At 42.2% G+C, this 72089-nt stretch overlaps 1 protein-coding gene across 1 annotated transcript; it reads left to right on the top strand.

Moving 5' to 3' along the window:
- The first annotated feature begins 14902 nt into the window (after positions 1 to 14902).
- LOC144799537 (vomeronasal type-2 receptor 26-like) lies at positions 14903 to 61911 on the top strand. The gene is made up of 5 exons (XM_078670904.1): positions 14903 to 15160; positions 15929 to 16036; positions 17744 to 17971; positions 28768 to 28891; positions 61016 to 61911. Exons 1-5 carry the CDS (start codon positions 14903 to 14905, stop codon positions 61909 to 61911), a joined length of 1614 nt encoding a protein of 537 aa, XP_078527030.1.
- The last annotated feature ends 10178 nt before the right edge of the window (positions 61912 to 72089 follow it).

Genomic DNA, 72089 nt, shown 5'->3' with positions numbered 1-72089 from the left:
CGCGGGACGCCCGGGGCTAAGCCCGGGCAAAGGGCGGGCCCTCTACGGCCCTCATCGGCAGGAAGAGGCAGGGGCAGGGCCCGTCCCCCTGTGTCACCAGAGACGCGTCCACAAGTAAGACATAGTTGCTCTGTTGTTCACCGTGTTATATATATGGCGACTAAAAAGAAACCTGCAGTTGTGCCCGCTAATACCATGGATAACTATGTTGTGCAAACTGTAAAGAAAATAAACGAACAAAGGAGGGAATCACTTGGGCTAAGCCAGTCGCCAGATTTGCGCAGGTTAAGCCCTACCTTACCTATGTCAGCAGAGGATAGCCCTTTTGTGATGGTGGAAACAAGGGTCTCAACTAACGATTCACCTATGATTGAGTCTGACAGTCAGCCACTGATCACGTTAGTATCCCCTGTTATCTTGGATGTAGACTTTGATAATGTTATTGATTCAGATCCAGACACTGTTACTGGTCCTGTGGAGGACGATTTACCTCTTATAGAGCACACACCCTGACCTGTGCGTGCCTGTGTGAAGAATCAGCGGAAACAGGGTGGTCAAAGACCAAGAGTGAAAAGGAAAAGAACATTATCTCCAGGTTCCTCGAGAGTTCCCCTAAAGGCAGTAGGGGAAGGGACTGCTAGAAACAAAGGAGAGGATGAAATGTTTGCTAAACTGCTTGAGGTTGTAGAGGGTAAACTTATCGAAATTGTAAAACCTCTGATCTCTAAAATAGATAAACTCCAGGCGGAAGTAAAAAGACTTGGAGGTACGCAAACTAAGCTGACGGAGGAAATAGGTAGTCTCAATACTTCGTTATTAACACGAAATATTATAGAAGAGGTTAATCACGCAGGAGAAGGGATATCTGGTGTGTTGACTGATCCAGCCCATACGTCGGCCCCCAAAGTTAATCATAATATAACAACTGTAGAAGGGTGCCCGTTGATAGTTAATATTCCACAAGCACAAGTCCACGGTACAGACCCTCTGCAATTCATTGAGGAAGCTTCACCTGTTGTACTAGTGTTAGCTAATGTACCCCAGTTGGATGACGGTACTATCGAGTCAGCCAGCTCTCTGAGTAGTAAGGCCCTTCACTGGCTCTCTGGTAATATGAGGTTAGCGCCTGGTGGGTTACAGCAACTGGCGCATGATATCAAAGCAGTTAAACGTGTTCCCTGGATAGGGAATCGCCCCAAAAGATTTAAAGGGGATTGCGTGGCGATAACATTTGCACATCCCAATATACTTCCTAATGTTCTAACACATATTTTTCCACCTCAGCGTAGAAGAGGTACGGTGGTCCCCCTAACACTAACATTTTTTCATGGGGAACAGCAAAATGTAACCCTACCAAAAACGCCAGCATTAGGATGGGATAACAACTTGATTAACAACCTGAATATGCATAACCGCTGGGCATCCCCCCTAGTACCAAGTCTGCTATTGCACAATAGATTTGATGCCCTGTCTGGTCTTAACAACTGCGATTGACAAGAGGTCAGACACGAGTCCGTCGCAGTGGTTGCAGGAGTAGATTCATATCAGCCCCCAACTACAACTGGTAGTACACTGCCTAAGTCTGTGGGTACATCTTGCAATACCTTAGTGGGGGCGTCAACAACTTGCCTTATTGCCAGTTGGAATATAGCAGGACTAGTTTCTAAATTAAATGTACTAGGGTGGCTAGAACTAATTAGAACATTTGATATCCTATGTTTACAAGAGACCTGGTGTTTAAATTTTAAGGGCCTTGATGGTTTTGTAGCCTATGAGTTACCAGCAGTGGCAACTACCTCAGGGAGGGCCAAAGGTGGTTTGCTAACTCTGATTTCTGTGAAAATGCGAATTAGGGTGAAGGAACATATTACTGTGGGCAACAATTCCCAATTGCTATGGTTAGCGGATGATGCAGACAAAAACATTCTGCTGATTAATATGTACAATAATGTTTTTGATGCCAGCAGATATACGGTTATTTTAGAATTAGACGTCGCAATCAAACAATTGATGAAAGCCTCCAATACAGTTTTTGAATTCATATATGTTGGAGATTTTAATATTTCTGTTTGCCCTCTCTCTAACCAAAGGTTGTGTGGTACTTTGAATCGTGTTGGAGAGCCAGCTACGCACTTCCAACACAATATATATGGAGAAACTTTTAACTCCTTCCTACTCGCCTATGACTTGGAGATCTTAGAGATTGAGCAGGACGGGAAGGGTGATAGTTTGCCAACCTTTGTGGGACGAGGGGCGAACACTGTGATTGATTTTATTTGCATGTCTTCCGAATTAGCTGATTTTAGTTCTGATGTCAAGGTTGTAGACCACATGGTTAGTGACCACAACTGTCTTGTTATTGAAACTAGGTTTTGGGAAGCTTGTATAATTCCAGATAGTAGTCCTATTTTAAACATTGAAGTACATAGGCCGAATGGATTCAGAATAAGGTGGGCAGGGGATAAGGCTGAAGTAACTTCTAATTGCATTATCTCCTGCTGTCTAAATGATATTACATCTATTATTGACGAGAAACCCAATATGAAGGCCTGTATTTCCCATTTTACAAATATCAACGTTTTTATTAGTAGTAAGTTTACTAGGTCTGCTGGAAATCTCAACAATAAAGCTAGGGGATGGTTTAACAATGCATGCACTGTGGCATTGAAGACATTAAAAAAGGCATTATCCATCAAACCTAGAGATAAAACAGTTGTAGTTAAGCTTAGATCTGACTATAATTTAGCTCTTAGGCAAAGGAAAGTTGAATTGCGTGAGGAAGCTTGGGAGCGATTTGATCTAGCGGCTGTATCGAATAATTGTACGCTTTTTTGGGCAGTAGTAAATAGCCCTTTTTTAAGAGATGATAAACTTCCCATGTTAACCTCAAACGTGGGTAAGGAATCATGGGTACAGCATTTTTCTGCCATTTTTAATCCTGATACGGTAACGTTGCCGACAAGTTGCTCTTGGCCAGTACTTAATTTAGATATCACCATACAGGAGGTCCTAAGTAGTATCAGGGCTAGTAAGGGCGGTAAGGCCCAGGGACCGGATGGTGTCCCAGTTGATGTATACAAATTTGCGCCTGAGACTTGGGGGCCAGTACTAGCCAAAGTTTTTAACGCTGCTGTTCGCTATACTATTCCGTGTACCTGGTCCGAATCTATAATAGTTCCAATTCATAAGAAAGGGGACCGAGGAAACGTCAAAAACTACCGGCCAATCTCGTTGTTGGATTCGTCGGTCAAGATCATGAGCCGTGTACTCCTCGTCCGATTGGAAGAATGGGCTGAGTCTAATCAAATAATGACAGACTGCCAATATGGGTTCAGGAAAGGGAGAGGTTGCATTGAACAATGCCTAAATCTGGAGCTACTGATTGGGAAATACACCCGTGCAAAAAATGGTTCATTCTACCTCTGTTTCGCTGATTTGAGCAGCGCTTTTGACCTGGTGGATCACGCCATACTATGGACTACTTTGCTAGAAATGGGAGCACCCAGGGAAATTATGTATTTTCTGGCCCGTTTATACGAGAGGCTTAGCTCGAGTGTCCGGTACGGGCCTTCGGGCGAATGCACAGATAAATTCAGGGTCAGGAGAGGTATTAGACAAGGGTGTGTATTGGCACCCTTGCTTTTCACTCTGTTTATTAATGAAATAGACTCGATCTTGCAGAGGGCACCAGCTGACGCACCTAGAGTAAACACAAGTACCATCCCCGTGTTACTCTATGCGGACGACGCTGTGTTGCTCTCTAGGACTCCCCGGGGTCTACAGCTTTTGATAGATAAATTTGTGGCCTTTATTGAGAAAAGAAAGCTGGTCATTAATAAAAGTAAGACATTTGTGATGGAGTGTGGAGCTAGTAAGATAAAAACTAAAAAGCCCTATAGGTATCTCATCGACGGCCAAGTGGTGCAGTCTGTGGAAAACTTTTGCTACCTGGGAGTTAACTTTTCCAAAAATGGTCACTGGGATGTCGAGCACAAGGTGGTGCGCGACAAAATGATCAGGAGTGCCAATGGAATATTTGCATTTGCAAGTAAATTAGGTAGTAGAAGGCCTAAAGAAATGCTTAAGATCTTTGAAGCTAGGTGTCTCTCGGCTGCCCTCTACGGAGCAGGGGTATGGGGGGTATCCAGGGTAGAATCCCTACAGGTAGAAGAGAATATGTTCCTGAAAAAATTACTGTGTCTCCCGACCTCTACTGCTAATAGTTTGGTCCATAAAGAACTAGGACTACACCATATAAACGATCTATTATTGTTGAGACCTTTGATGTTGTGGCGTTCAGTCTGGATGAAAGACGAAACCTCATTTAATAGGGCCATCATTGAGGATTGTTTACGCCTAGACTATTTTCTTAAAATCCCATGGATTAAATACACAATCGATTCTTTCTCTAGTGTATTTGGGCTTAACGTTACATTAGATCATTGTTCTGCCTCGGATCTCTCTAAGGAGAGTCTGAAATCAATTTTCTTAAATCACTGTGCAGAAAGACGAGCTACGGATGATCTTAAACTTTCCACCTGTATACGTTATAACCATTTGAACGAATTCGTGGGCCTACACCCTTACCTCATCCAGGTGACCAAAGGGCAACACCGGTTTGTTCTCACCAGGATGAGGATGGGTACGGTCCACCTACTGGTTGCATTCCCTGAGATTAAGATGCGCCCTACAGGTCCATGTCGGTGCGACAATATTTCGGAACAAAGCACAGAGCACTTTCTACTTATATGTAACCTGTATAGCGAATGTCGTAAATTCTTTTTAAAACCTTTATTTATTAAATTTGGAGCAAGAACTGTCAAAGCGGCAAAGAAATTACTTTTTAACTTGCATCACCCTGACATCTGTTTTTATACGGCTAGTTATTTACTTAGGGCCATCAGCTATAGGAAAAGCATGATTTTTTAAAGAAAACATTATCAAATTTCTTATTACATTTTATTTATTTGAAAACTTTTAAGTGTGTCATTTGATTGTTATATGTATCTTACTGTATTTGTAGCTGATTGCGATTGTTAAAGTGTATTTTTCTTTTTATATGTATTGTATGTATGTACTTTTATGGACATGATTTACATGTTTCCGAATAAAGTTTTTGAATTTGAATTTGGACGCCATAAGATGTGAATAAGGTAACCCATATGAAAACATGAGGTTGCCTTATTCCATTTAATAAATGCCAACTGTTGACTGGGGACAGATAGGCCTTTCATGTTTGATATCTATGAAAATAAATTACTCTTCAATGGTGAGTCAGATTTTAAACTGCAATTTTGAAAATACCACTTTAGGATAAGTGGCATTTTCCTGTCCTTCAGCCATTTGGTGCCTCTCCTAGGTCACATGACGGAGTGTAGTTTGCAGTTAGACATTGTGAATTGCTCCTAGAAAGTCACACTATAGAAAGATTAGGTGTGTCTGAATGTGCCATCTGCTGGTAGGATGAGGGGAATCTAGACACAGCCCAACTGAAAAGGCTGTGCCTATACCTTCACACAAAGGGCTTGTCACCCTGCATCATACCTGCAGCCAGCTTTGAGGTAGAGCAGGAGAGTCAGGTAATTCCAGGTGCTTCAAAGAGCAGAGAAAACATTAAACACATCTCCTACTTCAAAGAAGGAAGCAGGTACTTTATACCCACCCAAAATGACTGACCCCTACAGGGCAAACTGCCCTCAAAGTTCAAATTTGCCATGCAGCACTCAAGGAATTGGGTTGTGGGCAAAATGTCCCAAACTCCTCCACTTTAGGTTTCTGAGAGACTGGGTGACAGACCAGGATTCAATAAATGGAACCTAAATGGTATTTCTAAGGTGGGGGATCTTTGTTCCAATGACAGAGTAGTTCCAGTCAATGGACTAAAGACTGACTATGAATTGGCGACTGCGGAGACCTTCCATTAACTGCAAGTTTTTCATACACTCCAGGCGACCATACCTCGGGGAGAGGTGCTTCCAGAGTCTTCATCATTGGAGGACAGATTGCTAAAAAGTCATAGGATATCATTTCTCCCTCACCAATAAAAAAATAAAAAAATAATAACTCCCAGACATGCCTTTCCCTTAATGCCACCACTGAAAAGTGAACCTAGGCAATCTGGCAGATGAAAACTGGCCAGAGGCCATGGCCTCCCCCAGGGAAGTTGCGATAAAAGCAAGGTATAAATTGGTGCAGCTAAAAGTACTCCATAGATCCAATTTGTCATGCACCACCATGGTAAAGATAGGCAGAGCACTAGATTTCAATTGTAGATGATGTAGGTGGGCAGAGATCCTTGTCCCATGTCATCTGGGAACGCCCAGTGGTTCAGGACTACTGGAAGTCCGTGATAACTTGTATGAGCCTAGTATGTGGGAGCACTTTTACACCTTCTACAAAATGGTGTCTTCCCAACCTCTGGGATGCCACAGATAAGAATCGCATGAAACAAGCCTAGGTGACCCTAGCCACAATAATCACCAAACAAAATGTAGCCCGTCAATGAGGGACAGAAACGGCCCTGCGACTCAGTGATTGGAATAGAGATATGGTGTGTTGCATGATTGCTGAGAGGGTGGTGCATGAAAGTAGAGGTTTGCCTATAAAAAGTGAAAAAATTTGGGGCAAATGGAATGTTTATAGAGGTAGTCCTTGTGCCACCCTCTTGGGACTGTCCTCCAGGTTTGAAAATATTGTTAATAGGACGTCCAACCTCCACCAGACTAGGATTGCATGGTAGTGCAATCAAAGGACCAGTTCACAGTTTAAGAGTACTATTTGCACCTGTTGTATCTAAACATGCCCATTATGGTATAAAAAGATGTTAAAAAAAAAGAAGGGAGCAGGTATGAAAATTGGGCCCTCAGACCCACTCATCAGTTCACTTTCTTGACATGTGGTAGGACTCTTGGAGCACTGCCTGCTTCTGTGGGCTGCTGTGGACTCCACAAGACTGCTTTGATGTACCTGCAAGGACATTTTTCCTACATGGAGCCTGCTTTAAACCCTTAGAGGACCACTGTTAGAATTGTTGTCTCTAGTTGGCAGAGTTATGCACCATGTCCAAGTAGAGCCCATAATCCAAGTCAGGATAAGTCAGATACACACTTTAAATTAACCTGTGCTCACCCTTTGGTAGCTTGGCACAGAGCAGGCAGGCTTAACTTTAGAGGCAGTGTGTAACGTACTTGCTCAACACACACACAGTAACATAATATAAACACCACAAAAAGACTCCAGCCAGGTTTAGAAAAATAGAGAATGATTTTATAAATAAAACAAGATCAAATGACAAAAAGCCCAAAAGTAGCTCCAAGTTATGAATTTTAAATGAATAAAGCATAAATAGTGCTTAGAAGTCAATAGCACTAAAAGGTTATTTGAGGTCATGCTAGACCAATGTTAAACAAAAGTTCAGGCTGATCCGAATGGAGGGTAGGTTGGATATAGAACCCATATAGAATCCGCTAAAAAAGTACCATGGATGGAGCAAGAGTTGAAGACTACCATCAGAATATACCATATCCAGACACAATAGAATTGGGCAAAGAGGGGGGCTAGCAATAATATACAGGAACACACTGAAATGTTCCATATTTACTATTGCAGAACTAAAAGAGGCAGTAAGCCTTGATTTCAGTCTCCAACCAGAAAGCTCAATGTCCTTCATTGTGGCCTCGCTCTATAGACCACAAGGTTCCAGTTTCAAGTTTCTAGATACCCTGGGCAAAAGCGTGAGCTCCCTAGTGGTCAGATATTCCAACTTCACTAGCCTTGAATAGTCCCAGCAACTGTTCTCTCCTGCAAATCAGGTTCCCCTCTTGATCACTGCCCCCGAATATCCTACATGCATTCGTTGACATCATAAACCGTACCATCAACCAAATATTTAAATCCTCCTTCAAGCTAGCAATAGTTCCTGATAATTGGAAAACTGCTGTTGTTAAACCCCTCCAGAAAAAGAAATGATCAGACCCGACCACTCTCTCTAATTTCAGAACCATCTCGCTGCTACCATGTCTGAGTTAAATAGCAGAGAAACTAGTCAACATGCAACTCAATGACTTTCTGCAGGAAGCCAATATCCTACACCACAAGAAATCAGGTTTTGGACCAGGTCACTCAACAGAATCAGTGCTGCTTCATACCACAGAAACCTTGGAATTTGGCCTAGATCAAGAAAAAGATGCACTTCTTATTCTGTTGGACTTATAGGCCGCATTCAATACTGCTTTCCATTACATTTTGGGAGACAGGCTAGTGGATAGTTGCAACACTCATAAGGCGCTGGCCTGGCTAATATCTTTTCTGGAAAACAGGTGACAAATAGTAACTTTAGGCAGCTACAAATCAACAGAAAACCAGTTGTCATCAGCAGTACCACAGGGCTTGGCCTTAAATACAACCCGTTTTAATCTTTACATGATACCACTGCTTACCCTGATTGCTTCCTTTGATATCGAGGCTGTCTCGTACGACAGCCAGCTAATCCTCACCGTTGTCAAAAACTCCACAGCAGCTGAAGAAAACTTCCAGCACTGTCTAATAGCAGTCATGACTTGAATGAAATCAAGCCACCTCAAATGTAACAAAAAAAAAAATGAAATCATGCTGCTTGGTAAATCCAACCTCTTCATGCCCAACCAGTGGTGGCCGACGAATACCATTCCACCTCCTAACACAGTTGACTCTGTGAGAAATTTAGAGATGAGATTCGATTCTGCACTATCCTTCCACTAGCAAGTTCTCGCTTTGGCAGGCATGTCCTTCCACTTGATAAGAACCCTCAAAAAATTTCTTGATCTACTCCCGGTCACTGCCAGGAACACAGTTGCAGTAGCACTAATCCTGTCATGTTTGTATTACTGCAACAGCCTTTACGCAGGAGGAAAAAAGACATTTCTAAAAAGACAATAGACAGTCCAAAACGCAGCAGCCCTGCTGGTATTGAAACTACCTAGGGCGTCCTCGTCTGTAGCAGAACTTAAAACACTCCATTGGCTGCCCATACATAAAAGGATTCTCTTTAACATCCTAGTAATTATCTTCAAGGCCATGAGGCCAACGGGACCCAAATACCTAAGGTCCAGAATTAGACCTTAAATCACTGAACAGATCTTGCAGTCAACTTCAAAAAACTTTCTAGCACCCCCGCCTTCCTCCTGACATCCAGAGGGGGAAAGTGAATGGCAGTCCTAGGAACTAAAGCCTGGAATAGATTGACCACTCAGCTGAGCTTGGCGCAGTCTGAACCTATATTCAAGAAACTCCTAAAACCCTGGATCTTTGCTGCCCAAGATCACACAGTGCTATCTCTTATCTGATTACTACATCCTTCTGTGCTCCCTAATCTTCTTACCTCAGACTACCATGTTTCTGTCTGCGCCAAGATGCTACTCGAAGTGAACGCTGCACTTTATAAATGCTTTTATTCATTCAATGCATCGGATCCAATTCACACACTGGGGTTGATGCATCATTGTTGAGTTGGTGCCAAACTCCTAACGATACAGGTGGCTTTTGCAACACCATCAAAGGGCACTGCAATAATGCTGATTGCCACAAACTCATCCCTGCATCAATTTTAAAGCAAAACAGCTGCAGAACCCTGTTCTGGGGCCAAGTACTAGATTGGCACCTCAGGCAGGTTAGGACTCACAGATGGGATAGTCCTACAACAGCAGCAGAGTTGTGGGAGGTCTTTGATGGCCTTGAAACATCAGAACATTGGGCAGGCCAACAAGCGCTTGGAGTCCCTCTGGGTTCAAGGGAGATGGGTCCAGTCTTTGTCCTCAGCAGGGCAGAGAGCAGCAGGAAGGAGGGCAGTTCAGCAAAGCAGAAAGTAGTTCCTTCAGAGCAGCAGTCAGGTAAAGTGACAATCCTTGAATCACAGCAGTCTTTACTCCTGGCAGTTTTCTTCATAGGTTCAGTTGTGTACAGTCCTGGTTGGGACAGAGCCCCAGTACTTATACCCAAATATACCTTTGAAGTGGGGGTGACTTTTAAAGCAAGCCCTTGAAGTACACAGGCATCCTTTCATCTGAGCCCTGTCCACCAGGATATCTGTGGAGGGTAATCAGCCATTTTTGTGGGACACAGAACCACTGCGTATGCATTCAGATTCAAAAAGTGTCAGCTCCTCCTCACTTTTCCTGCCCAGTAAGAACTAACAAAATGTACATGAATGCAGATGAGTTCTCTGTCACAGCCACCATGCCAGATCTGTTTTGGAGACAGACACACAGACCAGTAAGAGCTGAGAAATGTCCATTTTCTAATAGTGGCATTTCTAAAATAGTAATTTTAAATCCAACTTTACCAGTAAAGAGGGTTTAGCATTACCATTCCAAAGATATGTAACATGATGCAGCCACTCCTTCATGATCAGGAATTACAGCTTAAAAGTAGTATAAGGAATTCCTAAAGCTAGCCTCCGAGAGGAGTGGGCGACACAGTAGTGAAAAATGAATTCAGCTGTTTGTCATTACCAGGACATGTAGGTACATGACCTATCATATAGTTACAAAACAACCTGCCTCTAGGGCTACCTAAGGTCTACTATAGGAGTGATGTATGCATTATGAAAGGGGAGTTTAACCTCTTCAGTGCTCATGACGAACCCAGCTCGTCATGAGTCACAATTGAGCTGTGCTGATGACGAGCTGTGCTTGTCATAACGGCTCTGCGCCACCCACACCTGATTGATTCCACGCCTGTGAGGGTGAATTAATCATTGGGAGGGGTAGTGATGAGACCTGCTTATCATGAGCACAACCCCACTGTGACTCATGAGGAGCTGGTCTCGTCACGAGCACCGCGGCGCCACGCTCCCCCTTGACCCTCGCACCGTGGGGGTATTACCCCCACAGGGAAGGGGTTAAGGCTCTTCAAGTGGTTTTAAATGTTCAGTTTAAGTAATCTGCGCACACAGGCTTTTGCAATGCCAGGCCTGTGACAGGTGGGTGGCACAACCAGTGTTGCAGGCCCATTAGCAGCATTTAGATCACAGGCCCTCGGTATATAGTATACCACTTTACAAGGGACTTATAAGTAAACAAAATATGCAAATCATGTATACACCAACATCACCATCTTTAGAGGAGCAGCCACATGCACTTTAGCACTAGTTAGCAGTCATAACATGCTCAGAGTCCTTACAAAATGATACAGTAAAAATTGGATGTAAGTAGGCAAAATGTTGGGGGAAATCTACCCCAAGAATAACAGATCTAACACCTGCCTTGCTGCTTGAGCCCTGCTTTTTCACATGAAACCAAGACTACAAGAGGGATACCAAGGGCTAATTTGCTGGCCTCCTGTTCAGAGGGACAGGGACATACCATGCTCCCACCATCTTAAACCCGTACCTGGGCCCAGCCTAAGTGAGTTGTAGAACCCCATGTGGTGCCGCTTCTGTCCGGTCCTTTATTGGTGGTGCTGAAGGTACCCAGATAGCCAAAATCCATAAGTTCGGACTTAGAAATTTTTTGGCTAAAAACCTCTCTGAGAACCAAGGGAAGACTGAAACCAACCTTCTTGTCTATCCGCCCAAGGAGAATTGCTCCTTGGCCTGACTTCGCACTAGCTCCTGCTACATTATTCTCCCCAACAGCAAATCCTGTTCATCCATCCTTCACCGAAGGGGTATCTGGCTTCCTAGAACTCTTATCGGCTACAGCATCCTGCCTTCTCCTGCTGGAGATATCTGTCGACTACAGCATTGTGGTTTGTCTTGCAGGAGATTTTCAACTTCCAAAAAAGTGACAAAGTCTGAACATAGAAAACAACAGTGGAATATTAAAACCAAGATAATAGATGCAGTAGTCCATGGGATTTTACTGTGTCACTTCTAAGACGCTGTAGCGTCAAAATCTTGTACCTGCCTAGCAGCAGGCATAAGACTGATGCAGGCCCTTTCACATGGGGCATGGCCCATGTGAAAGGACGCATTGCTGGAGTTGCGTCACTTTTGTGACACACTCCAGCAATGCGTCACTTTTGCGCTTACAGATCCGACAGAAATACTGACGTATATCTGTAACTCCTTGCGACATGATGCGTCATCCATGAAATATGACGCATCAGTTATGTTACAAGGAGTGCGCACTGAGAAGTGATGCATCGCTGCTTTTACACAGCGATGCGTCATTTCTCATAAATGAGGTCCGTAGTGCGCTCACTAAATGTGCGAGATCATTTTTGAGTACTGTTTCCTAACAAATAGATGTGTCTCTCAGAAACTACAGCTAACTTGATTATCCATCAGAAGTAAAAATACATCAATATGAGCTCAACAATTTTGACTGATAATTCATTGAAAGTCTTTTCTAAGACGCCTATGGGGTTTCACAGTTTAATTGACAAAATCCTAGTTTTTTTTGGTTCTAGGGGTTTGGAATTAATTGTAAACAAGACTAAATACATGATGTTTGGAAAAGGAATGAACAATATCTCAAACATTCATGTTGGCAGACAGATATTAGAAAGGGTACATAGCTTTGATTGCCTAGAGGTTAGATTTATGGAGAATTTTAAGTGGTCGGGACAACTGAACAAGAGCACTCTTGTAATCGAGCATAGACGCAATGCTATTGTTAGATTGCACAAGCAAACAACAAGTGCAGTATCGCCAGCCCTTAAAATGTATCATGCCAAGGCACAAGGTGCTGCACTCAATGGCGCTGAGTTCTGGGTTTGTATCAACTTTCATTCTTTGTCATCCTTTGAAAACAAATTTATTAGAAAGTTGCTTTCTGTTCCAATCAGCTCACCCCTTATCCCATAATATGTTGACATAGGACTAAAAAGATTTGCTGCATTTGGCCGTACTAAAAGCATTAGTGTATTGGGTCTGCCTCTAGACTACACCTGAGCTAAGAGATTATGGGCCATATGTATCAACATACCCTTTTGCGATTCCTAAATAGCGATTTTTAAGGAATCGCTATTTAGAAATCGCAAAATGGTATGTATGAAGAAATTCGCTATTTTTTAGCGAATCCTTAAAATTCCTTAATTGCGATTAGCAAATTGCTAATCGCAATTAAGGAATAATTTCCCATTCATTTCGATGGGCCAGGAGGCCCATAGGAATGAATGTGAAATTATTCTCAATTTGCGATTCGCAATTTGCTAATTGCAAATTGAGGATATCTTCAAGGGTGCAGGGGTGTCTCAAGAACACCCTGCTGCACCCCTGAAAATTACATGTGTGGGCATATGGCGCACATACATGCCCTAAGGGCATGTATGAGCGTCACATGGCACCTTTGGATTTTTAAAAAAAATGTTTTTAAAAGAATTCGCAACTTACCACCAACTAGAAGTTGGTGGTAATTTGTGATTCCTTATGGGCATTTTGGAATTTATTTTTCCTTGATATATTGCATTTAAGGAATCGCAAAATTTGCGATTCCTCAAATGCAATCGCAAAATAAGGAATGGCAAATTTTGCGATTCCTTATTTTGCACCCAAATTGTTTCATACATACCATTTAGCAAAAATGGGTTCGCAAACGCCGAAATTGTGCGAATTTCGACGTTTGCGAACCCATTTGGCCTTGATACATATGGCCCTATAAGTACTCTCTTACAGATTTACCAAACATCCCGGGGGCTAGGACCCTTGCATGGCTTAAATTTGTTTGTCTTTGGCTGGGAAACTAGCTTTAAAATTAAATTGGGCAGGGCCAACTGCAATTTGCAAAGCAGACCTCAGTGCATTGAAATTACCCTATTGGACTTACATCAGTTGTGACTACATAATAAACGGCTTAAATGGTTTCTTGACCAATAGACTTTAAGCCTTTTCCACTCTTTGAACAATTCCTAGATTCAATATTATCTCCTTTAGCCAAGAGTCTGTATATACGCTTTCATCCTGGGACCCTCCTAATAAGATTGTTTACTCACAAATGGCGTTAGGAACAAGATTCTAACGTTTGCCCAGAGTATTGCCTGAGTCATGCGAATGAGATACACATAATTTTTTTTGCCCCAAGTATCACAATTCCCGCTGCAAATGGATTTGCCCAATATGTCAAGACATGGGAACGATTAGACACTCGGTAGCCTTTAGTAACTTAAAAAGCAACACCTCTCCCAAAATTGTACTTTCAGTGAGTACGTTTTTACAGGCAATATGGCACAACAGAAACAAAGTTTTAAAAGCAGCTATTTAGTGTTTTTGCGCACTTTTTCATGTGATTTTTCCTATTTAATCATTTTAATTTTTTTAATATTTTGTATATGTTACCTTTTTTAAGATGTTAGTATTTAGTAGGATATTGCATTTGTAATTTCTGTCAGTGGCACATGATTGGCGGGTGTAATTTGCACTGACCTCTTTAGGGGTCAATTTGTACTAATACTGTTGCGGCTGTGCTAATGTCTTAAAATCACCTTGGATACTTCTATCGAAGTAGTACTCAGCTATGAAACTAGAGATCATGTTTCGCACAGCCAATACTATATACTAGGACAAAATCATAATATTCATATTTTTTTAGGGTCGAGATGAAGTATGAATTGAATTGATACAATATATTTGCTATTTTCATGTTCTATTTATTTTTTTCTGTGATATTTATTGTGTTTGTATATTTATTTGGTTTATGACAACCGAATGAAGTATTGTTACTACTACTAATTGCAAGTCTTTTTCCTACTGTTGACTGACTCTCATGCTAGGTTACAGTAAGGCTGCGTTTGGTTCGCGTGGCATTAAGTGCTGCTTCTGAGCATGAGGCACCACTAACAAAGTGCAAAGTAATAGGTTCAACTCATGAGGCAAGTTGGGATAGGTCTAAAGACTCTGAATATAACAAACATCTGCACTCATACAAGCCCTCTCTTCTACTTTCTCTGCAGTTTCAGTGTTACAACTTATGGTTGTGTTCAAGCCATGGCATTTGCCATTGATGAAATAAACCGGGAGCAGACTATCCTTCCAAACCTCACCCTGGGTATGCAGGTCTTTGACTCATGTTCTTCACACAAGAAGGCAATTGAGGGCACCTTGCAGATGTTGACAGGACAAGGGAGACCCACTCTGAACTACAGATGCAAAAGTCATTCACCGCTCACTGCCATTATTGGCGAGTCCAGTTCCACCATCTCAATGTCTATCGCCAGACTGTTAGGACTTTACAGATACCCACAGGTAAGACATGTGTGAGAGTAATGTGGCAACTTCAAGACACTACCTTTGCTGTTTCACAGCACTAAGTATGTCTATGTACTTGAGACGACTCAAAAGTCAGGGCAGGTAGGAATTGTGTTCCTGAGTTACTTTAGAAGGACAAACACAGTATGGGTGAATAAGATGTAAAAAACTAAGACTGCTGAGAATAATTAAACCTGATACAGCCATCAATTTTCACTTAAATATAGGACTGTGATCACATTTATAGAGGAGAGACTACAAACGTTAGGTGTACCCCAATTTAAGACTTAGAAGCAACTGAGGAATTTACATTTAGTCCTAATACCAAACTCAGGTGTATCCAGATATAAGATAAATATGCAGCTGATTATTACTTAGGCAAACTACACTAGTTATCAGTCCTAAATAGAGAAATCAAGATCCAGACATATGCTTTATCAACTTCTCATTGTCTCCTATACTGCCTTGTGAATTGTCATAGTTCAATTTCTTTCCATTACTTGCATCTACAAGTTTAAATTCATAAAGAAATTCTAACCTCACCCACATATTAAACCTGTTTGGAAACTGCCTTGTATACCACTTCTAATCTCTTGGTTTACTTCTACTTTAACACTTTATCTGTTGAGTTTCAGGACTCATACAATCCATTGTTTTTTATTTGCACATTGTACATATTGTTTTCTAATATGGTCTGTTCTGCGAATAAAAACAATGAATGAAATCAATATAATAAAATAATCATGGCTTAATCTCTCATTTTAGATCAGTTATGATTCAACCAGTCCTTTACTCAGCAACAAGTATGAGTTCCCTTCCTTCTTCCGAACAATCCCAAGTGATGACAGCCTGGCCCAGGGATTGGCAAAGCTGGTGGTGCACTTTGGTTGGACCTGGGTGGGCATTGTTTCAAATGAAGATGACTACGGAAGATTAGGTTCTCAGCGGCTCAAGGAGCAGCTACTGAAATATGGAGTTTGCTTCGCCTTTCATGAATCAATACCTATTGAACCTTCAACCATAAAGACCAGTCTCATTGTGGAGTCTATTGCAAACTCTTCAGCCAATGTTATTCTTGCATTTTGTTCAGGCTACATTTTGCTCCCAATAATAAGAGCATTGTCCCGAAAAAACATCAGAAGCAAGGTGTGGATTGCTAGTGAAGGGTGGGCAACTGCCCCAAGGCTAATAAGTAGCGAATTTGTCACTGTATTGAGTGACACTGTCGGTCTGACTGTCGAAGATGAGATAATCCCAGCATTCAAAGATTATCTCTTAAAAATTCATCCTTCAAACTACCCAAAGGACAGATTTGTTCAACAATTCTGGGAACTGGCAATGGGATGTCTCTGGCTCAGTCCTGGATCTAATATGACTCAGACAAATATGCAGTCTGTTGATGACACTGCCATTTGCACGGGTGAAGAGAAGCTTGAAAAATTCAAAGCAAAACATGAAAATGAGCCAGATCCACGAGTTTTCTATATGATTTACAATGCTGTTTACTCTGTGGCATATGCCCTAAAGAGCATTTTGTCTTGTGACCCGGGCTATGGACCATTTACCCTTAAAGCATGTGGGCAGCTTTTGGATTTTAAGCCATGGCAGGTATGTTTCTTTGAAAATTGTCTACAATCAAGAGTCTCAGGCGAGGCATACTTCTCCAATTTGTTCATGTAAAAGCAAGAAATATTTTGCATTGCTGGAATTTTTTGGGTCATCCTGTAGAGTGTTAGTGGCAGAACGAAAGCTTGGAAGCACAGATTGATCAGAGGGAGATACCACAGAGAGTGTCAAATGTGATGGGAGCATTGGGAAAATGCACACTGAAGTTATATATATTGGTTTATGCATGTGCTACAAATTAGTTGTGGGTATAACTGAAGTAATTTTCTCTTGAGAAATTACTTGGAATAATGTGTAATTATGTGAGAAGTGTAATCCAGCATTTAGCACTATTTTCTTATGGAAAAATACACCCTCACCATCAAAATAGGCGTGGGGGTGCAATTTGTGCAAAGAAAATCTAACACTTAATGCTAGAGGACACGAACAGTAGTAGCCAGCATCTGCTCTCTCAGGTTCGTTGTTTCTATGCTCCTGCTGCAGGATATTTGCCCCACATTACTCTTAATTACTCAAGCTGGTGTAATTGCGTAGTTTCACAACACAAGACTACTGCGCTATTAGTAACATTAGTACGGTTACTCCAGATTAACTACAATTTTGCCGAGGCCTACTACAGATTGTTTAAGAGAATGATCACTTAGTAAAAAGTTGACTTGGGCAGAATGCCGGTGCCTACATGAAGTTGGATACCAAAGAGATGGCTAGGCTTACTGTTATGAAATGGGCTATATGGGGTTTACAAATGCACTTGGTCTGAGTTTCATACATGTGATTGGTCTCCAAATGAATGCAGCACTTGCTTTAATAAGTCAAATTATGCCAGTAGTATTGTTGTAATGAGGTTCATGTGCTGATGTTTCTGTCTGGTCAATTAGAGGTTTGTGTGTATGGCTAACAAAGGTGTCCTGAGGATGGGTCATGATTAACCAATGTGTACATTAATATCTCCAGCTCTTCCATTACATGAAAGGCTTACGCTTCAAAAACAAGATGGGGGAAGAGATATTCTTCGATGAATATGGCAACCCTCCTGCAGCCTATGACATCATCAACTGGCAGCGCGGGCCCAATGGTACCATCCACTATGAGAGTGTTGGATCGTTTGACACAAGGCAGCAAAAGGGACAAGAGCTCTATATCAACAGCAGTGCATTATCATGGGCCAGGCAAGGGGAAGAGGTATGGTGCAGTTGTGCTCACAAATACAGACCATATTCTGTCAATATTCTGGAACTGTCTGTCACTGTCTTGAGCTAGTTTGAAACAAGAAACCACCCAATTCCATTTAAAGGGGTACCCCAGTCCTCTCTTTGTTTTTGTGATCAGACTAATGACACAATCATCTGCAGTCACCAATTCTATCCTCTCGATTTGGGTCAAAGGAGCAAATGGCTTTTGTCTATATTTCTGGTTATATTGAGGCTACACAAATCAAGAACCCTATTGGAAATTGAAGTAGTTATGGCCATGTAAATACATCTATTATCTAACACCCATGTGAATTCCGATATGTGTGGTGACTTATGTAATTGTACATATTAGATTTCTGAGTAATGCGGAGAAGGCACATGCGGTAATTGCCAGGTGTGATTAATATCACAGCCTTGCATTTTTTACCAAGGTCAAATTTGTCAGATAACATTTGTTGAGGTTCAATTGGATACAAATGTGTGAGTATTTTTTCATCACAGTACTTCCTTATGCATGGACGTGCATGGACGTCATTGGAATTAGTCATAGGTCGCAGCAGTGATCTCCAACTTGCTTCCTGCTACTCCTGGCCCTTCGCAAAAAAAGTGCCAGGAGTAGCAGGCAGCAAGTTAGCTGTCACAGCTGCGACCCTTTACCTCCATCCATGACTTTCTACTGTGGTAAACTTAATTATGGGATACCTCTAATTGGAAATGGGCCACACTTAGAATTGTTATACAATTATCAGTGTTTTTATATAATGGACTTTCACTTTGATTGCATAGTATTGGCAATATTTTTCGATGCTATTTACCTATCATTTCTGTACTTGTGTTTTTAAAAATTACTCTTGTTTTCATTTTATGTTTTATCATTGTAGGCTTTTATTTAGTATTTGGTAGAATTACTTTGCTTATTTACTTAAGTTATTACCTTTGTGTTTTTCTTTAATGGAAATGTATGCAAATATCATCGGTACTACATTTAGAATGCCATTGTATGTGTTTGTCTTATGCACACCATATGAGCATTAGTTACGTGATGAGATCCTGGCAAATTTTTACTTGGGCTGAAACATGTTGACACTCTAAGAGCCTCATTGGGGTTTCAGTTCCAACTGCCACATTACAATGCAGGTGGTCAAAACTGAAACCAGACGGTCATTCTTGCTGGATTCTGCTGGGCTCAAGGAGCCCTTCTGCCAGTCAGAGACCGGCACGTAATCCCAATGGACGGCCGTTCTGCCATTTAGATTATGATGCTCGGTTTACAACAGGCTTTCCATGCTGAGCTTTTCAAAATGGAAAGCCTGTCGCAAAGCGAGTTTCCCTGCGGCGTCTGGTTGGGGGGTCAAAGGGCCACCTATGGCGCCCTACTGTTAATCCCAAAAGGAAGCAACAATATCTAAACTGGTATTATTAAGGGAGTCAATTGAACAAGTACGTGCAATACATTACAAGGAAGGAAGAAGGGAGACTCTTGGTACGTTTTTGAAATGTGCACATGGCATCATATAATTAAAGTAAAAACAAAAATGGTACATTTGTAACAGCACTGTAGGCATAGAATGCATAGGCAGCCCGAATTGGACTTGGTGCACAATTGTGCACGTGAGACATAAAAGTGGCGACACAAGTGACAATGTGAAATCAGCGAAAGGCACACAGTGACAAAATTGTGAAGTATGTACAATGAACTTTGTGGTTCAGAGGAACGATTTACAATGATTAGGTAGGTAATAACTGAGCGATTGAATTGAACCACAAGAGGTTTTGCGCCGTTATTTGCGCTGAGGAGTCAACAACGTTTCGATCCTAGTGGAGCAGGATCATCTTCAGGATCGGGTTGCCGGATGGGCAGTGCTGAGGGTCAGGGAGGAAGGAGCAAGGTGGAGGGGAGTCCAACATATGGAATTTATCATCTGCTCATGGGTTTGCAACTCACTTCTAATTGCCTTACTTCTAATAAACCACCCCAAGACCTCTTCCTAATTTTGTGAATCTCTGAATTCAGCAAATGCCTCCAGGTTGAATTTTTAAACCATATGACAACCAGCATTCAGTGCATTTAATATATGGTCCACATGCCATGCATAGGGTGCTTTCACAAATTATTATTATGCATTTACATTGTCCCGATAGTCTAACTATTACCCAGTTCATAGTACTAAAGATATCAACCTCTGGCAGTTGGAAGACTGATTCTGCCATTGTACCCTTCATCTTCAAGCTCCAGTCCTCCGATTATCTACCATCTAGGAGTTAGCCTGTCTTTTGCAGCCTTGCTAAGAAGTTTCAAATGAAAGTGTCAATTTTCACCGCCCACTGATTCACTCACTTGGATGAAGGCTCCCACCTCCACCTCAGACCTGCCCAAAGAAACCCCAAAAAGGAGCCTGACCACGCTTTGGACTAGCACGGAGTGCATGCCTGACCTTAAGACGACTGACATTATCCCTCACCAGCAAAAGAGAGTAAGGCACTTAACTCTCTTTAGGTCCCCTACGCACTGGAAGGCGATACCTAGGACGCCAAAGCTGTCTTGCAGCCGGAAGGACGGGGCTCAGAACATCGGCTCCGTGGAAGATAACACTTGCGAGCCCTGGGTTCCCCTTGTTGAGCCCCGCACCCGAGGTGGGCAGACCTCCAGAGGGGATATCGAGAGGTGCTACCTGTTTTGCAGCGAGGGGTTTGCCCGAAGGGGGTGCCTTTTGGTTGCCTGACTCTGCAATTGCGGCGCCCGTGACCGAGCAGTGCTGCTATTTCTCACTGCTCACCGTGTGGACTCCTGGGGCATGGTGGCGTGTGGAGTGCCCTGGGCGTGGCAGCGCAACTTTAACCACGCGCCCCTGTTTGCTGCTGAGGAGCCCGTCATGGCGGCGGCTCGCAGACACGGAATCGAGCCTCCATTCACCAGACTTTGGGTCTCCCTAAAGTCTGCACGGCCCGCAAACTGTGCCACTGCACACTCCACAGCACCCGCCTCCCCCCGCGACGACAAATTGGCAAGAGTAAAACACTTAGGTGACCAGAGCGACCCCATCATGGCCAAAAATGATGACTTCTTCCCCCCCCCCGCTGAACTTTGACTTACTCTTCCCGTCCAGGAGTGCCCCTACCCTTGTGCGAACATCTGCAATTCTTTCTTGCCTCCCCGCTCTACTCCTCTCCACTTACCTGCTACTGACCTCTGCCCTCACCTTGTCCTGGCCCTAGGCCCCACTCTGCTTACCCATGAATTTTCCCTTGGCATGTGAGATCTAGCTATTTTGCCTGATGCCAAATGGAGCTACCTGGTTTAGCTATAGGGGAGAAAGGTCGGGGATTCCATCCTTGAACGTCACCTACCCAGTCGGTCTTCAGCCAGACTTCCTTTCATCTCTCCTGTCATCTCTTCCCCCATCCTCCCTCTATGTCTCTCCTCCGCCTTCTCCATGCTCGTTTTATGTTTCCCTTGAGACCTAGCTATTTGGCCAAAGCCCAGTGGAGCTACCTGATAGCTATAGAGGAGATGGGTTTCGGGACTCCCCCTCGACCTTCACCTACCCAGACGGACTTTGGGCAGACCTTCCTTCGTCTTTCTGCTGTATCTCCCCTTACCCCCTTCCCCTCTATACTCCACTTATCTCATTCTCTATGATCTTGTAATTGTTTTTTTAGCAACTGTTGTATATTGAAACGGATGTAATCTTGTAATTCTGTTGAACCTCATGTAAAGCGCTCTGATACCTCCGGGTCTAGCCAGCGCTATATAAAACTCTTTAAATAAATAAATAAATAAATAAATAAAGTGCTGAAGTGCCTCCTTCTGGACTACTTGTCACACAGAAGGAATAGCCATTTTTGATATCACAGCTGCTTCCAGGTTATGGCTCTGAGATTAAGCATTCATAAAAAAATTGTTATATCAGGCCTAGGGCTTTGAGTGAACTAGGCTTTCTTAATGAGAGTGTTGGGTTGGTCTACCACAACGCGTTTTTTTAATTGATTAAGATCATAGTAATATGTCCTAAATATAGTGCTTATAAGCATTTGATTTTGTGAGCAGTTCTGTAAAGAGATACTAAAAATATTCCAGTAGCTGACGGGCTGCACTGTATCAAAACAGATTATTTTGACATCAGTAAAGCTTGTAAATACTTAGAAGAAATGTATGTGCCACTCTTTCAATTATGTTCTTGGAGCTGCAGGGGCTGGGATTCCCCTGCCTCATCAAGCTTTGTAAACAATGCCCCTCTTTGTCAAAATGTCTAGAGTTTTCCTTTTGTCCAGTGATTAATTTTATCCTGTGGTTGCATGTGTGCCACACTGGGACACATTTTTTTTGTCCAGCACTTATTTTACCTCATCAGACTTTGACCTACAGCAAAAAAGAGAAGAAACAAAAAAGGGGGAAGAAGGAGGAAGAGAGAGACAAAATAATATCACAAAAAAATAAAGCAAGGATGAAAAATAACATAACACAGTGAGCTGAAGGGAAAGGAAGTGTCTGTGGTGGATGAAAAAGACATGAGGTTGAATCAGAACAATGCAGCCTTGAAATTCAGTACCCTGACATTTGATTGTGCACTTCTTACGTCAAACTATGGGTCCCAACTCTTATTATTTTACAGATTAGACACTGCTTGTGTCTCGTATAGCCAAATTTTTACCTCAACACTATAATATGTCACAATTATGAGTCAGTGTCCATAATCGATGTGTTCACATGCCCAGTGGTGAAGATGCTACGAAACTGATAGTGAGAGGAGTGGCGCACAACTGAGAGTTGAATAGAGTCCTATGTGGTTTTTTATATATGGTTCGTTTGGTTTGATTAAGTTCTGGGTGCTCCGCCAAGTGACGTAATCGTCCGTATACGTCGAGATTAGTGACTGCTTGAGTGCGTTACATGGTAAGTAAACGCATCCTTGGAATTGGGCACACGCATCAGGTTCGTCATGTAAAGACAGACTCCATTGTTGATTATGATAATCGATTGTTTATTCAAAGATTGATCATATCATTATTTGCAAAAGTTCATCAATTTTTATGATCCAGTTTTCAAGTTAAACCATGAAGAAATCAATCCTCGTATTTTCAAACAAAATGCTCCAATGCATTTCGGGCTCGCGATGCCCTTTGTCAAGGAGCTCTGTGAACACAAAAACACGCTTTTACCATTCAAAACATTACAAAGATGGAGTTGCATAAACGAAGGAAGGCAGCACGCCCTTAAACTCATTGCACAATGCAATACGAGGAAATATCAAAAACAACTGAAGCCCGAGCCAGCACGCTCGCTTTTGGAACCGAAGAAATAGAACGCATTTACGCTCTTATCGATGAAGACCTAACTCAAACCACCTCAAGCCGCACAAAGGAACAATGTGTGAAACAAATACTCTATCTCTCAAAACAGAGAATTAATCAAAAACTTCACGCAAACACACTCATTTAATACCATCGAGCTCTGCGCATACCCCGAGGACTACAGATTACTTAAGCCATCACTTTGTAAAAATTCCAAACTTTTTCAGGACAGGTGGAACTCGATTCTAAACAAATGTAGCCTCGACCTAATCCTCCTTATTGTGGAAGAATTGTCCACTATCTTACTCGATTTAACAAAAGAAATTGCTGAGATAGAAAATGAACTAAAAGAATCCATCACACCAGAGGAACTAAGCAAAACTCTGGATGAGATCAACAAACAACTTGACAAACACACCAAGGAGATAAATGAGCGAAAAATTCGTAAATTTCACCAAGACACCATCGACTACAAATTAGGAGAGGTATATACGTGGGCAGATGTATATGCACAACGCCGTCGTAACAAACCATATAATCAAAACACAGACACGTCATCTTCAGGAAGTGAAAGCGCCAACTACCCTCCAAAAAAAAACACATTCGACACCACATCACCAAAAGCACCGCAAGATGCCAATCAGAAACATGGTCACCCTAACGATAGCCCTTCAACATCTGGGCATTTTTTAGAATCAGGACTGGACGTACCAGACGACCCCGGCGGGGAAAAAAATCAAGAAAAAGAAATGGAAGTAGTTCAATCCAAGAACACAAGGAAACCGAAGGTGGAAAAAGAATCGTTAGTGATTAACATCTCTGACACTGCTTTAACTGCACATGAAATCAAATTACTACAGAAAGGAACTTCATTCATTCCCACAACTTCGACGAATCTCCTTGAATTAGAATTAAGCACCTTCAAACTAACCCGAAAATTACGCTTAAGGCACTTTTTTGAAAACATACTTCCACCGTCCACTGACAAAAAACCTGATCAACTACTTGGTTTGAAGACAACCAGCACCTACATGCCGCCATGTAGCCACAAAAGCATTGATACATTTGAAACACTCGTAAAACAAGATATATCTAAAATCAATTATTCCAAACAAACAAAACAAAACATCACCATGAAGGACAAAGACACTTTGAAAAAAATCGCTAGCAACAAATTCATTAAATGCCTTAAAGCAGATAAAGGCGGCGCCCTAGTCGTCCTAAACACCAGCATGTATGAAGCAAAAATCAAAGAACACATCAATGACCCTGAAACATACATGCAACTACGAGGCAATCCAACTAACCAATACAAATTAGAACTAACAGACCTCGTCACTAAAGCACACGAGGACGGCATTATCGATGACCGCACTAAAAAATATCTCATTGTGGAACATCCACAAAGCCCGTCTATCACCATGCTTCCCAAAATCCACAAGAATTTGACGGACCCCCCGTTTCGACCAATTATGTCTACGAGAGGCTCCCTTCATGAGCCCACAGGAAAATTCTTAGATCGGCATCTACAGCCAATCGTAATGAACCTTAAGAGTTACATCAAAGACACCACGGAATTTCTTTAGAAACTTTCAGAATTAGACATATCTACGGATGAACATCTCATTCTATGTACTGCCGACGTCAAAAGCCTCTACACATCCATCCCCCACGGCGGTGGGATTGAGGCCATAGAAAAAGTCCTAGTGAACAGCAACATTACCAACTCCTTACAAACTTTCCTTATGGAACTGTTGATTTTTACACTGTATCACAGCTACTTCACATATGAAAAACAGTGGTATCTTCAAATGTCCGGGATGTCAATGGGCAACCCATATCTACGCCAACTCCAACTGGTCAGACAACTTAAAGCTATATGTTCGTTACATCGATGACTTATTTTTTATTTGGAAAAATACCCGAGAAAACCTTGAGTCAGCCCTCATTGACTTGAATACCAAGGATAATCGCATTAGCCTCACATGGAATATCAGTGAACACCAAATTACCTTTTTAGACGTTCTGGTTAAAACCACAGAGACAGGCTTTGAAACAGATCTTTTCCGCAAAGCTACGGATCGGAACAATACAGTACACTATACTAGTTTCCACCAACATTCCCGCAGAAGAAACTTAGCATTCAGTCAAATGCTAAGGATAAAACGAATTGTATCAAATCCTGAAACATGTACTAAGAAAATGGATGAAATGGCCATAAGATTCACCAAAAGAGGTTACCCAAAAGAACCAATAACTGAAGCCATCAAAAAAACATCTACAATCACACGACAAGAAACCACTAAAAGATCAAGGAAAGAAGAGGAGAAGAGAATGGTAGTAGTTTCCAAATACTCCACCTCCAGTAAAATATACAAAAACATCATCCTAAAACATTGGCGCATACTGTCATCTGAACCTGACTTTGGCAACTTGTTTGAAAGTCCCCCGATCTTCGCATATACCAGATCTGAAAATTTGAAAGAAATTTTGGCAAAAGAACCCATGCAACAACTCTCCCACACTGGCACACGTCCATGCCACAATTGTAATAGTTGTAACAACATTATTAAGGGAAACAGCATAAATCACCCAATGAGACGGTTCAAAATCAAACTGCACGTGGATGCGACTTGCGACTCAAGCAACTTGATCTATTTACTGAAATGCACTTGTGGCATGATATATGTGGGCAAAACTACCCGGAAAATTAAAATTCGTCTAAATGAACATAAATCAAACATCCGTACCAAGAATCAAAAATCCAGCATTGCAATGCATTTTAATGAATTCAACCACAACGTGGCTCAACTAAAATTTTTGGTACTTGAAGTTGTCTGCAAAAAGAAAGGAAAAGACAACAACAAAACACTCCTTCAGCGCAAGACATCATGGATTTATAGACTACAAGCGATGAAACCTTATGGTCTCAATGACCGAATCAAACTTAGCTGCTTTCTATAGTACCGTGACACGGTACCCATGTTTCACCATATATATTTTGTCTATTTTGCTTGGGTATTAATTGCGTATACTGTTTACATTTCACATGTTCCCCATACTCCTTTCCAATATGGCCGATATACCCACCGTTTAGACGTTTAGTCCTTCTATCATGTCTATGACCAAACCACGTGACCGCTACTACGCGTAGCCAAATCAGCCATCCTCACACCCTCAACTTCGCTAACACTCCGCAAGTCCCTCGCGACTGAGATGCGAAACTTCAAACTGATCCACCCTCTATCCCCAAGTAAGTTGGAGCTCTGACAAAGACCCGCGTTTTCAGCCCTTGTTACGCCGGGCCAACACTGTCTCTAACAGGTTGTTTAATCCTTTTTCCCATTTCCAGAGCCACACTACTTTCCATGATCCGGAAACGTAAGTGTTCCCCATGAACTTTGTTTTTCACCTTCCATTTTTTGTAAATTAAGCACCCACCATAGTCGTCACCACGAACCCACACACTGGTCTATAAGGTACACAGCCTTTTCGTTTATGCAACTCCAACTTTGTAATGTTTTGAATGGTAAAAGCGTGTTATTGTGTTCACAGAGCTCCTTGACAAAGGGCATCGCCAGCCCAAAATGCATTGGAGCATTTTCTTTGAAAATACGAGGATTGATTTCTTCATGGTTTAACTTGAAAACTGGATCATAAAAATTGATGAACTTTTGCAAATAATGATATGATCAATCTTTGAATAAACAATCGATTATCATAATTAACAATGGAGTCTGCCTTTACATGACGAACCTGATGCGTGTGCCCAATTCCAAGGATGCGTTTACTTACCATGTAACGCACTCAACCAGTCACATGCCCAATGGCACACATCTTCATAAACTAAAACATTTTGTGACTTCTATGCTTTTAGGTTTACTTTGTGTCCAGTATCTGGGTGTGTTTATGCCCTAGAGGAGTGTCCTAATGTACTGTTTTACTTGGGTAGAAAGTATGGTTTTCACATGGATGCAAATGTTGTGGAGTCAAATAGGGTTCCGGTATGGATACAAGAGTGCTTCTGGGAAATGTTTTTAATTTCATATCTTTATGCAAGGGAAGGGAATTTGAAATGCGCAATTGTAAGTAATGTATTATTCATTTTCAGCTCCTCCGCCAAGGTATGGGAGCATCACCCCACTGCTTTGCAGCAATGAAATAAAGGAAAAATGAATTGATAATCTCTCAAGGTTATTATCTTTTTAATTTTTCCCTGCTGTGGCAGATTTGCAGATGGGGCAGGGCGGCTCTGCTGACAGAGCAGTGGAAGAGTGGGTTGCACTCTGTTAAGTGCGCATTGACGTTTGGCCAGCTGTCTTGGGCCGGCCAAACATTCATGACCACTTTGCAGGTTCTCCACACAGGCTGCATTACAGCCTGCATGGAGATAATGCCCAGGCTCCCCTTCCCTGGCTGTGCTCCGAACCACACCCTGACCACCACGCGCCCTTCCCTGCTGCGCCCCGTCTGTGCCGACTGCTCCTAGTAATATTACGCATGTGGAAAAGACTTTCTATAAATGCACAGAAAAACATATTTTTCTACATGGAGGAAGCCCTGCTCTTCAGCTGCCCAACATTGTTGGGGTTGTTTTCTGCCCATTTCCGTTCTGCAAAGAGATTATACCTTAGACTTTACAGGAGTTAATTGGCAACCATTTCTAGGGTGGGAGCGTGTGAGGACAAGGTTTGAGAAAACCGAATAACCAAGTAAATTTCTGAGTATATACAAGGTTTGTGAGTGTTTATCAGTGCTTAATTTGAGCCAGTGTTTTCTGGTGCACAGCACCGGCACTTACTCATCAACAACTGCACTTTTCATGACACCAGTTAAGGACACATTAATTCATGGTAGAGACTGGGAGACTAAATGATTTTCCCAGAATCAAAGGATGTTGAGCTGATGCCGAGACTCAAACCTGGTTCCCCAGTTTTGAAGTCAGCAGCTCTAGCCATTACGCGATATCCTTCTTCCTGCTTTTCTGGTTAGTAGTTGGTTCTGTTTTAGGTGGTGCTAACAGGAGAAATGGGCTGGTGCAAGCTGCCTCCTGACAAGAGCCCCTGCACTTATTATTTTTTACCACTGGTGTTTACGAATGTGCGTGGAACGCCCACCCTGGAATGTAAACTTACACTCCTGAGAGTAGTCATTTCACTCAAGAATCCTTGTGTCATTAATCCTTTAACAAGTGTAACATCACCTTTTATGAATGCTATGTGTTTTTAGCATGTAACCAAAGTCTACATAGGGAACTAGTTCTGTGAATTGGGCCCATGCTGGATCTTCTTTGGTCTGTGTCATTCCCACTGATTAATGTAACAGGGTCACATGCTTAACACATAATGCACAAGAAAGGGAGTGACCTTTCTGTCCCCTCAGCAACTAGATGGTAGATAAAGTGAATGGGTTTATTCAGTCATGGATTTAAGGATTCTACATGTACACAGATGATAGCTCTGAATGTTTCTCTCCCTTTTTTCTCACCCTAAGGCTCCTCGTTCTGCTTGTAGTGAAAGCTGCATTCCTGGTTATTACAAGGCGGGACAGAGAGGGCAGCCAGTCTGCTGCTATGACTGCCTCCCATGCTCAGAAGGAGAGGTGTCCAAAGAAAGAGGTAGGACTGTGTATTTTGTAGCTCTGGCTACAAACGGCTTTAAAACTGTTTAGATCTCATTACATCAATTCTTTGAAAAAGTGCAGTAGGAACCACAGGGAGAGAGTGGACTGTTCTGTCAGTACCCTTCAGCTATTCGCTTTCCTATGTTGCATGGACACCACAAAATGGGCATAGGTTACCCAAAATATGAAGCAACAATGCACAATAAGGTGGTAATTTTATTATGATCCCGTGTGTATGTGAATTAATGGGCACATTAGAAACATATTGCAATAGAAGAAACGTCAAATTATAGAGAATTATTGGGTGCGTAATGTTAAAAAATCCCCTGGTCAGAAGCCAAAACTAATCTATCTATCTATCTATCTATCTATCTATCTATCTATCTATCTATCTATCTATCTATCTATCTATCTATCTATCTATCTATCTATCTATCTATCTATCTATCTATCTATCTATCTATCTATATTTCTATCTATTTTCATATATTTATGTTCTTTTTTTAAACATTTGAACTGTGGTTTAGAACAAAATCATTTAAAGTTCAGTATTGGGAAATGAACAGTTAAAATAGTCCACAGCGAACAAACAAGGTAAACAAAAATAAGAGCTGTATTTGACATGTTCATCCTTAGGAGGGTCTGGATGAAGTCTAAAAAAGGCAGCCTTCATCAGATGAGTGACAGGACAAAAGAGAAACTCAGGTGTTTGTGGCTTTTTTTAAATGTCTGCATTTCCTTGGAACGGATGCTTCAGAAATCTGCTTCAGTAGAAGAATCCTCTTGCCTATTTGGTGAAGTGCAGTGAAGTTACAAAATACCTCTGATAAAAGCCGTTTCTCATTATGCCCGGACTCATACTGAGTCAGAGGTTGCCACCTTTCGTATTACTAGATTCAAATCCTACCATGGTTATATAGATATCAGATCTTTGAATATTAACAGGCTCAGCATATACAGAGGCTTTATTTCTGATGGCCTCTGTTTAGGCCACCTTTCTGATTACAGTAGTGCTTTGAATTGCTACAAATTTTATTATGGTGTGAAGACATAATATCGATGTTTTATTATCGACCTACACTAATATCAAGTTTTAAATATCGTAGGGACAGAATATCGAAGTCAAGAATATCGGTGACCAGAATATCGACCTTAAGGTAAGTATTATTGTTTTTTTTATATTGAAGTAAGTAATGTCGAAGTAAGTAATATCATTAGCAAAAATATTGTTGTTAATAATATCGATATTTATATTAGTGTTATGTATTTTAGTATGTATTTTATATATATGTTTTAAAAAAAATGTGTAATGTTTTTTAATTATTTTTAAATATATGTATTACATGTTTATAAATTAGTAATTTCTTTTAAAGTACATTTTGTGTTTTAGTATCAGAGCAGATGGTGAGTTTATAAGGGAATAGGGTGGCAAGTAATTTAATCATATTTTGTATTGATTTTTATTGATTATTAATATATTGTTAATTAAATATTGGGTAAGCATTTTTTTAATTGATTACTTCATAATTCTATTAATTATAAATAATGTATTACTACTTTTTATTAATTGTTATTGTTAATTAATTTATTGTTAATTCATTATTATTGGTAAATAATTGGAATTTATTGATTCATTGATAATTAAATTAAATGTGGTATATGTTATGTGTAGTGGGTTGTGGGTTTATAGGGGAATAGGATGGGAAGTAATTTATTATAATTAAGTACATTTCAATGTTTATTCATTGGTATTGATTATTACTTTACTGTTTATTAATTATTAATTGGTAATTATTTTTTATTAATTCATAATTTAATTAATTGTGTTATTTTTTATGTGTAGCGGATTGTGCGTTCATGGGGATTAGGGTGGGAAGAAATTTGATGTTATTTAAGTACATATTTATTTAAGTTTTTGGGTATTTATTATTCATATTTTTGATAATTACTTATTAATATGTGTTTTTAATTATTGAATTAATAAGTATGTTAATGTAACCCCTGCGCTATCATACAATTTCCACACGGTTATACTCACTGGAGATGGAATAGTAATTTTTACCCTAATGCTATCCAACACTTTCCCTAATGTTGCACTCACTGGAGTGGGAATAGTAATTTTTACCCTTACGCTATCCAACAGTTTCCCTACTGTTGCACTCACTGGAGTGGGAATAGTCATTTTGACCCCTATGCTATCCACCACTTTTCCTGCTGTGGGACTCACTGGAGTGGGAATAGTATATTTTACCCGTACGCTATCCAACACTTTCCCTACTGTTGTACTCACTGGAGTGGCAATAGTAATTTTTACCCCTACGCTATCCAACACTTTCCCTACTGTTGCACTCACTGGAATAGGAATTGTAATTTTTACCCCTACACTATCCAACACTTTCCCTACTGTTGCACTCACTGGAGTGGTAATAATAATTTTTGCCCCTATGCTATCCAACACATTCCCTACTGTTGCACTCACTGGAGTGGGAATTGTAAGTTCTTCCCCTACGCTATCCAGCACTTTCCCTACTGTTGCAATCACTGGAGTGGTAATAGTAATTTTTACCCCTACGCTATCCAACACTTTCCCTACTGTTGTACTCACTGGAGTGGGAATAGTAATTTTAACCCCTACGCAATCCAACACTTTCCCTACTGTTGCACTCACTGGAGTGGGATTAGCAATGTTTACCCCTACGCTGTCCTACACTTTCCTTACTGTTGCACTCACTGGAGTGGGAATAGTAATTTTTACCCCTCCGCTATCCAACACTTTCCCTACTGTTGCGCTCACTGGAGTGGGAACAGTAATTTTTACCCCTACGCTATCCAACACTTTCCCTACTGTTGCACTCACTGGACTGGGAATTGTAATTTTTACCCCTACGCAATCCAACACTTTCCTTACTGTTGCACTCACTGGAGTGGGAATAGTAATTTTTACCCCTACGCTATCCAACACTTTCCCTACTGTTGCACTCACTGGACTGGGAATTGTAATTTTTACCCCTACACTATCCAACACTTTCCCTACTGTTGCACTCACTGGAGTGGTAATAATAATTTTTGTCCCTACGCTATCCAACACATTCCCTACTGTTGCACTCACTGGAGTGGGAATTGTAAGTTCTTCCCCTACGCTATCCAGCACTTTCCCTACTGTTGCAATCACTGGAGTGGTAATAGTATTTTTTACCCCTACGCTATCCAACACTTTCCCTACTGTTGTTCTCACTGGAGTGGGAATAGTAGTTTTAACCCCTACGCTATCCAACACTTCCCCTACTGTTGCACTCACTGGAGTGGGATTAGCAATTTTTACCCCTACGCTGTCCAACACTTTCCTTACTGTTGGACACACTGGAGTGGGAATAGTAATTTTTACCCCTATGCTATCCAACACTTTCCCTACTGTTGCACTCACTGAAGTGGGAATAGTAATTTTTGCCCCTACGCTATCCAACGCTTTCCCTACTGTTGCACTCATTGGAGTGGAAATTGTAATTTTTACCCCTACGCTATCCAGCATTTTCCCTACTGTTGCAATCACTGGGTGGTAATAGTAATTTTTACCCCTATGCTATCCAGCACTTTCCCTACTGTGGGACTCACTGGAGTGGGAATAGTATATTTTACCCGTACGCTATCCAACACTTTCCCTACTGTTGTACTCACTGGAGTGGCAATAGTAATTTTTACCCCTACGCTATCCAACACTTTCCCTACTGTTGCACTCACTGGAATGGGAATTGTAATTTTTACCCCTACACTATCCAACACTTTCCCTACTGTTGCACTCACTGGAGTGGTAATAATAATTTTTGCCCCTACGCTATCCAACACATTCCCTACTGTTGCACTCACTGGAGTGGGAATTGTAAGTTCTTTCCCTACGCTATCCAGCACTTTCCCTACTGTTGCAATCAATGGAGTGGTAATAGTAATTTTTACCCCTATGCTATCCAACACTTTCCCTACTGTTGTACTCACTGGACTGGGAATAGTAATTTTAACCCCTACGCAATCCAACACATTCCCTACTGTTGCACTCACTGGAGTGGGATTAGCAATTTTTACCCCTACGCTGTCCAACACTTTCCTTACTGTTGCACTCACTGGAGTGGGAATAGTAATTTTTACCCCTCCGCTATCCAACACTTTCCCTACTGTTGCACTCACTGAAGTGGGAATAGTAATTTTTACCCCTACGCTATCCAACACTTTCCCTACTGTTGCACTCACTGGAATGGGAATTGTAATTTTTACCCCTACACTTTCCCTACTGTTGCACTCACTGGAGTGGTAATAATAATTTTTGTCCCTACGCTATCCAACACATTCCCTACTGTTGCACTCACTGGAGTGGGAATTGTAAGTTCTTCCCCTACGCTATCCAGCACTTTCCCTACTGTTGCAATCACTGGAGTGGTAATAGTAATTTTTACCCCTACGCTATCCAACACTTTCCCTACTGTTGTTCTCACTGGAGTGGGAATAGTAATTTTAACCCCTACGCTATCCAACACTTCCCCTACTGTTGCACTCACTGGAGTGGGATTAGCAATTTTTACCCCTACTCTGTCCAACACTTTCCTTACTGTTGCACTCACTGGAGTGGGAATAGTAATTTTTACCCCTCCGCTATCCAACATTTTCCCTACTATTGCAATCACTGGAGTGGTAATAGTAATTTTTACCCCTATGCTATCCACCACCTTCCCTACTGTTGTACTCACTGGAGTGGGAATAGTAATTTTAACCCCTACGCTAACCAACTCTTTCCCTACTGTTGCACTCACTGAAGTGGGAATAGCAATTTTTTACCCCTACGCTATTCAACACTTTCTTTATTGTTGCACTCACTGGAGTGGGAATAGTAATTTTTAACCCTCCGCTGTCCAACACTTTCCCTACTGTTGCACTCACTGGAGTGGGAATAGTAATTTCTACCCCTATGCTATCCAACATTTTCCCTACTTCTGCACTGTTTGGAGTTGGAATAGTAATTGTATTCCCTCCACTTTCCAATATTTTTTGTAATATTTTAGTTACTGTAGTATATAATTAATTTATAAATATTAAAAATAATTGTCACTTTTTAAATTTGTTATATATATTTATTTAATTCTTACTTATATTATTGTTTTATGTGTAGAGATTTATTTGTAATTTATAAGATATTTTATAGCAATTTTTATAAGTTACTAAAATAATTATTAAAACATATTATTAAGTAATTTATTTTTACATTATAAATATTAGTTATAATTTTTTAACATTTAGACATATTTTTAACCATGTTTATCTTAATATATGTATTATTTACTTTATTTTACATTATTTTTGTAACGATATTTTTAACAGCGAGATTGTTTACATCAATATTATTTTTTCTATATATCTGTACTTACCTTAATGTAGATAGGATGTAGATATTCTTGACTTCGGTATTTTTGTATCAGTTTGGCTTTACAAGATAGTTCGATTGACCGGCCTCCAAGGCATTGTATGTCTGCGGCTTTGCATGTCCGTAGCTGTTTTTTTCTCAACAGCTCGCGGAGGACCATTTTCTGAATTTCTAAAAGTGAGGGGCAGATGCATAGGAGATGTAAAAGACTCTCTTCTCCTTGTCCGCACAGCCGGCATTCTTTTGTTAGCCATACATGTTTCCATTTTGGGGTTAAATGCTTTGTGGGGACTGACCCCAGCCGTAACATCGTCAAATAATGTTTTTAATGATGTGAAAAGTGTTCTAACAAATATGGTTGTAGTTTAAGCGTCTGATATGACCGAATCACTGCCCAAGCGTGATTTTTCGTTGAGAATGCAATTTTTGTCTATTAACTGCGAGATTTGTTTGGTTGCACTGTTTACTGAATTTTTTAAACCAAAATAAGAGTTGTTTGTATGCCATGCCTCTTCGAGGTGTAGGTCCTTAAGTGATTCTTTTAGAACCGTGGCAATGGAATTATTTAGACTCGCTTGCTTTTCGATTTCTTCCCGGCAAGAGTGAGCTAGTGTGTTATCTTCTGCTTCCCTCATCCGCCAATAGTATTTGAAAACCGCCCCTTGTCCGGCTGGTTTCTGGTTTTTAAGCCCGTATTCCAGTCTAAACTGGGCCTGAGAGATGTGCTGAGGGGTTGAGAACAAACTCTTGAAAAAGTGTGATTGGGCTTGGTTTAGGGCGGCTGTGTCTTTTGTGTACATTATTTCCGACCCATATGATATTGTTGGTATGAATTTTGCTGCGATTACCTTCAGCAGATGCCCTGTTGAGCAGCCTTTTTATTTCCTATGTACAGTTTTGAAGGCATGGAAAGTTGTTTTGCTTTCATTTTCTCTTGGTTCAGCTGTTGTTTAAAGTTGAGGTTTTGATCAAGTTGAAACCCTAGATATTTGTAAGACTCCACCTGGGATATTGGTTTGTCACCTAAGTTCCAGATGAATTTGCCTTTTGACCCTTTTTATATTGTTTTGAGAAGCACAGCACCTTGGATTTCTTGAGATTTATTGTTAATTGGGCTGCAATGGTATAGGCTCCTAGTTGTTATGCTGCGCCTGTCTCCTTTTTTTATTTGGACCCACGTATCTGAGTAAAGGTTGATAATTTCCTCCAGAAGTTTTGTTGGTGCCCCCAAGCTTTGAATGCTGCTTTGAGATGAATAAAGCAGGCATAGAGGGAACGGGATTTTGCCATGGCTTGATTGACTAGGAGTGTGACTGCGGAAATGTTAGTGAGGGTGCCCATTCCAGCCCGGAAACCAGTTTGCGTATTTGGCATCAAATTTGTGTGACTCACCAAGTCTTCTAAATCTGCCAGCAGGTTCGAGGCGTAAATCTTGGATTCAATGTAATGAGTGCAATCAATCTGTAGTTAGCTGGGTCTGAACGAGAGCCCGATTTATAGATGGGATTTAGGATGCTTCCTCTCCAGGATTCTGAAACCGTGCCTGATGATAGTACATGTGTGAATAGCAGAGTAAGGATATCGGACCTAAGTAAAGGGTTGTGCCGGATAGTGCGTTTGGCAATCCGTTGGGACCTAGAGCTCCCTCAGGCCTTAGATTTTTTATGATTTTAAGGACCTGCTCTTGTGAAATCTGTGGGGGGAGTTCTGGCAGTTCTATCTTTGATATGTTTTGAGCTATTCCTGCAGTAGAGGTTCCGTGATTTATAGCTCCTAAGGGTGGGGTATCGTTGTATGTTTGATCAATGTGTTCTTTCCAGGTGTCCTCCATTACGTCCAAGTTGAAATGTCGGTTCTTGATGTTTGATAGCTGGTTATTATATCCCAAAAGAGCTTGGAGTCTCTTTGTTTACTGGCATGGAGGAGTATTGCCCAGAGATGTTCTCTGAAGTCTTTCTTAGCCACCTTGGTGTCTCTTTTTAGGTATTTTCTTAATTTTGATATTAGTGAGAGAATGTCCTGAAGGGATTCTGGGTCTCGAGTTCACAATTGCCTTAGATGTTTATTCAGTTGATTTTTTTGTTTCCTTAGACTGTTGGTGAACCACCCTGCCCCTGCTGGTCTACCTGCTTTATGGCCGTTTCCTTGTTTTGAGAATTCTTTGTTTAGATCTTGAGCAAAAGATTCCCAGACCTTTAAACGTGATGGTTTGACTTTAAAACTCTCCAAAAGAGCACTTCATGTGGCCCAAGTCGCAAATCGGTCACAGTCTGACTTTCCCCACTTGGCCTCATTATATGATACAAGGGCAAATTACTTAATCTCCATGTTAGACCTGTGAGCCTTACGGTGGCCATTCCCCAAACCTTTTGCCTTTAACCCCCCTTTTTTTGCTTTTCTTGTTTCTGTTGCCTTATGACTCTGTGCACTTTACCACTGCTAAGCTGTGCTAAGGTGTTTGTGCTCTTTCCCATACACATGGTAGAATTGTCTTATACCCAATTGGCAATCTAGTTTACTTATTAGTCCCTAGTAAACTGGTACTGCATGTAGCCAGGGCCTGTTAATTAAATGCGGCTAGTGGTCCTGCATAACTGATTGTGTCATCCACTTTAGTACCCTTCTAAACATGTCTCATGCTTGCCAGTGCAGCCTGTGTGTGCCGTTTTAGACAGACATTTCAAGCTGGCAAGGCTATCTTTTTAAATGCATACTTCACCCCTAAGGCTATCCCTACACAGCCCAGAAGGCAGGATGCAGTGTATTGAAAAATTGAGACATGTACTTTTAAGTTTTGCTCAAAAATCAGTTTTTTACTACCTTAATGCCTACCTCTCACATAAGATAACATTTAATTACCGTATTACATTTAACAAGTGATAGCTTTCAATTGGTAGCAGTTGTACAGGCCAAGTTTGTTGTGTAAAGAATTGTAAGTAAAAGCCCTCTTAATTATTAAAGTTGAATTTCTAATCACAATTATGAAAATACCACTTATAGAAAGTTGCCATTTTTTTGTCCCAACCATTCGTTGTCTGATGCTTGTATCCTGAGTCACATGACTAGGCATGGTTGACAGTGGGTCTTTGTGTAATGGTATTGCTCCTAGACAGTGAGACAAAGAGATGCTTGGTTTTGGCTAAATTGGCTACTCGCAGTTAATGAGGGGTAGGAGCACATCACAATGGCCCTAACTGGGCTCTCTCACAATGGGTTTGACACTAGTGCATTGTGACCTCAGACAATCAGGGGCCAGGAAAGAAGGTCTGGAAATTATAGGAACCTTTGGGGGAGGAATCCTTTCAAACTTCCTCCTACTTCAGTGTGGACACCAGGTATAATTTTTGGACTGTAAATATTGCATCTCAGACATCCAATTCCAGTACACATCAGATCTGCCACCCCACCAAGTTAGGAGACACCAAGACCTACCGGAGCTGCACCATACCAATACCCGGGGTACTGGACCCCCTACAGCAGACAGCAAGATGAAGAATACCCTAGAGACTCCAATGATACCAGAAGCTATCCCCCATTGAGGGATGTCAAAACTCCAGAGATATATGCAATCAAGAAGAACTAGCTAATGTTAAGAACTGTGTGGTTTGTCAGGGAAAGAAAAAACTTTTCTTATGAAGGCCGTCACTCACCAACTCGGTTCATCATTGGGCCCCACCCGGTGGCACAGAGCGTGTCCCGGTGTGCTACGATGCCTGTTTACAGCAGAGCGGCTTTTTGAAGAGTGAGTGTGCTGTGATTGTGTAAGACTGTGAATTTAAAAACTGTCCTTGGGTCCCTTTACCCACGGGGTTTATTTAATAAGTGGGCCTTGGCAGTAATAAAAGCAAGGCGGATGTGTTTGGAGTTAGTAATGGTCTCCCACATCCATTGTGGTTGGCATGTTTCAGCCAGGCCTTGAAACTGATCTGACTTTCTTCAGGACTAATGTTCATAAAGATAAAGTGAGTGATCAAAAAATAAAATTAGGATGAACAATTATGTGCTGCACTCGCTAAGGTGCATTATAGGTAGATGGGTAATGCCCTCCCGAGATCAACTCTTTCAGTAATGACAGAGATCCAAAGCAACCAAGTAGGTCATAATGAAGGTCCAGACCTGTTACGAAAACGCACCAGCCAGACCCCTTTGTCAGATACTCATGAGGTTCAACTTGTCAATCACAAGGCCTGGCTAAAACATGTAAACAGGCGTCATAGCAGACCCGGGGCACGCTCAGTGCCACTGGGTGGGGCCCAATGAGGAAGCATGCTACCAACTAGGTTGGTGGGTGGGGGCCTTCATAAGAAAATGTTTTTCTTTCCCTGACAAACCACACATTTCTTTACATTAGCTGGTTAGACTTGATTGCATATATATTCCTCAGAGAAGGGAACTATTCTTCCTGTTCCTCTCTCTCTTGTTGATATTGAAGACTCCAGAGACCCACATCCTGAGTGGCTCAGCTGTCCCTGTATCTCCTCTCTAATTTGCCTGCTCCTGACTGCGAGGGCATCTCGAAGCACAATGCCTTGCTGACCTATATGCTCTTCACCAAGCCCCACTGGCACCAACAATGATGACTCAGCCATGCGCCCTTGGTCCTGCAACCCTTGCAGCCTCCTCCTCTCCTTCCAGAGGGACCCACCAGACTTACCACTAAGTCATCCTGTGCAGTGCCTGCCCAGTTGCCCCCCCTTCGTCATAGCTAACCAGATACTGACATCTTCAGCACCCTGCTACCTGCCAAATCCGGGACACTCCTCATCTTCTGCTGCTGGAACTTTGGACCTGGTCCTGCTGTCGACCAAAAAAGAGAAAGTGAACTTCATGAAAGTATTGCCTGATTTTATATGCATTTTTCTACTTTTCCCCATTGACTTCAATGGTGCGTAATTGCACTCAAAAGTGATATATTTTTCAAACGCTTAAAAATCGTAACTCCTAAAGTACTTACTGTAGATCAAAGTTCATGGTCTTAAAAAATACATACAAAATCTATTTTATTTTTATAAATTGGTCTTGGATTTATTCTTGAGTGTGTTTCTCATTTATTTTCTCTGTGAGTACAGGAAATGCTTAGCGCTACCCTCTGATAAGCCTACCTGCTCACCCACAAAATAAGCATAGTTGTATCTACTTTAACCTCTGTTTACCTGTGAGGGATCAACAGGACTCTCCACACAGTGTACTTCATTTTAGCACACTATATAGAGAGCCAACATTCTACAGAGCAGTATGGGTGAGTGAGTGGGTATGTAAGTGGCTGAATGGGTGAGTGATTAGTAGTATGATCAGTCTCTATGAGTGGGTGAGTGGTTGTGTGAGTGGCACATGAATGGGTATGTGAGTGGTTGTGTGGGTGAGTGAGTGGGTGTATCAGAAGTTATATGGGTTTGAGTGGGTATGTAAGTGGTTCTATGGATGATGTCATTTGAGATGTCATCAGTGATGTCACTGACCATGTCATGTTTGATGTAATATGTTAAGTGATAAATAGTGCATAGCGGGGTGTAAGTTATAGTTAGCTCAGGTAACTGTAACTGCTGAATTTCATTGGATATGAACAAGTGAAATCCGATCCTAACTATAAGGTCCCCATAATCTTCATTTTTTCAGTGAATTTCTATGGATTTAAAAAATTCTACTTTCTAATCTAACGCACCTGTCACTTTTGATTTTTAAGTGTATTTTTAAGATGTTTAAAAAAAATCTGATCTGTAACCACTAACCTTTGCCACTGAGTGTGTGAGTGAATGCATGAGGTCTCAGTGGTTGTATGAGTATCTGTAGGTATGTAAGTGGGTGCAAGAGAGCATAAGTGGGGATGTAAGTGGGAATGAGTGTCTGAGTGGGCCTGTGATGGGGTCTGTGAGTCTCTGAGAGGGTCTATGAGTCAATGCATGAGTCTCTGAGTAGATCTGTGAGTGGGTGAGAGAGTATGAGAGCATCTATAAGTGGGTGCATGAGTGTCTGACTGTCTGTGAGTGGGTATACATATCTGGGAACCTCTGATAGTGGATGTATGAGTGAATGGATCTATGAGTAACTACAAGAGTGTCTGAGTTGTTCTGTGAGTGGGTGCATGAGTGCCTGAGTGGGTTCTGCTCATTTTCTGCTCGTTTTCTGTATGTCTGGGCAGAGCTTGCGGTTTCACTCTGTGGAATTCTGCAGAGTCACCGAAAAACGAAGTAAAATTTAGCTGACTACTGTGAATATTGATGGGCCACCCCTAATGAAGTTCCCTTGCCTGCTCAGGGTCATTAGGAGCCAAGAACCCCTATTGTTGCCACTAGTATGTCTCCGACAGCGGGACTGCTGAGACCTCGCTGGAGGCCATGTCCCCTTTCTCAACCACTCTGCAAATGAGCCTCCTTGCGCACCACTGGTTGGGGATGACCTCCTCTTGGATGCTGAGGGTCATTGGGGGTGAAGAGCCCCTTTTGTTGCCACAAGTAAGTCCCTTATATCAGGACTGCTCAGACCTTGTTGGAGCCCCAGCCCCTTTCTCAATCTCTCTGCAAGCATGCCCCCAGGTGCACTACTGGTTGGGAGATGAACTCCCCTTGCTGAGGGTCATTGGGGGCCAACAACCCCTATTGTTGCTACACATAAGTCCGCCACAGTGGGATTGCTGAGACCTCTTCAATGGCCGGCCCCTTTCTTAACAACTCTGCAAAGGGGTCTCTTGGTGCTATACTGGTTGGGGGATGAAGATGCCATGGCTGCTGAGCATTATTGGGGGACTGTAACCCCTACTGTTGCCACAAGTAAGTCCCCCACAGCAGGATTGTTGAGACCTTGTCAGAGGCCCCACCCCCTTTCTCAACTACTCGGCAAAGGGGCTCCTGGCACACTACTTGTTGGGGAATGATGTCCCATTGGCTGTTGAGGATCGTTGGGGCCAAGAACTCCTATTTTTGCCACAAGTAAGTCCACCACAGTGGGATTGCTGAGACCTTGTGAGAAGGCACGCCCCCTTTCTCAACCACTCTGTAAATATGCCTCATGGGCCCCTACTGGTTGGAGGATGAAGTCTAGGAGAGAGCATGCAGATAAACTCTTGCCGCTGGCAATTGGCAGAGTTTCTGCTGAACTCTACATTCCAAGCAGAGCATGGAGTGGCAAAGCTCCACACTGTCCAATGCAGAGCAAAATGTACCACCCAATCCTAGATGTATGTTTTTTTCTGCTCACTTCTGTCCTTTATTTTGCCTCTGCTCATTGCTGACCTTTATTTTTCCTCTTTCTGCTAGTTTCTGATCTGAATTTTACAAGTTTCTGCTCCTTTTGGATATTTATTTTGCCTCTTTCTGCTCATTTCTGACCTTTATCTTGCATCTTTATGCTCCTTTCTGACCTTTATTCTGCCCTTCATCATGTTTCACTCCTTTATTTTGCCTCTTTTTCCTTGTTGCTGACCATTATTCCTCCTCTTTCAGCTCACCGATTTCTGCTCCTTTCTGATGTTTATTTTTCAACTTTCAGCTTGTTTCTGACCTTTATTTTGCCTCTTTCTGCTCATTGCTGACCTTTAATTTTCCTTTTTCTACTCCTTTCGGACCGTTATTCTGCCTCTTTCTGCTCATTTCTCCTGAAGTGCAGCTTCATTTGTGTCAGATAACTTTTTTTGTCTATTTCCCTGCCTGCATGACAGCGGGCAGCAATACAGATGAAAATACCGCTCTCAGCAAGCTGGAGTGGTTTCACAGCTCTCACTTGATGATGAGAGCAGAGTTTGTGTTTGCTCTGACTTGGTGGGAGCTGTCAAAGCTCCCATCAAGTCAAAGCAAACAGATATTTCCTAAGGGTGGGCACCCCGGGACTTAGAGGGAGCTGGCTCTGGTGGGTGGTGGTCCCCAGGGCCATTATTGGCTCCAGGAGTGGGGCTGTGCAGCCTTGCTTCCATTTAAAAAAACTATTTTGCCCCCATGAGGTGGTTCCCCCAGGGCCTGGGGGGTCCACAGGGCCCCTCACTTGGTGTTAATGAACCCTGGGTAGGTGGTGGTCCCTGGGACTCAGGGTGGTCCACTCGGCCACCTATCAATATTCCTCTTTTTGCTCATTGCTGACCTTTATCCTGCCTCTTTCTGCTTGTTTCTGACCTTTATTTGACCTCTTTCCTGTCTTTTCCACCTGGGACCACTGAGGGAGCATCAAGGCCCCCACGTGCCCAGCCGCTCCCTGCCTCCTGTGGTAGCCAGCATTGCTCTCACAGACAGGGCGCTGCTAAACGTGCAGCTTCATGTCTGTCAGAGCAATTCTTTTGTCTGTTTCCCTGCCTGCTTGACAGCTGGTGGCGAAACAGATGAAAACATTACTCTCAGCAAACAGGAGTGGTTTCACAGCTCTTATTAAGGAGGTTCATGAGGTTAAGACTGTATGTGGAAACAGTTGTTTGGGTGAGTGAATCACTTTATGGTTGTGGTGATGAGTAAATCTATTTCGCAAAGATATATGTCCAACAAACTAAAAATATAAAAGGCCGTATATGTGACAGTTATTGTATATACATAAGTATACATAAGACTCAGTGATTGTATGATTGATGTATGGATAACTGTATACTTGTAATACTGATTTTATAACACACTAAGTATGAGTTACTATCTATCTGAATACATAAAGTGGGGTTTGTGTAAGTGAGAAGCTTACTAAATTCAAGTATGATCAATTGTTTGCATAACTGAGTAGGATGTCTGCATAAAGGAATAGGATATGTGCTGGTGTGTAATGTTGATCTAGGTATATAAGTATATTTAATAGTGTTCTATAGATCTTTGTTAGCATGTATGAGTGAATCTATAGGTAAGTGTTTAGATGTGTGTAGATGTAGGAATCACTGAGTGGGTTTTTAGAAACCTGTACTGGTGTCTCAATGGTTTCAAATATGGTACTTCATATTTTATAATGAGTGTTGAACGGTTATGCTACTGTATGATGAGGTGTATCCGTTTGTCACATGGATGATGTCATCAGTGATGTAATTTGAGATGTCATCAGTGATGCCATCAGTGATGTCACTGACCATGGCATGTTTGATGTAATATGTTAAGTGATAAATAGTGCATAGCGGGGTGTAAGTTATAGTTAGCTCAGGTAACTGTAACTGCTGAATTTCATTGGATATGAACAAGTGAAATCCGATCCTAACTATAAGGTCCCCATAATCTTCATTTTTTCAGTGAATTTCTATGGATTTTAAAAATTCTACTTTCTAATCTAACGCACCTGTCACTTTTGATTTTTACGTGTATTTTTAAGATGTTTAAAAAAAATCTGATCTGTAACCATTAACCTTTGCCACTGAGTGTGTGAGTGAATGCATGAGTGTCTCAGTGGTTGTATGAGTATCTGTAGGTATGTAAGTGGGTGCAAGAGAGCATATGTGGGGATGTAAGTGGGAATGAGTGTCTGAGTGGGCCTGTGATGGGGTCTGTGAGTCTCTAAGTGGGTCTATGAGTCAATGCATGAGTCTCTGAGTAGATCTGTGAGTGGGTGAGAGAGTATGAGAGCATCTATAAGTGGGTGCATGAGTGTCTGACTGTCTGTGAGTGGGTATACATATCTGGGAACCTCTGATAGTGGATGTATGAGTGAATGGATCTATGAGTAACTACAAGAGTGTCTGAGTTGTTCTGTGAGTGGGTGCATGAGTGCCTGAGTGGGTTCTGCTCATTTTCTGCTCGTTTTCTGTATGTCTGGGCAGAGCTTGCGGTTTCACTCTGTGGAATTCTGCAGAGTCACCGAAAAACGAAGTAAAATTTAGCTGACTACTGTGAATATTGATGGGCCACCCCTAATGAAGTCCCTTGCCTGCTCAGGGTCATTAGGAGCCAAGAACCCCTATTGTTGCCACTAGTATGTCTCCGACAGCGGGACTGCTGAGACCTCGCTGGAGGCCATGTCCCCTTTCTCAACCACTCTGCAAATGAGCCTCCTTGCGCACCACTGGTTGGGGATGACCTCCTCTTGGATGCTGAGGGTCATTGGGGGTGAAGAGCCCCTTTTGTTGCCACAAGTAAGTCCCTTTTATCAGGACTGCTCAGACCTTGTTGGAGCCCCAGCCCCTTTCTCAATCTCTCTGCAAGCATGCCCCCAGGTGCACTACTGGTTGGGGGATGAACTCCCCTTGCTGAGGGTCATTGGGGGCCAACAACCCCTATTGTTGCTACACATAAGTCCGCCACAGTGGGATTGCTGAGACCTCTTCAATGGCCGGCCCCTTTCTTAACAACTCTGCAAAGGGGTCTCTTGGTGCTATACTGGTTGGGGGATGAAGATGCCATGGCTGCTGAGCATTATTGGGGGACTGTAACCCCTACTGTTGCCACAAGTAAGTCCCCCACAGCAGGATTGTTGAGACCTTGTCAGAGGCCCCACCCCCTTTCTCAACTACTCGGCAAAGGGGCTCCTGGCACACTACTTGTTGGGGAATGATGTCCCATTGGCTGTTGAGGATCGTTGGGGCCAAGAACTCCTATTTTTGCCACAAGTAAGTCCACCACAGTGGGATTGCTGAGACCTTGTGAGAGGGCACGCCCCCTTTCTCAACCACTCTGTAAATATGCCTCATTGGCCCCTACTGGTTGGAGGATGAAGTCTAGGGGAGAGCATGCAGATAAACTCTTGCCGCTGGCAATTGGCAGAGTTTCTGCTGAACTCTACATTCCAAGCAGAGCATGGAGTGGCAAAGCTCCACACTGTCCAATGCAGAGCAAAATGTACCACCCAATCCTAGATGTATGCTTTTTTCTGCTCACTTCTGTCCTTTATTTTGCCTCTGCTCATTGCTGACCTTTATTTTTCCTCTTTCTGCTAGTTTCTGATCTGAATTTTACAAGTTTCTGCTCCTTTTGGATATTTATTTTGCCTCTTTCTGCTCATTTCTGACCTTTATCTTGCATCTTTATGCTCCTTTCTGACCTTTATTCTGCCCTTCATCATATTTCACTCCTTTATTTTGCCTCTTTTTCCTTGTTGCTGACCATTATTCCTCCTCTTTCAGCTCACCGATTTCTGCTCCTTTCTGATGTTTATTTTTCGACTTTCAGCTTGTTTCTGACCTTTATTTTGCCTCTTTCTGCTCATTGCTGACCTTTAATTTTCCTTTTTCTGCTCCTTTCGGACCGTTATTCTGCCTCTTTCTGCTCATTTCTCCTGAAGTGCAGCTTCATTTGTGTCAGATAACTTTTTTTGTCTATTTCCCTGCCTGCATGACAGCGGGCAGCAATACAGATGAAAATACCGCTTTCAGCAAGCTGGAGTGGTTTCACAGCTCTCACTTGATGATGAGAGCAGAGTTTGTGTTTGCTCTGACTTGGTGGGAGCTGTCAAAGCTCCCATCAAGTCAAAGCAAACAGATATTTCCTAAGGGTGGGCACCCCGGGACTTAGAGGGAGCTGGCTCTGGTGGGTGGTGGTCCCCAGGGCCATTATTGGCTCCAGGAGTGGGGCTGTGCAGCCTTGCTTCCATTTAAAAAAACTATTTTGCCCCCATGAGGTGGTGCCCCCAGGGCCTGGGGGGTCCACAGGGCCCCTCACTTGGTGTTAATGAACCCTGGGTAGGTGGTGGTCCCGGGGACTCAGGGTGGTCCACTCGGCCACCTATCAATATTCCTCTTTTTGCTCATTGCTGACCTTTATCCTGCCTCTTTCTGCTTGTTTCTGACCTTTATTTGACCTCTTTCCTGTCTTTTCCACCTGGGACCACTGAGGGAGCATCAAGGCCCCCACGTGCCCAGCCGCTCCCTGCCTCCTGTGGTAGCCAGCATTGCTCTCACAGACAGGGCGCTGCTAAACGTGCAGCTTCATGTCTGTCAGAGCAATTCTTTTGTCTGTTTCCCTGCCTGCTTGACAGCGGGTGGCGAAACAGATGAAAACATTACTCTCAGCAAACAGGAGTGGTTTCACAGCTCTTATTAAGGAGGTTCATGAGGTTAAGACTGTATGTGGAAACAGTTGTTTGGGTGAGTGAATCACTTTATGGTTGTGGTGATGAGTAAATCTATTTCGCAAAGATATATGTCCAACAAACTAAAAATATAAAAGGCAGTATATGTGACAGTTATTGTATATACATAAGTATACATAAGACTCAGAGATTGTATGATTGATGTATGGATAACTGTATACTTGTAATACTGATTTTATAACACACTAAGTATGAGTTACTATCTATCTGAATACATAAAGTTGGGTTTGTGTAAGTGAGAAGCTTACTAAATTCAAGTATGATCAATTGTTTGCATAACTGAGTAGGATGTCTGCATAAAGGAATAGGATATGTGCTGGTGTGTAATGTTGATCTAGGTATATAAGTATATTTAATAGTGTTCTATAGATCTTTGTTAGCATGTATGAGTGAATCTATAGGTAAGTGTTTAGATGTGTGTAGATGTAGGAATCACTGAGTGGGTTTTTAGAAACCTGTACTGGTGTCTCAATGGTTTCAAATATGGTACTTCATATTTTATAATGAGTGTTGAACGGTTATGCTACTGTATGATGAGGTGTATCCGTTTGTCACATGGATGATGTCATCAGTGATGTAATTTGAGATGTCATCAGTGATGTCATCAGTGATGTCACTGACCATGTCATGAATTATGTAATATGTGACATCATCAGCAGTGGATTGCTTTTGTACGACTGAAATGTCCAACTAACTATAACACCCCTAAAACCTGTGTTTTTTTCAGTGAATTTCTGAGGTTTTTTAAATGCTAATTTCTAACTATAACTTGTCTGAAACCTATCGTTTTTTCAGTGAATTTCAAAGGTTTATTAAATGCTAATTTCTAACTATAACATGTCTGAAACCTATGGTTTTTTCAGTGAATTTCAAAGGTTTTGAAAATGACAATTTTTAAATGTATTAATTGTTATTTTTATTTTTTATACTGATTTTCTACATTTTTTAAACAATTTATTTTTAGATATTTTATTTTTTTAATTACATTATAATTACATTATACATTACATTACAAAATATATTTTCTCAGAATGAATTACTTTAGTTTAAATACTTTGCAAATAGGCAATAGTCTTCTTAGTTCAGTAGTTACAGTTGTTGTAATGCGCAACACAGTTTCAGACACAATGCAACATTAAGCTCAATGTGAATTTCTAGTAAATGCAATTAGTTACTTTATGGATTACTTTTCTAACCACAGGACTGGATCCTAGATTCAGTCCTTGGACATCTCCTGTAAACAGATGAGTAAAAGGGTTTTGGTTACAGCATTTATTTTTAAGGAATATTATTGTATTTTAAAAGTTGACAGAAACTTTTTCACATAGATTCACCAATGTTATCCTATGGGAGGAAATTCACTTAGTAGGTAAGTAGTGTTAACGTTACTTTGTCTTACTCAGTGGTGGTTACTGGATCCAGCACGGGTGCCTCTCCTGTAAACAGTTGATAGAATGCTTTAAGTCATACAGGCAATTTTTAAGGACTATTTTTAGTTTGTGAAAATAGACACTGAGAAACTTTTCTTGTGAAAATCAGACAATGGATTCCTATGGAAGGAAATACAAGTTACTGGTAAGTATGGTTAGAATTACTTTTCAGGATTAGTACTGGGCTCAAAGAAGCAGCACTGAGGTCACTCCTGATAACAGGTGAGTAAATCGGAATTCGTAGTTCCGCTGATTTTAGAGGAATATTTGTACAATGGTGAAGGAAGGGGGCGGGGCCTGAAGTGACATGTGTGCAAACACGCCCTGTGGCACGTTTTAAGTTGCAAGATTAAGTGCCCTTGAATCCTGAGGTCCCCTGGGGGGCAACTGGCCCACCAGGTACCTCCAGTATGCACCAGGAAGCTGCATTGCAGAGAGGTGTTCAGAGGCCACCCCACTTTTTACAACACTCTGCAATGCAGCTCCGTGGCGCTTATTGGAGTTAGCTGGTGGACTAGTTGGCCCCCAGGGACTCTCAGTATTGACAAGGAATTCCCCAACTTAAACAGCGTCACAGGGCGTGTTTGCACATGTGAACTAAGGCCCCTCCCCCTCCCTTCACCACTGTGCAAACGCGCCCCGTGGCACATTTTAGATGTAAAAAGGGGCGTGGCCTCAGAACACCACTCTGCAACGCAGCTCCTTGGCGCATACTGGAGGTACCTGGTGGGCTAGTTGGCCCCCAGGGACCCCCAGTATTAAGGGGAATTTGTTCCCCCTCTGTAAAAGCTCAGGGGAGCGCGCGTTTGCAGAGTGGTGCAAGAAGGGGGCATGGCCTCCGTCCAAATCCCGTTTAAAAAAATATATATATATTTTGTGAAGGGGGCTGAGTAGCACCCCTTGCTTTTTCTTTTTTGGGGCCCTGGGGACCCCATCCCCCAGAATTCAACCACAAATTAAATTGAAAAATATATATTTACGGGAAGGGGGCCGCGTGGGTCACCTCCCGTGGCCAATTCCGGGCCCTGGGGACCCCATCCACCGGGGCACGGCCACATTTAAAAAATATTTTTATGGAGGGGGCTGTACTGAATCTCGCCGCCCTCAGTGGATAAAAGGATATAAAATTAACTATTAATGTGCACAAGAGCTCCGATCCTACTTAAGGAAATAATGTAATACTCACCTGAATGGACCACAAAGACCATCATGCCTTATGGCTAACAATGTGAGCCACGCCCACTGAGGGCGGCAAGATTCAGTACAAATAAAATGAATCACCAGGAGAGTCCTCGAAGCTTCTGTGAAATATCCCACGAGGAAGAGGCGTTCCAGCCTCGAAACACGTCGGGCTTGGGAGTAATACATGGAGAGGGGGCAGGCGAGCTGCAGCGAGGCTATTAAACCGGATGGTTGGAATTAACGTTGTGTTCCCTCTCGAAGCACAAGGGTGTTTTGCGAGAGAAGATATATATATATATATATGTATGCCACATGGCAACTCACTCGAGACGTACACAAGTTTGCACAAGGTTACCAGCCTTTATTAAAGGTATGGACACACATCGTCAGCAGGCTGTATAAGCAGCTTTCCGAAACGCCGACGCGTTTCGAGTTTCCTCTTTTTCACAGGCTGTCGGAAAGATTGTGCAGTGGTGGGCTTCTCCCTAAATATATACATAGTCCCGCCACAATGGGCTAGATGAAGACTTGTGAAAGTTGTAGTCCCGGCTATTCCATTAAAAGATACTGGTGCACTCTTAACTGCCAGATGAAGCCCAAAATGGGCCCCCGCATTTCTCAGTGTCCTAGATCCTTCGTGCAAACTCCACATTATGAACGTTCAGTCCCCTTCACATGGCGCCCTTGGAATCCTGGGCTGGAGCTGTCTCAGCGGATGAGCCTCCGCTTTACAATTGTATGCCACATGGTAACTCACTCGAGACGCACACAAGTCTGCACAAGGTTACCAGCCTTTATTAAAGGTATGAACACACGTCGTCAGCAGGCTGAATAAGCAGCTTTTCGAAACGCCGACATAGTCCCGCCCCAATGGCACCTGCCAGATGAAGCCCAAAGTGGGCCCCCACATTTCTCGGTGTCCTAGATCCTTTGTGCAAACTCTCAGCGGATGAGCCTCCGCTTTACACTTGTATGCCACATGGTAACTCACTCGAGACGCACACAAGTTTGCACAAGGTTACCAGCCTTTATTAAAGGTATGGACACACGTCGTCAGCAGGCTGAATAAGCAGCTTTCAGAAAGCTGCTTATTCAGCCTACCCCTCCAACAGACACGTTTCGCCTCATGGCTTCGTAAAAAAAAACCAAATATATATATTACCTACTGGCGGTCGCCAGTAGGTAGTTATAGTTAGGACCTATTACCCATAGGAAATCTGCAACATTGTATTTGGAATAACTTTGGCGCCGATTGACGAATCTGCGCAAAATTTCCAAACTTTTGGCCAGCTCCGGTCCGCTCCTATCCTGAAAGGTTGGGTTTGATTCGTCAAGGAGGGGCAAAGAAAAAAGGGGTCCCAAAACGCATTTTCCCCATGCAATTTTCCATAGGACCTTTAGCCGCAGCTTCAGCCCGAACTGTTGAACAGAATTACTCCAAATTTGGCAAAGAGGTAGTCCTTGGTTCAGACTCGTGCCTTTTGCATATTTGGTGTAAATCCGTTCAGTAGTTCCTGAGAAAATGACAGTTTAAGTAATTTACATATCTATGGGCTTGGAGGGTCCGCGTACCCTACGCTGAGCCTGCACGCACCCTGCCGTGCACAAGCTGCTTTTTAATTGGCTGTCAACACTCCAAATCAGGAAGTGTTGGCAGCCATCTTGAGCACAAGAAACCAAATAAAAAATACAAAAACCGCGAAAAGGGGGCAGGGTAGACACACCCTGACCCCCTAGGCCTGCTCTGGGGGTTCCACAAGGACCCACAGGGCCCCCAAAATTTGTTTTTTTCTTTTAAAAATTGCGGTATGCGCGTAGGATCCGCGCATTCTAGCTATATAAAAAAAAAGAAACGCGGTCTCGCGCAAAATGTTTTCATTTGCCCCAGGGGGGCCTAATCTCTGTCGCATTATTAAAAGAAAAAGTGTGTGGGGGGTCCCAATCCCCCCTGACACTACCCCGGGGACGGCCACCCCGGGGTTCTAGGTTAATATATGTGGGGGCTCACGGGCCCCCCCACAGCCACCCCAGGGGCTTCTTCAAAATGGGTGAGGGGTTCTCAGGCGCCCCCTGCCCCGGGGACCACCACCCGCCTGGGCTTTAAAAGGTGAGCTGCGGGGCTCTGACCGCCACATCCCGGGGCTAAATTTTAATATATGCGGGGGCTCATGGGGCCCCCCGCAGCCCCGGGGACCTCCACCCCCTGGGCTACTTTGAAATGGGTGGGGAGGCTTTGAGGCCCCACCAGCCCTGGGGACCGCCACCCCCGGGGCTCGATTTTAATGTATGTGGGGGCTCATGGGGCCCCCGCATCCCCGGGGACTGCCACCCCCTGGGCTACTTTGAAATGGGTGGGGATGCTCAAAGGCCCCCGCAGCCCCAGGGACCGCCACCCCGTGGCTTCAAACAAATGGGTGAGGTGGCTCTCAGGCACCCCCAGCCCCGGGGACCGCCACCCCCGGTGCTTGGGAAAATTGGGTGGGGGGCTCTGAGGCCCCCCAACCCCAGGGACTGCCACCCCCCGGGGCTTCTAAAAAATGTGGGAGGGGGGCCACGCGGCCCCCCTCCTGGAGCCCTCGATGGCCCTGGGGCCCGCCACCCCCCATGGCCGGCTCCTGCAGTGTCCCGGGGTGCCCACCCCTGGGACATTGTTGTTTGCAATGGCAAGGAGGGAGCCTCGCGGCTACCATCCTACCATTGCAAACTGCTTTCCTGTTTAGAAGAGAGAGCAGGGAACCTACATGCAAGTTTTCAATTAAATATTTCGAACTATGTGATCTTCTGGTGGTTGAACTCCTTTGGGGCTAGCCTGTGCTTGATAGGTTTATTCAGCTGTTGCCCAGCGGTGAAGGCTCAACCCACTGCTTGTTGAAGGTACGTGTTGGCGCCATTAGGTGCTGACAAGGTACAGAAAGAAGACGCTGGGGCAGATGCAGGGTTGGTGTCAGCTGAATTTCTGATTGAACTCTGTAAAGCGGGGCCGGCATTTTTACAGGACAGAGCATAGACTCACTTGAGCATTAATTTGAACTTTTATTTTTCATGAAGTATAAGAGCATACCCACGGGGGAAGAATTTTGGCGCACTACAAGCACCAGAAGGCTTTGTGAAAAGCCACGCTATTGGGGCAGGTGCTATGAATATATGAGGTGCGCGATGAACATTGCTCTTTGCCGTCATGCTTGCCACTGATGAAAGGAACATTGTGGATTCCTGAAACGTGTTTAGCACTTTGAAGATACTGATGCCTGTATCATGTTTATTGCCTGCTTGCAAGTTTTCAATTAATTATTTCGAACCACATGATTTTCTGGTGGTTGAACTCCGTTGGGACTAACCTGCGCTTGATGGATTTATTCGGCTGTTGCCCAGCCGTGGAGGCTCAACCCACTGCTTGTTGCACGTCCGTGTTGGCGCCATTCGGTGCTACAAGGTACGGAAAGAAGAAGCTGCCGCCGATGCAGGATTGGTGTCAGCTGACTTTCTGATTGAACTCTGTAAAGCGGGGCAGGCATTTTTACAGGACAGAGCACAGACCCTCTTGGGCATTAATTTGAACTTTTATTTTTCATGAAGTATAAGAGCATACCCACGGGGGAAGAATGTTCGCGTACTACAAGCACCAGAAGGCTTTGCGAAAAGCCACGCCTATTCGGGCAGGTGCTATGAATATATGAGGTGCGCGATGAACATTGCTCTTTGCCGTCATGCTTGCCACTGATGAAAGGAACATTGTGGATTCCTGAAACCCGTTTGGCACTTTGAAGACACTGATGCCTGTATCCTGTTTATTGGCTGTTTGCAAGTTTTCAATTAAATATTTCGAACCACATAATCTTCTGGTGGTTGAACTCCTTTGGGGCTAACCTGCGCTTGATGGATATATATATATATATTAACATACAGCCGGCAACATCAAGCTCTCCGGAAAATAGTTACCAAGAACTGGAATTCAATTTCTAGTGATCCAGTGATAGGTAAATATATGTCAAGTAAACCTGAGATTTCTTTCAGAAAAGCTCGCTCCCTCAGTGATGCTTTAGTGAAATCTAGTCTGGAGATCCTCAATAACATCTCATGGCTCAACTCCAGTAAAGGGTTCAGGAAATGTGCTGTCTGTAAAGCATGTAAACACGGAGTGAATAAAATGCAATTTACCACTCCTTTTTCAGATAGACCCCGTGTTTTCCACAAACAGCTGACTTGTAAAACCGAATTTGCAGTTTATGTGCTGGAGTGTCCTTGTGGGCTGCAATATGTGGGCAGCACAAAGTTGCAGGTCCGCAAGCGGATACTCCAGCACATAAGGGCAATCAACATGGGTGATACAGCCTACCCGGTTGCGTGTCATTTTAAAGAGCTCCATGACAGTCAGAGTCAACTGTTAAAATACTTTGTCATTGATTCAATCCCTCCTTTAAGGAGGGGGGAAATCGAGACGCTATTTTACGAACTCTTGAGACGTATATTGTGGAACTTGACAGCAAGAATCCGTCTGACCTTAACACCAGTGAGGATTTTTATACTTGTCTACAGTCTCCTTAGCATTTCCAACCCACCTGTGATATAGTGTGTCCCATTAGATTCTATCATTTGCTTCCCTCTACACTGTATTAACAACTTTAAGAAGCCTGTGGGTTCTAACTGGATTGCCTTCTGTACTGAGTAGTGTTTTTTCCGTTTTTAACTTGGTTTTTAACATTTCTCTACGATAGATTTGATCCTATAATGTGGAGCTCACTATTTGCACTTTATTTATGCACTTTTTACGTAGGGTTTATACTACGCTGTACTTTGGTATCCTGTGAATAACAACCTAGTCTTTTAGCTTTCCCTTAATTAATTTACCCACTGGGGTTTTATACAGGGTTGTTCTCTCAACATATAATGTATAGTGATAAGCTTACACTGGATTTACCATGTATTTTTTTAACTGAACCAAGTTCAATCCGTTTTCTATGAGGGGAGTGGGTACTCTCAAATTGACTTGTGCCATTTTTAACATCTGATTCGTGTATTTATACAATTATTATGGCTGTTGTTTTGGACCATTTGGTTTGAAGTGCTAAACATTCACGTTATGTAGTCAATGTGGGCGCTTTTAAAATCATCTATGTCTATGATTGGGCGGATCCATTGTGGTAAACCAATCACGTAACAATCTTTTTTGAGCACTGGCACTTTAAAAACCGTCTGCTTTTTTAGTTGCATTGTGTGAACAAGGCCTCTGGGAAGGCCGAAACGTTATGCTGCTGGCGGATGAAATAAATAAATACATTTCTCACCTGCAACCTGGGTCGGCTCTCGTCTCTTGCTCCGGTGGATTCCTGGGGATTGTGGGACCGCTGGAGTGTTGGTTCGAGTTTCTCCGAGCATATATATATATATATATATATCCATACTAATATTATAAAGAGAGAGCCCAAACCTTTGAGGCGGATAATCTCAGTAACCACAGCACCAATCACAACACCCAATACAGCGTTTGAAAGGGCAGTTGCAGCAGAAGGACATGGGCTGTGCAGACGCCCACCATATACATTTAAAAGGTAAAAGAACCGTGCCAGCAAAGTAGTCCCTTTTGGGCGAGTCTGCGTTCTGCTGTGGGCGTGTGCTGGAGGCGTGACAAACGCTGGGGGCGTGTGGTATGTTCCGCCCTTCATCCCATGTGAATCGCATGCACACTTAGATTTCTCCAACTGGAACTGTGTTGAATAGCTGAGTGAAGAAGAGGCACAGACTCCCTGTGCCTGAGTGAGCATCAAACCAGCCCACTCAGATCAACCTTGGTGCTTCTCTCATGCTGGTTAACAGTATGACCAGCATGAGAGCAGCTTCTGGATTCGGTGGGAAGTCTGGGAACTAGTGCAGTGTGGCCCATGGTTTCGCAAAAACAGAGGAGCACCGAAACAGCAGCAAGTAAGTTCTATATGTGTTTATTTTTTCCCCTGCTCTGCCCTAGCACTTTTATTGGCAGATGCCACTCACACACCCAGTCACACACCCATACAGCCACTCACAAGCCCACTCACAGACCCATAAAACAACTCACATACTCACCCCAGTCACACACTCGCTCACACATCCACTTACCCACAGAACCACTCACATATCCAATCAAGCACCCAGTCACACAACTGCTCACACACCCACTCACACACACATACAGCCACTCACACATTGACTCACAGACCCACAAAACAAATCACAGACCCACACATGCACTCACATATCTACTCATATACCCACTTACGCACCTACACAACAACTCACCAGCGGCAGCTTCTCTGTTATGGCGAAGGAGCATTGTCCCAGTGGTGAGAGCCAGCAGATGGAAAATAAAATAATAATAAAACAATGTGTTTATCATTTTATTTTTCACTGACTGAGCTGAGTCTGGTCCGAGTCAAGGGTAGGGTGGAGCCATCCTCCACAGACAGCATCACAGAGGAGGAGTGGTGGGCACTGCAAGTACACATGTTGGATTGGCCGCCTGACTTGGGAAGACACTTCCATTTGTCTTGCCGGAACTGTGTTGCATAGGCAGTGGAGAAGAGGCACAGGCTCCCTGTCCCTGAGCGAGCATCAAACCAGCCTGCTCAGGCCAATCACAGTACTTCTCTTATGCTGGGTAATAGTATTTTCAGCATGAGAGCAGATTCTGGATTGGTTGGGGAGTCTGTGCGCCGTACAGTATGGCCCATGGACTGCCAGGAGCAGAGTAGCTGCAAGGAGGCAGTCAGCAGCCGGTAAGTACTATATGTTTCTATTTTTTTCCCTTGCACTTCCCTACCACATTTTACTGGCAGCAACTGTAACTCACACACCCACTCACATACCCACACAGCCATTCACACCCACTCACAGTCCCACAAAAGTACTCAAATATTTACTCATAGACCCACATGTCCACTTATACACTGGCACATCAACTCATATACCCACTCATTCACCCATACAGCTACTCACACATCCACAAAACCACTCACACACCTAGTCACACATCCACACAACCACTCTCAGTCCCATTCACCCACCCACACAACCACACAGTCAGAAACCCATATAGTTATTCACACACCCACACAGGAATTCACACCCACTCACAGTCTCACTAAGTTACCTACACATTAACTCACACACGCACACATCCACCCACATGCACTCACGTACCCACCTACACATACACATCCAATTACAAAGTCACACAACCACTCACATATCCACTCACATACATATGTGGCCACTCACAGTCTCATAAAATAACTCATATACATAGGTAACAGATATACACAGCCACTATCACACAGACACACTGAAACCCCCACTCAAATACACCCACACTCACTTAGTCGACCACTCACATACCCATATGGCCACTCTCAAACACTCTTGCAGACCTACAAAACCACTCACATACCTACTCACAGTCCCACTCAGCCACTCACTCATTTACCCCATACCCACTCACACACCCTCTTATATACCCTCACAGCCACTTATAGACCTACTCACGTACCATCTCACACAGCCCAACAATAACTCACACACCCACTCATAGATCCACAAAACCACTCACACACCCACTCACAGAACAACACAGCCACTCAGATACCCACTGACACACCCACTTACACATCCACAGAATGACTCACAAACCCACTCTCACACCCATATAGCCACTCACAGATCCAAACACCCACTCACAGACCTATTCAGCCATCACATACCCACAAACCCACTCACAGAGCTACACATGCACTCACATACCCATGTTCACTCACATACCCACTCACAGAGCTACACACCCACTCACACATCTAGTTACATACCCACACAGCCACTCACCAGCTGCGGCTCTTCTGTTATGGTGAAGGAGCATTGCCCCATTGCTGAGAGCGAGCAGATGAAAAATAAAATGATAATAAAATGATCTTTATATCATTGTATTTTACACTGACTGAACTGAGTCTGGGTGGAGTGTAGGGCGAAGCCATCCTCTACAGACCGCTTCATGAAGTAGGAGTGGTGGGCACTGCAAGTGCACATGTACATGCACACTTAGGTTTCTCCAACTGGAACTGTATTTAATAGCTGAGTGGAGAACAGCTACAGACTCCCTGTGCCTAAATGAGCATGAAACCAGCCCACTCAGAACAACCTTGGAGCTTCTCTCATGCTGGTTAATAGTATTACCAGCATGAGAGCAGCTTCTGGATTGGGTGGGAAGTCTGGGAACTAGTGCAGTGTGGCCCATGGACTTCCAGATTAAAAAGTGGTTCTGTCGGGTGGACCTGTAATTATTTTAACATACAATACATGTAATCCATCAGTTTGTACTCTCAACACACACAAGTACAAAAACCAAAACTATAGTTTAATGCTCAATTTTTTATCAGAATTACTCCATTATGTAACGAGCTAACAGTTTATATCAAAAAATGAAATCAAATTATACATCAAGTACAATTTAGTGACATTTGTGCATAGTGAATAAGTGCACAATATATACAATGCCCAAGAATTATTTTATCTAAAATCATATGTACAGGAGAGGCCAGAGTTCATTTTATAACCACAGTTTCATCTTTGTTATAGGAACCGGGTCATTCTGGACCAAAAGATTACGTCGACGTTTCGACCCTTCTGCGCCCCTTTAGGTGGTCGCGGCGGGTCTTTTTCAAGACGATAGAGCAGGAATTAAATGTGCACGATCCTGACAGGCATCGGGGTGCCTGTCGGTACTCCGTCGTAATGGTCACCATTACGACGGAGTACCGAGACAGAGAACAGTCTGACGCTTAACTGCTACATCGTAACACCGGATTAACTCCACCAGATGTGCTGCTCATTTGCGCTTTAGGCATAGCACCCCGATGCCTGTCAGGATCGTGCACATTTAATTCCTGCTCTATCGTCTTGAAAAAGACCCGCCGCGACCACCTAAAGGGGCGCAGAAGGGTCGAAACGTTGACGTAATCTTTTGGTCCAGAATGACCCGGTTCCTATATCAAAGATGAACCTGTGGTTATAAATTGAACTCTGGCCTCTCCTGTATATATGATTTTAGATAAAATAATTCTTGGTCATTGTATATATTGTGCACTTATTCACTGTTTCACTATGCACAAATGTCACTAAATTGTACTTGATGTATAATTTGATTTCATTTTTTGATATAAACTGTTAGCTCATTACAGAATGGAGTAATTCTGATAAAAAATTGAGCATTAATCTATATTTTTGGTTTTTGTACTTGTGTGTGTTGAGAGTACAAACTGATGGATTACATGTATTGTATGTTGAAATAATTACAGGTCCACCCGACAGAACCACTTTTTCCTTGAATTAATTATATTACCCAGGTTCTGAGGGACACAGGGTCACCCCATTCTTTTTAACCATGGACTTCCAGAAGCAGAGGAACACTGAAGGAGCAGCAAGTAAGTACTATATATGTTTATTTTTCCCCCTGCACTGCCTCACCACTTTTATTGGCAGCAGCTGCCACTGCCACTCACACACCCATAGAGCCCCTCACATGCCCTCTAACAGACCCATAAAACTACTGACATTACCACTAACAGACCCACATAGTCACTCACACACCCACTCACACACTTGCGCACACACATCCACTTACATACCCACATAACCACTCACAAACCTACTCACATACCCATACAGCCACTCACATATCCAATCAAATACCCAGTCACACAACAACTCACACACCCACTCACACACCCATACAGCCAATCACACACCCACAGATCCACAAAAACAATCACTGCCCCACACATGCACTCACACACCTACTCACACACCCACTTACATACCCACAAAACAACTCACCAGCAGCAGCTTCTCTGTGGAGGAGCATTGTCCCAGTGCTGAGAGCTGCTATGCAAACAAATGATGAATGGAATGCTGAATAAATCATACATTCACCCCCAGTCAAGAGTTCTGGGTTAAATCCATTGTTCTTTTGCTCACAATGCCACCCCAGTTTAGACCCAGCCACATGCAAATCAGTCTTGACCCTGTGCCTCATGGGAACAGTCCAAACAGAACTGCCAAGCCAGGCCCTCCCTGGTCCAGAAACAAGCATCCTGGGACATGTTTCTGGATATTACCCTTCATAAGCCAGGCTAGCTTGAATCCAGTGGCATAGTGAGCAAGGGACCCACGTCTGGGCATACCCATCCCACTTAGGATGAAATGTGCTATGCAAACAAATGATGGACATAATGCTAAATAAATCATACATTCACCCCAGTCAAGAGATCTGGGTTAAACCCATTGATATTTTGCTCACCATGCCACCCCAGTTTAGACCCAGCCATATGCAAATCAGTCTTGACCCTCTGCTTTAAGGGAACAGCCCAGACCGAACTGCCGAGCCAGGTCCTCCCTGGACCAGAAACAAGCATTATGGGACCGGTTTTAGTGTATGTCACCCTTCTTCAGGCAGGCTAGCTTGAATCCAATGGCACAGTGAGCAAGTGACCCACGTCTGGGCATACCCATCCCACTTAGGGTGAAAAGTGCTATGCAGATGAAAAATAAAATAATAATAAAACAAAGTTTTTATCAAGGGTAGGGTGGAGCCATCCTCTACAGACAGCAGCACAGAGGAGGAGTGGTGGGCACTGCAAGTACACATGTTGGATTGGCTGCCTGTCTTGGGAAGATCAAACAGACATAGGCACTTCAATTTCTCTAGCCGGACCTGTGTTGCATAGCCAGTGGAGAAGAGCACAGGCTCCCTGTCTCTGAGCGAGCATCATACCATACGTCTCAGGCCAATCTCAATACTTCTCTTATGCTGGGTAATAGTATTTACAGCACAAGAGCAGCTTCTGGATTTGGTGAGGAGTCTGGGCCCTGTGCAGTGTGGTTTATGGACTGCCAAGAGAAGAGTAGCAGCAAGGAGGCAGACAGCAGCTGTTAAGTACTTAGGGCCTCATTTATGAGGAAAGACGCATTGCTGCGTAAAAGCAGCGATGTGTCACTTCTCAGTGCGCACTCCTTGCGTCATGATTCATGCGTCATATTTATAATATGACGCATCATATCGCAAGGGGTTACAGATACGTAGGTATTTCTGACATATCTGTAGGCGCAAAAGTGACGCATTGCTGGAGTGTGTCACAAAACTGACGCAACTCCAGCAATGTGTACTTTCACATGGGCAAGTTCCATGTGTTAGTGCCTGCGTCAATCTTACGCCTGCCACGAAGCAGGCGTAAGATTTTGACGGATTAGCGGCCAAGAAATGGCGCAGTGAAATCTTATACATTTCACTGCGTCACTTCCATGACCAAACATTAAATTAGTTTGGATTATATGTTTTCATTAAATACCCCAGCACATGGGAGAAGAGGACACATCCTGCTCAAAAGCAAATATTGGTTAGAATAATGACCCCCATTGGGGAAGCAGGATTAAATCCTAACATGAGGAGAACAGGGAAGAGAAAATAAAAGCAAAGGTGTAGAATGACAAATGATTAATGGTGATTACTGAAAGAGTGAACCTTACAAATACTACTTTGTTAGGCAATGTAACTTTCTTCTAATCCTTCTTATATGAATCGGGAATGACTGTTCTACCCTTTGTGAGTGCCTAGTTTCACCTTGCCAGTGTGTCCCAGCCATCATATGCCTTGTTGTCACACTCTTCATAAGGATCAGTGGTAAATGAATCTATGCCTTCGCCCGTTTCTATTCAATCTTACTTGTGCAGATTATTGGCCTTTTGGGAGATTTCTGACATGTGTGAGATAACTCAGTGAAATGCAAACAGTGTTGAATGCTGTGCAGGACATGGTATATGTGTACATGTTGATGCTGCCAGCTACAGTGGACAGATGTTCCTCTGAACTTCTTAAAGGTAAGGAATCCAACAATCAAGCTAAGCTCTTGTTGGTTAGAATGGATCACTAGAGTGGCTGCCAATTAAGAGATGTTGGTTAGGAAAGAAGTGCTGTTGAAAGAGTTTTTCAACAAGAATACGTTTTGGCACTCTCTATGTGACTCCATCATTATAACAAGGGTATCTAACATCTTGATAAGTCTATGTTCTCAAATGCATTATTTATTTCTAAAATGTGTGTCTTCTCTCACAGATTCCAGTAAGTGTTGGGCATGCCCAATTGACCAGTGGCCCAATGAGAAACGAAGTGATTGTGTACCAAAGAGATTAGAGGTTCTATCCTACATTGATACTGTAGGAGCAACTCTGTCTGTTGCCGTCATACTCTGCTCCTTCATAACATTAATACTGCTGATCATCTTCATCAAATTTCAGGACACTCCAATTGTGAAAGCCAACAACAGGAATCTCACTTACCTTCTCTTGGTGTCTCTTGTGTTGAGCTTTCTTTGCTCTTTACTCTTCATTGGAGAACCTCAACCAGCATCCTGTTTACTGCGTCAAACTGCTTTTGGAATCTTGTTTGCTCTCTGTGTATCATGCATTTTGGCCAAAACCATTATGGTTGTCATTGCATTCAATGCCACAAAGCCAGGAAGTAATATGAGGAAGTGGCTGGGCCCTCGTGTACCCATGGTTACTGTCTCAGTTTGTACAGTCATTCAAGTGCTCATCTGTGCCACCTGGCTTGTCATTTGCCCACCTTTCCCAGAGAAGAACATGAAAATGAAGATAGGAACCATCATCTTGCAGTGCAATGAATGTTCTCCGATTGCCATGTGGTGCATGCTGGGATACATGGGTCTTTTGGCTTTCATTAGCTTTGTGGTTGCCTTCCTAGCACGGAATTTGCCCGACAGTTTCAATGAGGCCAAGTGGATTACATTCAGTATGCTAGTGTTCCTCAGTGTGTGGTTGTCCTTCATCCCAGGCTATCTGAGCACACAAGGAAAATACGTGGTGGCGGTGGAGGTCTTTGGCATTATCTCTTCTTGTGCTGGAATAGTTGTTTGCATCTTTTTACCAAAGTGCTACATAATATTGCTGCGGCCTGAATTGAATACCAGAGAACATCTTCTAGGGAAATAATATTTGAGTAATGGAAAGATAAACACAATTAAGGAAACCTTATATCTAACAAAGTGCAATTTTACTATGTATTGTCTTGTACACATGCTTTAAAGACAATTAAAAGAGAATTTGAAGTTGAGTGCCCTTAGAGAAAATCTACCTTTGTAATGGTAAAAAATGCTGTGTTAGATTTCTCTACAAGCTTTTCTTTGCATTCACAGACTCAAGGATTATGAGTCAGGCTCTCTGTTTTCTGTTTTTACTGACTTGTCTGGATAAATAGATACCAAAAACAATTTATTTTTCTGTCTGTATTTTTTTTAAATGTGGAAAAAATCAGGGGCTGCTGGTGACATTTGAAAGTGGTAGGGCGTAAAATGAATGTTGTACTGCACTGTGGCAAGCAGGCGTAGTGAGCGAGCCCGAACAACCTATGGAGCGTTTGGGGAGAAGATTTTGAAAAAATAGTGGGCAAACGGTGCACTTTGAAGCAAATTTGAGGAAGCAGGTAGGTTAATAAAGCAATACGATTGAATTATTTATCATTTAAGAAATTGCCAATTTTTATGAGCTAAAGAGGTGATGGAAATACGTCGCTCTGGAATTATCTAGTGTTACCATTGTACAAAGTGTGCATTTCCTGTGTTCCAATGCCGCTTTTAACTGTTATATTTGATTTTTTTCTATCTTCTACTTAAGGAGATAGACTTTTATTTACTCGTTGATATTGTAAAACATACAAATTATATTTTAACATGCAGCGCATACCTCCTGAATAATGCCACAAATGGAATACGGTGACTTGAATGTCTTTTTTTAATTAATTTTCTTTTTTAAGAATGGTGCATGTGTCCTGGTCTGTTAAGATGTATCTCTGCATTTTTCTTTACTGCGGATGCGCACATTTGAGAACATGATTAGGTCGGTGAATGTTATTTTAGACATGCTGCTATTACTTTCATGCTGCTTATCAAACCACCTCCTGCTTCACCCTGATGTCTCACCTTGGACAAGTGATTCCTTTGTTCAATGCCCAGGCTGAGGCATCTGCATTCATTTGAATCTCTATTTAGCTTTATTGTGCTTGAGATGTAAATCATGACAGGGAACCACAGAATAATTCTGTTCTTTCAAATGTTCAGCCACAAACTAATACAATTTGAAAAAAATATTTTTTGCTCTGCTTTTATATGTAAGCATTTTTTAAAGGTTTTACTGAAATATAGCTAAAATGTGACTTGGTTTAAAAACACGCCGGTGGGAGAGGGGTAACAATATCTGCTGCTAGCTCACAGTAAAGCATGTACCTAATGTATCTGTTCTGCATTTGATTTTCACTTGTTTTAAGTTACAACCTGCTTTTACTTTCAATTGCATATTTCCGTACCCACACTTATTTGAAAGCTCTTTCAGCTGCCTCACTGCTGATCTGCAGGTTGTGCTGTTCTGGGGTGAATCCTTGCCCTGTTCAGTGTTTGTGTGCCCCTGGGGTCCATAGAGGCCCTTCGTGTGATTCCTCCTCTCGGTTTTATCTTAGTTCGTCACTTTGCAGCCTGGAATTTTTAAGCCCTCTCTTATTATAAAAGTCACAAGAGACAGACAGGTACCAGCTGCCACGCTACAGAAAGGAGTGCAATGTGCTCTGCAGACACATAAATGAAGTGACCACTACAACAAGACACAGGCATAGGATGTGCACTGCCAAAAGAGAAAAACACAGGCTGTACCCGAGGTGAAACAGAGGTTTGAGTGAAACAGATAAAGTAGCCTGAAATGAACTTTCCTAAATGAAACTGAAATTGTACCTATGTGGCAAAATTAACATGGTATTACTAATTAGTCCACCATTAGCATAAAGGCCGTGCTGCTTTTTTCTATCACTCCACATGTGTCACCCCTTCTCTAGAGTCTTACATTCACGAGGCCTACAGCCCTGGCTCACAGACACGTGCATCGTCCATATTGAATCTCCACTCGGCAGTGACGCACCCCGACGAACAGCCACAGCTGAGCACAAGGGGGGCTTGGGGGAGGGAGCTGACCGAAGGGAGGTCTCCTCCCCCGGGCAGTTTGGGAGGGCTATGAGGGGTTCTGGCAGTAGCCAGAACTTTCTCGAATTGGGCTGGCCTAGTAGGGCTGGCCAGCCCAATTATAAATTCATGTTTCCCCGCCTCCTAGCCACCATTTTAGGTTTGGTGACCTGGTGGCTAGGAGGTTAGTTAGCGTTTTTTGTCCCTCCCTCCCTCCCGATATATATATATATTTCTTTTTTCCCCTTGGGTTTTTTCCACCATCAATTTTTTACCGTAGTGTATTTTCATTCCTTTAATTTTATTTCCCTTCTTTTTGTGATTCAAAGGCTGTTTTCTTGTTAATAGGTATACAGGGGTTTTTTTGTGCTTTGTATTGTCGCTAGGAACAGGTGCTGTGCGGGGTTTTTGTTGTCTCGGTGCGGTTTATTGTAAAGTTTTAGTGAGTATTGGTCGGATTCATTGATTGACAGGTACAAGGGAAGTTGGTCATTGTTTGACCGTTCAGGTTTTGGGGGGTATTGACAGGGGTGAAGGGTCAGGCAGGGTTTCTGGTTATCGAGGGCCTGGCTTTCAATATATGATTGGGGTGTTGATGACGTAATGGGTTAAATGATGACGCAATGATTTGATTGTTGACGTAATGCTTTATTGATGATGTTATGTTTATAATGTTGTTGTAATGTTTTAAGGCTGTATTGTTGGGTGGGGGAGGGGCCAAAGAATTTTAGGGGAGGGGGTGAGGGGCGGGGTTTGTAGTTAATTATTTATTTAGTGAGGTAAAGTTTTGTAAGGCGTTGCCAGGGTTTTTATATATTGTAATGTGCACCTGTTTCCTAATAAAGCGGCCTTTTTCACACTCAAACCATTTTGGTCTACTTTTCTCCCACCCCTCGCCTTCCCTCCCAAACCCATCAACCTGATTCCGGATCCCTAGCTCACAAGGACGGCAGGAGACGGAAAACTTTTCAAGTGAGGAAAAGAAAAAGCACTGCGCCCTGTTGGAGTCTTGGCGCCATATCTATGCAGCTAAAAATAGTGAACTCTCTAATTCAGCCAGGGCCCAGGGGGCTCATGTAATAGCAGCTTAAAGGAAACATAGGTGCCAACCTGTATTCTTTTGGGCCTGTGTGTCGAAATGAGAGAGGTGTCCACAGAGAAAGCCTCAGGAAAGTAACGTTTCCAAAAGTGAAAGCACACGACGCACGAGGAATGAAGGGAAAACCCAGATGCACCCCTCTTACAGACCGCCCCCTATCGAGATGAGTTTAAGTTGTCACCACCCATTACCGTGTTCTCCTTCTCGACCTGCCCCGCTCCTTGCCATTGAAATAAATGGAGTTCTGTGAACTCCTCCCAGGGCCATTGTGAAAGCGCCCGAAATCCAACCTTCTTCAGGGCATTAAAAATCGGCACTCCCTCTGCCCTGATGTCACAGCTGTAGCTTGTGCCTGCAGGTCGAAGAATACCTCGCCCAGCATGCACATGCACAGCAGAAGCAGGACATCTGTGAAGTTAATCACAGTTGCAATAAAAAAAATGAGAGCAGCAAGTATTATTTTATTTTCAGCTGCGTGATGATTTTGTAAATTCTCTTTTTGCCTCTCATCTCAATGTGGCAGAGGCAGGGCGACACCCATGTTGCCCATTAACACCAGCCGCCCCTGGAAAAAATGTGAAAATATTTTTATGGGGATGATTCACACTACTGTTAAATCATGTGGCTAGGTCAATAGCTGTGCAGACTGACAGGCAGGGGAGGTAATACAAAATATTCCTGTGAAGCAGCAGTACAGCTTTTTAGGGATTTTACAATGCAAATGATTTCAAATGGCTAAATTGTACTGTAAATGGCTAAAACTCATTAGATATTCAAACTTGGGTAAACATTTGTCAGTTAAGCAAACATAGAAAAAATACCTATTACAGCTTCATTGTTTACACTGAGCACAAAATAAATATGGATAAATACACCAAAATGAGCAAAAAATAAACATTAATATATAACGATGGAAATGTCAAAACATACCATAACACCGGAAGCCCTAATTATGAGAGGCCATTGAAACTGAAAGTTTAGATTGATCCAGCGCCACTATAGAAATTCTGTCTCATTTAAACAACACGTCACCACAATACACACCAACTATCAAAACTTTCACAAGGCCCATATAAAACCGAGACAGAAATTGGGCAACTGAATCATGTGGCCTAATTAATCGAAACCTATTTAAAACTATTTACACATTATATACAACTGCAGTTTATCATCATCATAAACATGGTATTATAACGGATACATTTAATTAGGCCACTTAGGCCAACGAATCAACTGATGGTAATAGACACAAATAACAAGTCCAGCTTGTCATTCCAAAATCTATTTTATTAAATTTATTTAATCAAAGTAAAATGCATCTTTAATAGAATTTCTTTTATTAGCAAACAAAAGCATTATTTTAAAGAATGGCACATTAGACTGACACTCTAAAGCTGTTCAAAATGTATGAATTAAAGCAAAAACAGTTTCATTCCCTAATTCCCTATTTTAGGCTCTCTACTCTGAAAAGGAAAAATCATTTATTAGCAAATGTCTTACGTGCGCCAAGAAATCGGACAGCACTTCGCCCTCAGGAACAAGCCAGCACAGTTCCACTCAAGGGGCCAAGTTTTTATACCTTTCTAACTCACTAATCTAAACTAAATGTAATTTTTCAGAGTCTTTCAGCAATCCCATTGGCTAACAGCCGTCAGTCCAAATTAGGTCACTTTTTAATACACCAAAAGTCATGCCATTGTCTTTTCACGAGAGGCGACATTAGCTTCCGAGGATTGCAACAACTTATTAAATTACAGTTCACTGTTTCCTCCTCGGCTCGGCTGATCCGCCGCTTGCCACTTCCTGGCCTTGGAAAGATAACTTTTCAGAGCACAACACGCACAGCAGTTCCATTTATTTTCTTTTTATTTAAAAGAAATGTCTCCGCGGAAAAACTTTCCATCATGGCTGTGCTCAGCTCATCAGGACAGGATTTCAAACACCCTCCAAAAGCACTAGGCCTCAAGCCTTTTTCACGGGCTATTATTTAAACAAACACAAAACAATAATTAATTCAAATAATGTAAATCATTCTGTTACCCACCCACCATTGCTAATGTTAACCCATTAGTTTATGTAACCTAGCACGAAGCACAAATAAAGCAGCGTTTGTATCTACCATTCTTCATTTAGTCCAGCAGGATTCTCCACATACCTGTATAAAATAAAAAGACACAACATAGACAAAAGCACATATAAAATAGACACATGCCATTAATTAAACAGCCGTAATTAATATTGACAAGACAATGGACAAACAGAACAAAGTTAGTTAATTATTTTTAAAACGTATTTGCTGCAACATAGAGCACATAATGTTAAACCCACATGTTTGTGAATGTAATTTTATCCTAGGTTGATTTAATACAAATCATGCAAAACTTATTAGTTCAATTAATCATTATGGAAGATTAACTTCACGAGTCAGAATAAATATATTTCTGAATCTCGCTCCATCAACTCCCTCATCTGGTGATTTCAAAATCACCAAACCAATACCCAAAAATTTCACCAAATTTTTAATATATGACGTCAACATGTTTTGAACACTCTGAGTTAGTTTTACTAAACTCCAGACTCAGCAGTTTGTCTAGAACTCTCATATTGAGCTCTCCGAAATTCTTCCATTTCTATTTCCTTCTCCTGTTCCTTTCTGAGTTTGTAAATTCTTCGCTTTTCCCTCACATATTTCTTTCTCTTGTGAATCATGCAACTAATTTTTAACAAAAGTGTCACTATAACAATGATTATTACAGGATATAGTATTTTGCCAATGATTGAACTGCCAATTTCTTGAAACCATTTTTTGATTGCTGAAAATCTTTTGCTCAGCTTTTCTGAAAAATTGTCATCTTCTAAAGGTTGTATTTCAGAGTGAAATTCTGTGATATTTCTAATCATCATTTCTATGTTCTGACTCTTATCTGGAATGTAAGTACAGCAATGCTGGACATGTAAAATCCCACAAACTCCTCCTTCTTTTGCTAAAAGGATGTCAAGTGCAAGACGGTTTTGCATAACCATCGAGCGTATAGCAATCATTTCAGTATCAACTAATTGAAAACCAGTTGCAGTATCTGTGGACAATCTATCTACAATTGTGGAAACTTTTCTGATTTTAATTGCATTCAGGGTTATTCCTACCATGGGAATGATTGCACTAAATATGTCACCAATGATTTCTGAGAAACTCTCTCTTCTGTATCTATTCAAGTGTTTGCCAATTTCAAATGATCCTTCTGAATTTCTGTCAACATGAAAAATCTTTGCAAAAACTAAACCAATGAAGCAGGTCCCATACCAATGGTTTGGGAGACTGAAGTATGCCTTGTTCCCACAAACAAAATAAATTCCAGGAAATATTGGATCTTTACCACCTTTACATCCCCATCCCCCTGTGATAAGATATGTATCCTCACACTGACTAGCACCCACAAAGAAATTATCGTACAATGTATTATCTCGTCCAATGCAGAATTTGCCACTAACAGGATCATCTATATGAATAGCAGCATTTGTATTTTCACCATTAAGCTTTTCATCCTCCAGTTGCCAAAACTTAGATTTAGTTTGTTTCAGCATTTCATTTCTTTTATAAATAGCTCTTCTCTCCTCAACCATGTTTAAGAATGATTTTTCTTCTGCTCTCATTTTGCATGTTACATTGTTTTTATATGCATACTCATAGGTAAGCTCATTAATCACTATAAAGAATTCCCTCATCTGTTTAGCAGGCCTAACTTTGTTCAATCTATTTACAATTTTTAGATTAGCAAAAATCTCGTCATGATCAGAGTAAAAGTACTCCAGACGACCTGTTTGATAAAACAAGCTAGCTATAACACTACAGGTAATGCCATAAGTAAGAGGTAGCATGCTATAAGTAACTCTCTCAGAAACAGAAGCAGGGAGCTTCACACAAACATAACAATCCTTGACATCCATGACTTTCACATATTCCGTCAGGAGTCTTGAAAAAGAATTGCTAGAAAATTCACCAACAGATCTTTCCTGGTGAAACTCCGGTTTGTGCTCAATAACTCTGTTAGTCTTGTCATCATGATTAACTTGTTTAGTCTCAGCCTTGCTTGTCATGTTAACTTTAAATTTCTCTGTATCGATCCCAAAGGGAAAGATAACTGCCAAAATTAACCAAACTAAAATAATTAGAACCACACAAATAGAAGACATTTTGCAACATCTTCTTAAAATTGAGCATCTTGAATTGTCAGTATTAGGCATTTCTACTTTTCAACAAGAATCTTTCACAAAAAATCAAAAATAAAAATTATTCAAATATTCCCAAAAATAATATACCCCCATCTGATTTTTTTTTAATTAGTAACCCTCTAACAGTTTTTCTTCGACCTTACGTCACAATGTGTTTCTCAGCTAACACAATTTCTTCGACCTTGTGTCACCTAACATGATTTCTTCAGCCTTTTGCCAAAACTAACCTCAACCTGAAAAAATAACAACTCTAATCAATATCACTGTTTTCTTCAAAATCTTCCTGACCACTACTGCTAATTTCTACAACTGGTGGGATAATGATATAAGTCCATTCAGGAGACTTATACTTTTAATTGGGTCTCACTGTTCTTTTTGCTTTGCCGCTAATTACTTCAATTTTCTTCCCTACCTGATTTTTCTTATCAGAGGAGTCACCTTTCTGACTCGATATCTCATTAATCTTCTCTTTTGATTTATTAATTAATTTAAATGTTAAGCTTTCTTTCCACGTTCGTTTTCTTAATTCTCTTACTTGAGACTCTTCATCACTTTCATCAGTCTCACTTTCAGAGATCTGTATTTTAGATCTAGGAACTTCTTTACTCTGCGGCTTTTTCACTCCGTTAGGAACATCATCCTTATAGCTGGTACTCGGTAATTCATCTTCTTCTTCTGGAATTACTTCTAACTTCCCAGTTTCAGAATTCTTGTTCCTGCTTCCAGAGTTTTCAATCTGCTTTTCAATACTCTCCTGATCTTGCTTCTCCTTTGGCTCAGTTTCTTTCTCTGCTTTTTTTTCTAGCAGATTTTCATCATTGTCTGAATCTAGAATCACAATCTCTAGATCTTTTTCATTCAATGTTTCATTCACATTTGAATTCTCCAGATCTCGACTTTTTTGTCGATCTTCAGAATCTGGATTTTCTTCAGGTTCTTCTTCAGAGTCTGAATCAGCTGTGGTATCACTATCCTCATCAGGATTATCAGGAGGTGGTACACGAATAACGTGACTTGGATGCACCCACCTTTTTAGGCCTTTGCATTTAACTGCATTTGTTGTGATTAGAACCACCTGTCTTGCCTTTTGCCATCTGGGTACTAGACAATTTCTTCTCCGGTGAATTTTTGTTCTCACCCAGTCTCCTGGAAACAGATCATGAGCTTGCTCCTTTTCTTTTGAAATCACATCTGTTCCCACCTGATGGAATACAGAAGTCACTATATCAGATAGATTCTTACAATAGTCAATGATTGCACTATCATTTATACTTAGCAGCTTATCAACTGGTACAAATGCTTGTCTCATGAATCTGCCCATCAGTATCTCATGTGGACTTAGGCCTGTATTTTTATCTGGTGTGCTTCTCAAAGACATTAGAACAAGTGGAAGAGCATCAGTCCACTTAACTCCTGTAGCTAGGCACATTTTAGCAATCCTATTTTTTATTGTGCCATTAATCTTCTCGACAACTCCTGATGCTTCTGGTCTGTATGCACAGTGCAACTTTTGTTCAATGTTCAGGGCTTCACAAATCAACTGTAACAATCTGTTTTCAAAATGCGTACCGCGATCACTTTCAATTGTAACCGGAAAACCATATTTAGGTATGATCTCTCTCAAAAGCAATTTTGCCACAGTAACTGAGTCATTGTGACGTGTTGGGAAAGCTTCCACCCATCTTGAAAACAGACAGACAATCACTAGAACATATCTTAATCCATTGTGTTTTGTCATGGCAATGAAATCCATTTGCAACCTAGTAAAAGGACCACCCTCCCGTCCTATGGTTCCCATGCTCATAACTGTTTTTATGTGTGGATTCATTTGTTGGCAGGACAAGCATCTTTGGCAAAGTGATTCTGCAATAATCCTAAATTTGGGGTTAAACCATGTCTGTCTAAATAACCTAATCATGGAATCTCTTCCTAAATGTCCTGCACCATGGTACATCCGTGCCATGTCAGCAATCATGGAATTTGGCATCACTGGTCTGTCATCACTGTAAACCCAAACTCCATCTTCCTCTCGCTGCCTGCAACCTGCTTTTAGCCATGTGTTTTTCTCTTCTTCATCTGCTTCATCTTGTAAATCTTTTACTCCTTGCCATGTCTCAACTACAGATATTAGCATAAGAGAGTTCAAAACATGTGAATTGTCTTTTTCCCGATTTAGTGAAAAATTGTTTTTCGCACAGTACCTCGCAATCTCGTCAGCAAAGGAATTACCTTTAGTAATATAGTCCTCACCCTTTTTATGTGCAGCACATTTCACAGCAGCAATTTCTTCTGGTAATTGAATGCCATTGATCAGTCTTTTGATCTATTTTGCATTTCTGATTGGAGTTCCTGCAGAAGTCAAGTAACCTCTTTGAGACCAAAGCTGGCCATAGTCATGAACTATGCCATAACCATACTGACTATCAGTCACTATGGTAACCTTTTTTCCAGTAGCTCTTTCACATGCACGAATCAAAGCAACTAATTCTGCCACTTGAGCTGAACGAATTCCTTCAAGAGGAGAACCTTCAACTACTTCAGCAACTGTACAGACTGCATAAGCTGCTCTCAGAATGCCCTTGTCTGTTCTTTGACAGGAACCATCAACAAAGTAGACAACATCTGATTCTTTTAAGGGAACATCTTTTATGTCTTTTCTTGGTTTAGTGCAGTACTCTAAAACAGTCAAGCACTCATGATCAATGTCAGCTTCATTTTTGACTTCAGTAACAATTCCATCTGGCAATAATGTGGAAGGATTTAGGTTCACACACCTTGCTATCGAGACATTATCTGATCCCAGAATTGTCTTTTCATATTTGGTCAACCTGTTACTT

This window comes from Lissotriton helveticus, chromosome 12 (assembly GCF_964261635.1).
Source record: "Lissotriton helveticus chromosome 12, aLisHel1.1, whole genome shotgun sequence".
In the NCBI taxonomy this organism is placed as follows: Eukaryota; Metazoa; Chordata; class Amphibia; order Caudata; family Salamandridae; genus Lissotriton; species Lissotriton helveticus.
This window is presented reverse-complemented; position numbering and strand designations above follow the sequence as displayed.

What these genes read in the sequence shown, in the direction of transcription:
- LOC144799537 (XM_078670904.1), top strand. Translation starts at nt 14,903, where the DNA reads ATGGCATTTGCCATTGATGAAATAAACCGGGAGCAGACTATCCTTCCA. An exon ending in CCCAGGGATTGGCAAAGCTG is followed by an intron (nt 16,037 to 17,743) that starts GTGGTGCACTTT and finishes TAATATCTCCAG; the next exon opens with CTCTTCCATTACATGAAAGG. An exon ending in AGAGGTGTCCAAAGAAAGAG is followed by an intron (nt 28,892 to 61,015) that starts GTAGGACTGTGT and finishes CTTCTCTCACAG; the next exon opens with ATTCCAGTAAGTGTTGGGCA.